General features: G+C 55.0%; 1 protein-coding gene across 1 annotated transcript; it reads left to right on the top strand.

Moving 5' to 3' along the window:
* The first annotated feature begins 19,547 nt into the window (after window positions 1-19,547).
* NACC2 (NACC family member 2) lies at window positions 19,548-57,864 on the top strand. The gene is given in 7 exon segments (XM_070378751.1): window positions 19,548-20,080; window positions 21,375-22,171; window positions 22,174-22,317; window positions 51,932-52,096; window positions 54,295-54,400; window positions 54,695-54,792; window positions 55,932-57,864. Coding segments are annotated over 6 exon segments (1,818 nt in total). The 5' UTR covers window positions 19,548-20,080; window positions 21,375-21,435; the 3' UTR covers window positions 56,501-57,864.
* The last annotated feature ends 12,233 nt before the right edge of the window (window positions 57,865-70,097 follow it).

Here is a 70,097-nt window from a genome sequence, read left to right on the forward strand (position 1 = left end):
TTTAACAGTATTAATTCTTCCAATCCAAGAGCATGGGATATTTCTCCATTTCTTTGAGTCATCTTTGATTTCCTTTATCTGTGTTTTACAGTTCTTAGCGTGTGAGTGTTTGACTGTCTTGGTCAGGTTTATTCCTAAGTATTATTTTTTGGATGCAATTTTTAAAGTGATTTTTTTTTTTACTTTCCCTTTCTGATATTACATTGTCAGTATAAAGAAATGCAAGAGATTTCTGTATTTTAATCTTATATCCTGCTACCTCGCTGAATTTGTTGATCGTTTCTAGCACTTTTTTGTGTGGCGTCTTAGGGTTTTCTGTATGGAAAACCATGTGTAGTGTAATGTTATCTGTGCATGGTGACAGTTTTGCCTCCTTCCTTCCAGTCTTGATGCCTTTTATTTATTTTTCTTGTCCTGACTGCTGTGGCGAGGACCTCCAATACTGTGTTGAATAGAAGTAGTGAGAGCGTGCATCCTTGTCTTGGTCCATATTGGTTTTTTTTAACATTCTTGCAATGAGGGGTTCCAAGCAGAAGCTTTAAATTTGGGTCAAGTAGTCAAGTTTATCAGTTTTTCGTTACAGAAAAAGTATTTGCATTGTCCTGGATCCCAGAGAGGCTCCCCTGTGCTCTCTTCTAGTTTTAAGTCATACATTTAGGCTCTGATCCGTTCTGGATTAATTTTTGTGTCAGTATGACATTTACGTTGAGGGTCACTTCTTTTTTTTTTTGGCCACTGGGTATGGTGTTGCTCCACCACCGCTTGCTGAGAGGTTGTCTGTCCTTCACTGATTGGTCTGTGTCTTTGTAAAACATCAGTGGGGCATGTCTGTGGGTCTGTCTTGGGGTTTCCGTATTCTGTTTGTTGGCCTGTCTCTCCTCATACAGTCTTGATTACTATAAGTAATCAAGTAAGTCTTAAAATCAGGTAGACTGATTCCTCCCACGTAATTCTTTTCCAAAAGGGTCCTAGCTATTCCACTTCTGTGACCTTTCTATATGAATTTTAGAATTATCTTGTCTATGGTTACAAAAAATGTTGCTCGGATTTTGAAAGGAATTGTGTTAAACCTGTGTATCAGTTTTGGGAGAGCTGACGTCTTTGCTGCGTTGAGTCTTTCAATCTGTGAGGATGGTATGTCTCTCCGTTTATGTAGACCTAGATTTCTTTCATCAGGAATTTGTAGTTTTCAGCATGTAAGTCCTGTACGTGTTTTGTTAGATGTACATGTAGGTATATTTTTCTGTGTGTGATTGTAGGTGGTATTGCATTCTTAATTTTAGTAATTGCTAGTACATGGAACGGCAGTTTATCTTATATCCTGTGACCTTGACAGTCACTTATTTGTTCTAGTAGTTTTTGGTAGATTCCCTGGGATTGTCTACCAAGACATCCCTGTCATCTGCAAAAAGGGACAAGGTTATTTCTTCCTTCCAATCTGTGTGCATTTTCTTGCCTCATCTCACTGTGTTGAGTAAGAGTGGTGAGCAGGCATCCTTGCTGTGTTCCCCATCTTGAGGAGAAAGCGTTAACTGTAAGATTTTTGTAGATGCTCTGTATCGAGTTCAGAAAGTTCTCTGAGAGATTTTTATCATGGATAGATGTTGAGTATTTTCACAGCTTTCTTATGCATTGAATGATATTTTCATGTGGTTTCACTGATTTTCAGATATTGGACCAGCTTGCATCCCTGGAATAAATCCCACTTGATTGGGATATATAATTCCTCTTACATGTTGGTAATCTCTATTTGTTAATACTTTGTTGAGGAGGGCTTCTCTCATAGCTCAGTTGGTAAAGAATCCACCTGCAACACAGGAAACCCCAGTTCTATTCTTGGGTCAGGGAGATCCACTGGAGAAGGGATACAGTAACCACTCCAGTGTTCTTGGGCTTCCCTGGTGGCTCAGCTGGTAAAGAATCCATCTGCAATGTAGGAGACCTGGTTTCAACCCCTGGGCTCCATGGTCTGTAATGATATCACCTGAAACATTTCTTATATTGGTGATTTGTCTTTTTTCTCTTTTTTCTTTGTCAGTTTTGCTAGAGGCTTTCCAATTTGATTGATCTTTTCAGAGAACCAGCTCTTCATTTCATTGATTTTTTTTCTCCCCTCTATTGATTTTCTGTTTTCAGTTTCATTGATTTCTATTTTTATCATTATTTTTCTTCCTTCTGCTTGTTTTGGGTTTGTTTTGTTCTTTTTTTGAGTTCTTGAGATGAGAGCTTATTGATTTCAAACTTTTCCTTCTTTCTAGTACATGAACTTAGTGCTATAAATTCTCCTTATGGCTCTTAAGTGGTGTCCCACAGGTTTTGGGATATTATATTTTCATTTTCTTTTAATGTGATTTTCTTGAGACTTCCTCTCTGACGTCGGATGACTTAGAGGAGTGTTGCTTGTTTCCAGGTGTTTGGAGATTTTCCTGTTGCTTTTCTGTTACTGATTTCCTGTTCGAGCCCGTTGCGCTTGGAGAGCACAGTCTGCATGGTTCCGGTTCTTTTCGGTTTCTTGCAGTTTTTTTTCCTGGCCCAGAATATGGACTATCTCGGTGTAAGTTTCATAGGTACTTGAAGAGAATGTGTCTTCTGCTGTTTTGGGGTGGATAGTTTGTAAATGTTGCTTAGATCCTATTAGTTGATGCTCAGTTCTCTGTATCTTTGTGGATTAATTATCTAGGTCTATCGTGGAGGAACCTGGCAGGCTACAGTTCATGGCCTGCAAAGAGTTGGACATGACAGAGCGACTCTGCTGATCTGATGATCAGTTGTTCAATCGAGTTTTGAAGTCCTCAACTCTAATTGTGGATTTGTCTTTTTTTCCCCCAGTTCTGCCTGTTGCGCTTCACATATTTTGCTGTTGTGTTGTCTGGCACACACATAAGATTGCTATGTGGTCTCAGAGATTAACAATTCCTCGACCACCGTGAAATGTCCCTCTATGTCTCTGATAATTTTCTTTGTTCTGAAATGTTTTATTGGATATCGATAAGACTCTTGAGAGTCCCTTGGACTGCAAGGAGATCCAACCAGTCCATTCTGAAGGAGATCAGCCCTGGGATTTCTTTGGAAGGAATGATGCTGAAGCTGAAACTCTAGTACTTTGGCCACCTCATGCGAAGGATTGACTCATTGGAAAAGACTCTGATGCTGGGAGGGATTGGGGGCAGGAGGAGAAGGGGCCGACAGAGGATGAGATGGCTGGATGGCATCACTGACTCGATGGACGTGAGTCTGGGTGAACTCTGGGAGTCGGTGATGGACAGGGAGGCCTGGCGTGCTGCGATTCATGGGGTCGCAGAGTCGGACACGACTGAGCGACTGATCTGATCTCATCTGATAGCACCTTTGTTTTCTTTTCTTTTTGGGAGGTGCAAGGGGGGCGTGCCGCAAAGTGTGTGGGCTCCTAGTTCTCCACTTGGGGATCAGACCCGTGCCCCCTGCAGGGGAAGCGCAGAGTCTTAACCCCTGGACCACCAGGGAATTCCTCATCTTTGTTTTCTTTTATGTTTGCACGACTTGTCTTTTTCTGTCCCTTTTTATTTTTTAATATGTTGAAGTTTTATTGAAATACAGTTGGTCATCAGTGCTGGACTGGTTTCAGGTATACAGCAAAGTTACTGGTTTATTTTTGGTGGCTCTGGGTCTTGGTTGCTGTGTACGGACTACTTTCTAATTGAGGTGCATGGGCTCCGGCTCTCAGGCACGGGCCCAGCAATTCTGGCACATGGGGTTACTTGCCCCAGACACGTGGGGTCTTCCTGAACCGGGGATTGACCCTCTGCATTGGCAGGCGAATTCCTAACCACTGGACCAGCAGGGAAGTCCCTATATATACTTTTTAAACTTGCCTTTATCGTTATACTTGAAGTGAGTTTCTTGTTGACAGCATATTATTGAGTCTAAAAAAAAATCTGCCAGATCTCTGTCTTTTAATTGGTCTATTTAGCTCATTTACATTTAATGGAATTATTGATATGTCAGGGCTTAAATCTACTATTTTATTTTTTGATTCTGTTTGTTTCTCTGTTTGATCCTGTTTGTTTCTTGATTATTTCTCTGTTTTTTTTCTCTTGCCTTCCAGTGGGTCACTTGAATGTTTTATAAAATTTTATTTTGATGTATCTGTGTTTTAGTAACAGCTCTATTGAGATATGATTCCATACCATGTAAACTTCAGTGGTTTCTAGTCTGTTAAGAGTTGTGTAACCATCACCACGATCAATTTTAGAACATTTTCATCACTCCAGAAAGAAGCCCCGTGCTTTCATCAGTCACTCTCATTTCCTCCATCCCTCCCTAACCTTCACTGCTCCTAGTTCTTGGCAAACACTGGTCTCCTTTATGTCTCCATAAATGGCCTGTTCTGGACATTTCCTATAAATGGAATCATATAACGTGCAGCCTTGTTTGTCTGGTTTTCTCACTTACCAGCATCTTTTTGAGGTTCACCAATGTTTCATGCACTGGAGAAGAAGGAAACTGCAACCCACTCCAGTGTTCTTGCCTGGAGAATCCCAGGGACGGGGGAGCCTGGTGGGCTGCGTCTATGGGGTCTCGCAGAGTCAGACACGACTGAAGCGACTTAGCAGCGGCAGCAGCAGCAGCATGTTGTAGCATGAATCAGTACTTCATTCTTTTTCATGGTGAGCAATATATTACCATACTGAGAGACCACATTTTGTTTATCCATTTGCCCGTTGATGGACATTTCGTGTTGTTTCCAGTTTTTGGCCGTTATGAATAGTGGTGCTGTGAGCATTCATGCACAAGTTTTTGCATGAACATATGTGTTCACTTCTTCTGGGTAGATACCTAGGAGTGGAATTGCTTGGTCACGTGTTAACTCTGTGTTCAGCCTTTCGAAGAACTGTCAGACTGTTTTCCGAAAATGGCCGTGCCGTTTTACAGTCCCACCACGTCATCACCAACAGTTTCCATCTGCCTTTTGTATTACAGCCATTCCAGTGAGCGTGTGGTGCTAGTTCACTGTGGTTCTAATTTGCATTTCTGTGATGGCTGCTCATGTTCAGTACCGTTTCGTGTGCGTGTTGGACGTTCATGTATTTCTCTGGAGACGTGTCTCTTTAGATGCTTTGTCCATTTTAAAATTCAGTTATTTGTCTTTTAATTGTGGAGTTGTCAGTTCGCTATATATTCTAGATACAAGTCTCTGGTCAGAAACATGACTTACCGATATGCCTTCCCATTCTTTGTCTTTTCACTTTCTTGAATGGTATTCTTTCAACCACAAAATTTTTTAATTTTTATGAAATCAAATTTATCTCTTTGTTTCCTTGGGCTTCCTGTGTCATATCTAAGATTCCACTGTCACAAATGTTTACCCCTATATTTTCTGAAGTGTTTTATAGTTTTTGCTATACTCTTACATGTAGGTCTTTGACTTAAGTTAAGTTTTGTATATGGTGTGAGGTAAGGGTCCAACTTCATTCTTTTACATCTGACTATCCATGGGCCTCGAGTTGTGTTTTGAAACAGTTCCCCCCCCACCCCATTGGCACCCTTGTTAGAAAATCAGTTGGCCACAGATGCATGGGTTTATTTCTAGACTCTCAGTTCTGTTCCATTGATCTGTATGTCAGTACCAATACATGAACTGTGAACTTCCAGATGTTCAAGCTGGTTTCAGAAAAGGCAGACGAACCAGAGACCAAATTGCCAACATCTGCTGGATCATCGAAAAAGCAAGTGAGTTCCAGAAAAACATCTATTTCTGCTTTATTGACTATGCCAAAGCCTTTGACTGTGTGGATCACAATAAACTGTGGAAAATTCTGAAAGAGATGGGAATACCAGACCACCTGACCTGCCTCTTGAGAAACCTGTATGCAGGTCAGGAAGCAACAGTTAGAACTGGACATGGAACAACAGGCTGGTTCCAAATAGAAAAAGGAGTACATCAGGGCTGTATATTGTCACCCTGCTTATTTAACTTCTATGCAGAGTACATCATGAGAAACGCTTGGCTGGAGGAAGCACAAGCTGGAATCAAGATTGCCAGGATAAATATTAATAACCTCAGATATGCAGATGACACCACTCTTATGGCAGAAAGTGAAGAGGAACTAAAAAGCCTCTTGATGAAAGGGAAAGAGGAGAGTGAAAAAGTTGGCTTAAAACTCAACATTCAGAAAACGAAGATCATGGCATCTGGTCCCATCGCTTCATGGGAAATAGATGGCGAAACAGTGGCTGACTTTATTTTTCTGGGCTCCAAAATCACTGCAGATGGTGATTGCAGCCATGAAATTAAAAGACGCTTACTCCTTGGAAGGAAAGTTATGACCAACCTAGATAGCATATTCAAAAGCAGAGACATTACTTTGCCAACAAAGGTCTGTCTAGTCAAGGCTATGGTTTTTCCAGTGGTGGATGTGAGAGTTGGACTGTGAAGAAAGCTGAGCGCCGAAGAATTGATGCTTTAGAACTGTGGTGTTGGAGAAGACTCTTGAGAGTCCCTTGGACTGCAAGGAGATCCAACCAATCCACCCTAGTGGAGATCAGTCCTGAGTGTTCATTGGAAGGACTGATATTGAAGGTGAAACTCCAGTACTTTGGCCACCTCATGCGAAGAGTTGACTCACTGGAAAAGACCCTGATGCTGGGCAAGATTGAAGGCAGGAGGAGAAGGGGACGACAGAGGATGAGATGGTTGGATGGCATCACCGACTCAATGGACATGAGTTTGGGTGGACTCCGGGAGTTGGTGATGGACAGGGAGGCCTGGCATGCTGTGGTTCATGGGGTCACAAAGAGTCGGACATGACTAAGCGACTGAACTGAACCAATACCACACTATAGCTTTGTAGTAAGTTTTAAATTGGGAGGTATGAGTGCTCTAACTTTGTTTCTCCCCTACGAATTTTTTTGGCTGTTCTGAATCCCTTGCCTTTCCATATCAATTTTAGAATTAACTTGTCAGTTTCTACAGAGATGTCAGCTGGGATTTTGATTAGGAGTGCATTGACTTTGTCGATCAATTGGGGTAGTATTCCCATCTTAGCAATGTTACATCTAATCCATGAACATGAATACCTTTCCATTTATTTAAATCTGTAGTTTCTTTCAAAGTTTTGCCGTTTTCAAAGTGTAAGTTTTATACTGAAGTGAAGTGAAGTGAAAGTTGCTCAGTCATGTCCAACTCTTTGCAACCCCATGGGCTATACAGTCCATGGAATTCTCTGGGCCAGAATACCGGAGTGGGTAGCTTTTCCCTTCTCTAGGGGATCTTTCCAACCCAGGGATTGAACCCAGGTCTCCCGCAATCCAGGCGGATTCTTTGCCAGATGACCTACGAAGGAAGCCCAAGAATACTGGAGTGGGTAGCCTATCCCTTCTCCAGCGGATCTTCCTGACATAGGAGTTGAACTGGGGTCTCCTGCAGGTTCTTCAGGCAGGCAGATTCTTTACCAACTGAGCTATGAGAGAAGTTTCATACTACTTCTGTTGAATTTATTCTTAAGTATTTTACGCTTTTGATATCATTATGTATGGCATTTCTTATTGAATTTCATTTTCAGATTGTTCACTGTAGGTATATACAAATGCATTTGATTTTTTATCTATTGACCTTATATGCTGTGATCTTCAGTTCAGTTCAGTTGCTCAGTTGTGTCCGACTCTTTGCGACCCCATGAATCGCAGCACGCCAGGCCTCCCTGTCCATCACCAACTCCTGGAGTTCAGTCAAACTCACGACCATCAAGTCAGTGATGCCATCCAGCCATCTCATCCTCTGTCGTCCCCTTCTCCTCCTGCCCCCAATCCCTCCCAGCATCAGAGTCTTTTCCAATGAGTCAACTCTTTGCATGAGGTGGCCAAAGTACTGGAGTTTCAGCTTTAGCATCCTTCCTTCCAAATAATTCCCAGGGCTGATCTCCTTTAGAATGGACTGATTGGATCTCCTTGCAGTCCAAGGGACTCTCAGGAGTCTTCTCCAACACCACAGTTCTAAAGCATCAATTCTTCGGTGCTCAGCTTTCTTCACAGTCCAACTCTCACATCCACCACTGGAAAAACCATAGCCTTGACTAGACGGACCTTTGTTGGCAAAGTAATGTCTCTGCTTTTGAATATGCTATCTAGGTTGGTCATAACTTTCCTTCCAAGGAGTAAGCGTCTTTTAATTTCATGGCTGCAATCACCATCTGCAGTGATTTTGGAGCCCAGAAAAATAAAGTCAGCCACTGTTTCGCCATCTATTTCCCATGAAGCGATGGGACCAGATGCCATGATCTTCGTTTTCTGAATGTTGAGTTTTAAGCCAACTTTTTCACTCTCCTCTTTCCCTTTCATCAAGAGGCTTTTTAGTTCCTCTTCACTTTCTGCCATAAGAGTGGTGTCATCTGCATATCTGAGGTTATTGATATTTCTCCCAGCAATCTTGATTCCAGCTTGTGCTTCTTCCAGCCCAGAGTTTCTCATGATGTACTCTGCATAGAAGTTAAATAAGCAGGGTGACAATATACAGCCTTGATGTACTCCTTTTTCTATTTGGAACCAGTCTGTTGTTCCATGTCCAGTTCTAACTGTTGCTTCCTGACCTGCATACAAATTTCTCAAGAGGCAGGTCAGGTGGTCTGGTATTTCCATCTCTTTCAGAATTTTCCACAGTTTATTGTGATCCACACAGTCAAAGGCTTTGGCATAGTCAGTAAGGCAGCAGAAATAGATGTTTTTCTGGAACTCTCTTGCTTTTTCAATGATCCAGCAGATGTTGGCAATTTGGTCTCTGGTTCGTCTGCCTTTTCTAAAACCAGCTTGAACATCTGGAAGTTCACGGTTCACGTATTGCTGAAGCCCGACTTGGAGAATTTTGAGTATTACTTGACTAGCGTGTGAGATGAGTGCAATTGTGCGGTAGTTTGAGCATTCTTTGGCATTGCCTTGCTTTGGGATTGGAATGAAAACTGACCTTTTCCAGTCCTGTGGCCACTGCTGAGTTTTCCAAATGTGCTGGCATATTGAGTGCAGCACTTTCACAGCATCATCTTTCAGGATTTGAAATAGCGCAACTGGAATTCCATCACCTCCACTAGCTTTGTTCGTAGTGATGCCTTCTAAGGCCCACTTGACTTCACAGTCCAGGATGTCTGGCTCTAGGTCAGTGATCACACCATCGTGATTATCTGGGTCGTGAAGATCTTTTTTGTATGCCGTTCCCTTGCTGAACCTGTTGCTCAGTCCTAATAGTCTTTTGGTTGATTCCTTAGCATTTTCTTTGTAGAAGATCACGTGAACTGAGATGGGTGTTCTTTCCCCTTTCTAACTACATGTCTATCATTTCCTTGTCTGGCCTGACTTCTCTTAGGTGGACGTGGAGCTTCTGCCGTGTTGGCCTCCTCCCCTTGTCCCTTCTGTTAGGGGGGAGAATGCAGTGTCTCGCCTTGGGGTGTGGCGTCACTTTGGGGTTTTTCTCGGACGTCCTCCATCAGATTGAGTGCCCCGCTTGCTAGCTGGTTGAATATTTTTTAGGTGCAGAGTGTTTTTGTGTGTTGTTTATCTCTTACGAGTTTTCAGATGACAGATTTAGAATTGTCTTGACAGAGGGTTTCTTCTTTGTTTTGGTTTTGTGTTGTTATTGTTTTTATCTGTCAGAGGTTTTAAAGCAACACTGCAGCATTCCAGTATTGCATATTCAAAACTAACTTTGATGCCCGTTTGTCAGAATTCCACAGGGTAGCTGACTTTATCACTTTATGATTTTTGTGATCTTGAGCATCACGTGGAAGTGATGCTAGCATCTCTGGTTGAAACAGTATATGGAGTTTAAGAAATTCAGAGTAACTGCTTCCGTCATGAAAAAAACACACCCAGATCATTAAAGTGAAATATGCGCTGGATTTATAAATCAGGGCAACGACATCATGTCGTCTTTTTAACCCATTATCAAAGCAGTCTCATTTGCCCAGGATTCCCCTTGATTGCAGAAATTTGAGGTATTACGAGATGCTTTTTGAGCTAGTGGTTTCTGTAAAAATGTCCCATCCCCCTTACACGCTAGGCTCTTTAAAATATTAGAAGTTTCTTTATGTTCCAGGAAATCTGAAAACATTTGGCTTATAAAACTGGTCATTCTCTATTAGCAAGTAAGGATACAGCTCTTTAAGAGAGTCTGTAATTCTTGGACACCTTTCAGAGGTAGGAAAAAGTTCTGCCTTCATTGTGAGGACAGGGCTTCCCTCGAGACTGGGGAGGCCACTCCTTCAGCCACAGGTCAGAAGTAAACACTGTCCTCGATGCAGAAAAGGGACGTTGCCCAAACCACACATTAGGGCACCGGCAGAGTGAGGGACTTTGCCAGCAACCCGCTCGACCTGCTTCTGCAGGTGAGTCCACCCGGCACCTGTCACGTGAAGCATTTAAAGATGGTAGACAGGATGCTTGTACAGATGTTGAGTGGCTTCACAGTGTGTGGGATCCTCCTGGATCAGGGATAGAACCCGTGTGTCCTGTGTCAGCAGGCGGATTCCTTGCCACCGGGCCACCAGGGAAGCCCAGGGGTATCTTTTCTATGGAGAAGAGTCTTTGAAATCTTTCCTGGACAAAAAAATGAACGAGTGTGCACATAGCTGGGCACAGCCTGGGCGGAATGCAAGCAGGCGGGTGAGTCTCCTGGACAGCGGGGGTCCTTGTCCTGGGACAATCCCCTGCGTGGCCCCTGTGATGGTGAAGGGTCAAGCGTTCGACATTGTGCTTAATTTCCACGCTTTTGATAATTCTCTGAACAGTCTGCCGTCCACCTAAAGTTGATGTTCGCGTGTCCCCCTGGGCTCGCCCCTCACCTGGCTGCCTGCCCGTCACGGGGCTGGCACAGCCTCACTATCTGGCCTTTCCTGACCGGGTGGCGTTGGGGCCGGGGGCTGGGGTGGTCTCACAGGAGCAGGTGCGGCAGGGGCTCTGCCGTTCCCGCTGCCTCCAGCCTCTCGTGCAGGCTGAGGTGATGCCTCCATGGCCTGCCCACCCCCCATGAATATCAGCCTCTTGCTCTGTAGGGCAGAATAAGATCGAGTGAGGCGGGCTCCCAGTACCTGGGGATGTCAGATGCAGGCCCTTCTGTGGTCCCAGAGATGAGGGAGGCGCTCTCGGCCCGCTCCAGTTCCAGCCACCCGCCCCCACCCCTGCCGCAGGAGACCGCCTGGCGTCTGGCAGGATGTGGCTTCCAGGGGCTTCCAGGGCCATGGGGGCAGGCGGGGCTGGGGCGGGGCGAACCACTGGGGCCGCTTCCTCCCCCTGGCCCCCAGGGGAGGGTCTGTTCCATCCCGGAATGTGGTGGGACCGGCGGGCCTTGTCCCCACCTTGTGACAGCTCAGAATGCACAGGGTGACCTCAGGCCTGGGGATCTGGGGATGTCTCTGTGTCTTTCTGCCTGTCACTCACACTGATGCACACATACTCACACATATGCTCACACACGCACACACACATGTACTTACATGCCTGCGCACACATACTCACACATGTGCATGCACACATGCATGTACTCACACGCATGCACACACGTACACAACACACATACACATGCTCGCTCACACACATACATGTACCTACACGCACACACTTGCTCACACGTACTCACATGCACGCACACATGTGCACACATGCACACACACTCACACACACGCACACGCACAGGCACACCCCTCCCCACCCGCGGCTCCCCCTCCACCTGTGCAGACCCCCAACCCCCAGTCCCTTGGCACCCAGCGTGTCAGGATGCAGAAGGGGAGGCTCTGGTGGAGGGGTGGCTGGAGAGCAGATGCCTGGCCGCCTGGCCGGTGGAGCGAGCAGGGGAAGGGCCCCGGAGGCCCGAGGGCTGGGAGGACAGGCCCCGGGGCTCCTGAAGATCTGCAGGGCTTGGTGCCCAGCTGTGCCTTCGATGCGTTTTCCTCAGGAGCAGTCTGGCTGTGTGTCCTGATGACTTTAGGCGCGGATGAGCCGGTGAGCCTTCAGGACGACCCTTGACCTTGGAGGCCAGCAGGCCTGGGCCTCTCCGCCCCTCACCTCGTCCAGCCAGCTTGTCCTGGGGGCCTGGCCTCAGCTCAGGGAGAGAACGTGGTGTCTTGACGTGCTGTCGGCAGCGACTGGTGATCTGTGTTCCCAGGCCGTAAAGTCGGGCGTGTGTATTTGCGGCCTTCATTTTTCATAGAGGTGATTGCCGTTCTCAGCCCCACCGTGGGCCGTGGCCCAGGTGGCTGGACCGTCCTCCTCACGCAGGGCGCGCCTGCATCTCCGGGGCACTTTGGGGAGATCTGGTTTGTGGTTGAGATTCTCACGCTGGAGCAGGAGGATGACTGTGTTCAGCTTTTATTTGCCCCCCAGGATTCTGACTGCATTATCCGTATTTCCTTTAATTTGTGGGATTTCTAGTAAATGGGCTTAAAAATAGGTCTGGGCATGATGCCAGGCAGATGCGGGCAGCAGGCGTCTCTGCATCTTGCTAAAGGCAGTGGGGTAACCCCCGTGTCACCCACGCCTGGGCGTCCTGCAGGCTCCTTAGGGGGCCTTCCCACCATGCCCCAGGATGGGCAGGGGTGCGCAGCCCAGGGCCCTGACTCCAGGCTGCTTTCGGGGGCCCGGGACTGGGCTGAAGTTGTGCTGAGCACCAGTCTGTCCCCTGGGGCTGCCCAGGAAGCTGGGGGCCAGGATGAGGGGTGGGAGGCAGACGCCTGCCCTGATGGAGGCCGGGTCACCTGCCTCTGGCCCTGCTCCTCCTGGGCTCCCCTGTCCAGGTAACCCTCTGTCCCAGTTGCAGAGACCCTGAGATCTGGTGTCAGGGCCACCCATGGGGGTCCCAGACGCCCCTCTGGTGCCCACCTGTGGTGGCAGGGGCTGACAGGCTCTGAATGGCCCTGGGCATCTGCTCCGAAACCCTGCTCTGTGTCTCCTGCAGACAGGACTGGGCCTAGGGGGCAGCGCCAAGGCCGCCCCAGGCCTCTCCTGCCCGTGCAGGACTGGAGCCTCCCGGGGCTCAGGGAACCCGCTGTCCCCTCCAGTCCTGTCCCCACGCCCTTCCATGGCTTGATGCTCTGCCAGAGATTCCCGGCTGCCCAGTTCTGTTCCCCCAAGCAGGCATCGCCCTGGGGCCGGGGCACACGGGCTCTGACTCTCCTCTGCCACGGAGTCAGGTTCTTCTGTAGAGCTGGTTGGGTGTGGAGGCAAGGGGAGCCCAGGATTGGGGCCCTGTGTGGGACGTCGAGCCAGGGGGCCCCAGGTGCGGGGGTGCAGGGAGGCCCGTTACCAGAACCCCTCAGTGGGACAGGCTGGCCGGCCTTGGGGCAGGGCTGGGGGGTCCCTGAGGTGCCACACGCATGTCCCCGGCCCTCTCGCTGTCTCTCTGCTTTAGGGCCACGTGGGTGAGCCTGGCTCAGGAGTGGCCTGGGACGCCGCTGCCTAGCTCCAAGCCGGGGGTGGGGGGTGCCTGGACCCCTGCTACCCCCACAGCCACCCAGCCGGGAGGGTGGAGGTGGGGTGCCTGCGCCGTGGCCCCCATCTCAGTGTAATTGCTGCCCCCTGCCCCCCCGCCCCCGCCAGTAGCTGATTTAGTATTTCTGTGTCGGTCTGATTTACATTAGATTTTTAAGCATAATTAGAAATGCAGGGGAGCTTTGTGTCTTACCTCGACTATTTATGGCATGATATGCAGATGAAGAGAGCTATGAATATTAAAGACCGGAGTGTGTATGGAGGCGCTGTTGTTAATGAGCTGGGTGACCGGCCGGCCTGGCGCACTCGCCCCCCACCCTCCCGCCACCCAGACCTGGCTGCTTCCAAGACCCCTGCCGGCCCTCGGAGGGGACATCGAGGTGCTATGGGGACCACAGCGGGGCAGCCAGCGCCTGAGGCCCAGCTCCCCATCCCGGGCAGCCCTTGCTCTCAGTCCGCGCCGCCCCACCCCGACCCTGCCCTGTGCCCTCGAGCCTGGGCACCTGGGGAGACCCTGCTTCAGCCCATGAGGGAGGAGAAGGAGCCGGGAGAAGGAGCCGTCTGCAGGCGCAGAGCCGGCTTTCTAAGTTATTAAACGATGCCTGAGGGGGACACTCTTCAAGCTTACGGTATTTAAATTACAAATACAGGTGGGAGAGATTGTCAGTTCTGTTCTAAACACTGCTTAATTCTTCACAAGCCTTCTGGACCCGCCGGTGGCCAGTCTGTGCACTCGGTGGGACCCTGGGTGTCCAGGCAGGCTCCTGGTGGGGGTGGCTACTGTCCTCCCGTTGGGCCGGCCATTGCTGTTTCTTTAGGTTCATGCCCTGTTCATTTGGCTCCCGACCCCCGACCGGCACCAAAGTCGAAATGTCCGAGCGGAGGGTCAGAGGTTGGCCTGTTGGTGGCAGGAAGTCACCCTCGCAGTGGCGTGTAGGATGGAGCTGGACCACCAGACCCCTAGTCTGGACCCTGGTCAGAGCCCACCGCATAGGCCACGAGCTGTGTGGTGCAGGGCCCTGCAGCCCACCCGATGGTGCGTCCACCCAGCCCCTGCCTGGCCCCCGGGGTCCCACAGCCAGTGGGGCCCTGGGCCCCCAGGGGGCTAGGGATCATTCTGGAGGGCCGGCCAACTGCACGCGTGCCCCTCTCTCTGAGGGCTGGCCCTGCCTCCTGGGGCAGCAGGGGAAGGGCTGGGAAGCACATTTCTGAATTTGCGGATTCTGGCAGGTTGCCCTTCTCTGTTTGAGAAAAAAAAAAAGCTTCCAGGCAAACATTTGTTAGTGCAGTTAAAACCGGCTTTTATGCTTGATGCCGGTCCAGGCTGTGGTCTGGGCGGAGGCTGCCCAGGTGCCTGGCGGAATCCAAGAGGCCTCTCACCTCTGCCTATCAGGCTGGGGTGCGGTGACCTGGGGTCGGGGTGTGTTGGAGGTGGGGCCACAGCCGGGGACCCACGTGACCCTGAGGTTTTGGAGGCCTGTGCATCCCCTCCCCTGGGCACCGGGGACTCTCGGACTGCCAGGCACAGAGGCTGAGGTCAGAGTCTCTTCTCCGCAGCAGAATCCTGGGGACCACGGGCACGTCCAGGCCTCGGTGCCGTCTCTGCCCAGCAGGGTCAGCCCCTTCCCTCCCCCGCCCGATGACCTAAGTTGCCCAGGATGAGGGGTTTTGAAAGCAGGCAGCTGGTTGGGGGGTGGGTGATCAAGTGTAGTCCCGGCCGGAGGCCTGGGCAGGAAGCTCACCCTCTGGGTACCCCGGCTTCCTCATCCGCACCCATCTGGAGGAAATAGGGCTGGTAACCAAGCACACAGGTGGGGACCAGGGGGAGAGGCTCCTGGCAGCTGACACCCCACCCAGAGCTTTGCTGCCCTGCCCCGGCCCTTCCATTAGCAGCCCCATGGCGGCCCAGCCCTGCCTGGGGAGGTATTAAAAGTTTAATGCAAACCTGAGGCTCACACTGAGTGGGACCTCGCCCACTTCTTGGGGGGCTGGCACCCCCAACTGGGCAGCCTTGCTTCACCCAGGCACCTGGGCCTCCCGAGGGTCAGCCCCCAGGCCGCTTCCCCCTTGCCCCTCTGAGAAGCAGAGCGTCAGCCAGGGACTGGAGCTGGAGTGTCAGAGAGCCAGCTAACTGGAGACTGGGCTGCAACCGAGAAGCCAGGCCATTGCTCCAGTGGCAGCTGGCCAGGGGGAGCCCTCCCCCGCCCCCCCATGCTCTCCTGTGGCCCCCGGGTGGAGGCCTGAGTGTATTCCTGGGGCCCTGATGTGCCCACGTGTGTTCGTGCTGACTCAGGAACCTGCCCGCTGCCCTGCAGGACGGACGTGGTCCTGGTGGACATGACCACTGGGGCCTGGCCCTGACTCCGCAGTGCCCTGCCTTCTTGTCACCAGGCCGGCTGCCCCCCGACCCCTCCACCGAGGTCCTGAGGTACAGGGCCTGGAGGCTGGGCAGTGGGGCTGCCAAGGGGATGGGCCCTGGGCTGGGGGCCGGAGGTGCTCCTTTTACTGCTTCCAGAATGTTCCTGGCACACCGGCCCCCCCTTCCCCTGCAGTGGGTGCCTTTAATGCCTGTGCATTTGCCAAGGTCCAGACCTCTGATTAGATTGGTAAAATTAAATCCTGCAAAATAATTTTTATTTAATGTAATTTATCTCGCCTCCCTTTCCCTCGCCGGTAACGATCCTGCAGAAATGACCCGTTGCGTTCCTCTGCCGTGCCCCTGCTACGGGAGGCTCTTGGGTCAGGGTGGGTGGACTCCACACCCCCGCCCCAGATGCCCCTTCGGCCCCCGTGTGCGTGTGTGTCTGCACTTTTGGGGCCCGTACCCCCGCGTCCTTCTCTCGTCCACCTGGGGCCACGCTGCCTGCAAGGCGCCTGGTCATGCTCTGGTGGACGAGCCGTCATCCCAGGCCCAGCTCTCAGCCCTCCCTGAGGGAGGGCCCACAGAAGAGAATCCCCCCTGCCCCCCACTTCTTCCTTGGGAGCTCTTGGAGTCCGTGTGGAGTGGCACCCCCACCCCCACCAAGGCTGGCACAGCTACATGGGCTGGACTCTGGCTTTGTGGCGTCAGGTTTCCCAAAGCGAGTTCCATTCTGAAGGGCCTTATGAGGGGGAGGGCTCCGTGGTGCAGTGGCTTTGAGGATGGCCGGGATGAGCGAAGTTAGGGGTCTCGGATGTTCCCTCCACATCTTCAGAACCTTCTGTAAGTAGCCAGCCCAGGAGTCCTGCTGCGAAGGGAAGAGAACAGGAGGGGAAACTGAGGCACAGAAGGAAGAGGCAGTCGTGTAGGGGTGAGAAGGGGAAGGCCCGCCCAGGTCCCCCACCTCTCTCTTCTCTGCCCCTGCCCGCGGGTTGGCCCTGGGCTCATCCCCGCCTCTCTCTTCTCTGCCCCTGCCCGCGGGTTGGCCCTGGGCTCGTCCCCCGCCTCTCTCTTCTCTGCCCCTGCCCGCGGGCTGGCCCTGGGCTCGTCCTGCTTTCACGGCCCTGGGTGTGTAAACCAAGCCTTTATTTTATTCTTTTCTCCTAAAGTTCAGCTTTGTTCTCACTCCGGCCGAGGCTTCTAAGAAAGCAACCTGAAACCTGCTTGGGCTGGGCTGTCTGTCCCGGGCTGGGCGGCTGGGGCGGCCGCCTCACCCTCACAGGTGGCCTGAGGACACGGCAACAGCAGGGCTGGCTGTCCCTGTCCCTGGGGACCAGGTGGCTTGTCACCTCGCAGGGGAGAGTGGCGGCCCCTCTCTGGGCGAACGGTCTGGCTGCATCCCCAGGGGGAGGCCCGCGCAGCAGGGCTGGAGTGGTGGGGGCGGTCCCAGCAGGGAGCGTCACCAGATGGATTTTACACGTCACTTGTGCCAGGCTCCAGCTGGGCACTTTGCTAATAACGTCGTCTCCCTCAACCCCGCGGCCGCCTTAGGAAGGTGACCCTCACCCCCATCCCTGGCGGGCATCCTTTGCTAGATAGAGGCCACGGGATCTGCGTTCGAGGTGGCCGGGCACATGGAGCAGTGCCCAGTGGAACCAGGACGTGCTCTTGAAGGGGACAGCTCCATAGGCTGTCCCCTGCTCTCAGCTGGGGATCTGGCTGCTCCCTGCCCAGCCCTGGGCAGTTGAGACCCTCTGGGGCTAGTGCCCACTGCGCCTTTGCAGCCTCTGCCCACCCCTGCCCGGCTAGGTCACCCCTCCCCTCTCACAGCACAGGAGCCCCATCTGGCTCAGGAGACCCCATCATGGTCTTTGGGAGTCTCCCAGCAGTGGGTGCAGGGGGCCATGTCGGGGGCCTGTCCCCACTGTGGTGTGTGTTCCTGGGCAGCAGAGCTCGTCCCTTACTTAGCCCTCCCTGGCCATGCCCAGCACGGGGTTAAATGCCCATCAGGTGTCGGGCAGACCCACCGCAGCCTCACCAAGTTCCCGTGTGGCACTGGGAGGACTTCCCTGTGGAGGTGGCGCCTGAAGGTGGCAGGTCTGCTCGAGGAAGGGCCCGGCGCGGCACAGGCAGGGGAGAGCTCATGGAGGGTGTGGCTCTCTCTGCTTCCTTGCCCATCACAGGTCCTGCTGTTCTTTGACCTGAGTGTCCCCCTGTTGCCCCAGGTTGGCTTCCTCTGTGCCCAGTCTGCCCCGCTTTCTGTGGCTGAGTGGGCGCAGGGGCCCATGCCTGTGACTCCTCACCCGAGGCCCCAACCCTGCATCTTGGGGCCGGTGGGCTTCACCTAGGCTCCAGCGAAGGGGGACCACCCGAAGGACACCGGGAGCCCAGTCCGGGGGGGCCTGGTGATGCTATGGGCAGGGGACACGCGAGTGGAGGTGTGCAGACATGGGTGTCTGCGTGGACCCGCGGTGTGGCCGCGCCCCAGATGCAGAGGCCGCCAGGGGAGCCGACCGTGTAGGGAAGAAGGGTCCTCAGTGCCTCGCTGAGATGCGGCCACCCCACATGAGCCTTGAGCTGGGGGAGGCCCGGCCAGACCCCACTGTCCTCAGCCCACGTGGCCCCCAGGTCCCCAGAGTGCCGAGCAGGCGCCGTTTCTGTGAACGCTGCCCACACATGCCTGCGTCGCCCTCACCCCAGAGTTGTCCTGGGCCCCATACAGGACACACAAAGCCGCCTCTGCGGCCGCTGCTCCCTGGGCGGGCTTCCCACACCTGGACTTCCTCCGGCTCTCCATTCGGTGGCTTTTCCTACCATCTCTCTCTCTTGGAAGCCGAGCCCCATGGGGTGTGAATGGGAAGGCTCCAGATGGCCGTTTCCTTCCCTCCGGATGCCGCGGAGGGGACCATGCGGGATGCCGCCCTGATGGCCATGATGCTGGGCGCTGCAGGGACCAGGCCTGCCTTGGCCGTCTCCTGTCTCAGCCCAGCCCCTCCCTGCAGGTGGACGCCCCGTGGGTGGGCAGGCCAGCGGTCTGCCCATGGGCCCACGAAGCTGGGCAGCGGGGCGGGCTGGGGGGCACCGTCCTCTCTTCAGCAGGGCAGGCAGCGTGCCAGGGACGGGCTCAGCGGTCCATGGACAGTGTGGGGCCACACGGGTGACCTACCGCCTCCCCTTGCCAAGTCCACCGGGGACCAGGGCTGGTTCTTCAGGGGGCTCCCGCCTCTGGCCACCGCGGGCCCGGCCCCAGCTGCCATCACAGAGTTGCACGACTCTAAGAGAGCTGTCCTGGCCAAGGCGGCGGGAGTTGGGGTGCAGAGTGGCTCGCTGGGTGGGCGAGTGGGATGAGGGTGTTGGGGCTGGACCATACGGCTCATGGCTCCCGAGACCCCAGGAAGTGGGGAGGGGGGCACTGGGGCCCTGCAGGGCACTGGGGGGCGGGGCCCTGGGCCGCCGCTGCCTCCTCCTCCTGGCTCCTCTCTCTCTCTCTCCCTCTTTCTGCTCCGTTTCCCTCCTTTCCCTCCCCTTCTGGGCTACCCTCTCTCACCAGCTTCTGCTCTCTCTCGGACCCCCTGGCCTCCCTGCCCCCTCGCGCGCCCCAGCCACCCCCCACCCCTTCCCAGGAGTCAGGCGGCTCTGCCAGCCCAGCAGACTGTTTGGAATAGTTTAAATGCTTTGACACTCTGGCTGTACTGGGTGGCAGGGTGGCAGTTTACTGGGTAATTCATATGCAAAAGTGCACTATAAATTTCCAGGCTGTCTCAGTTGCCGTGGCTCCACGAAGCGTCTCCCGCGTACAGTACGGTATTTCTGCCATCTTTGTTTGCATTGCAGTGAGTCATCAAAAGTCTGTCTTGTACCAACACCCGGAGCCGTGCATTCCTCTGGCACCAACACTCCACTGTTTTTTAAAGCCGGGGCTGGGAGCTGGCATTTACTTCGGCTCCCAAATCAAAGGCGGCTATTCATTCCCGAGAGCTGCCTGAATGTCCGTCTGCATCCGGCCTCTTCATTTGGATGCTGTGCGCTGCCCCGGAGAGCCGGGCTGGGTGCAGCTGAGCCGCGGCCCAGCCCCGCGCCGAGACTCGCGCCCCCCCCCCCCTCCTCCTCCTCCTCTCCCGGCTCTTCTCGCCCTCCCCACCCCAAGGGCTCCCGCTCTGTTTGCTGCATTCCCGGAGCAGCTGGTGGCTGCGGGCGGCCGGCCGGGCGTGCGGGCGAGCCTGCCCCTGCCAGGCTGAGTGGGCAGTGCCGGGGCCACGGCGGCAGCGGCCAAAGGTAGGTCTTCCCCGCCGCCGGTGCCACCGGCCGGGCCAGCAACTTCTCCGCAGCTGGGGGTGCGGTGGGGGCGGGGGGGGTACTGCGGGCTCTCCCCGCTGCCCCCCCCAGCAGCCGCCCACCTGCCCAACTCCTGTCTCCGTGCTCCGCCCTCCTTCGCCGGATGCCCGCACTTTCCTCCCGCGGGACAGAGCGGCCCTTTGTACCGGCTCTGACTGCGCAGAGTTGGGCCGGCCCTTCTCCGGCCCATCAGGCCCAGGGAGTCTGGCCCCAGACCCCAGGGGCCGGCAGCACACCCCTGGCAGCATCTGAGCCCTGGCCGGGCCCTCCCCTGTCTCCCCCAGGACCCCTCTAGTCACCTGGGCTGGGAGCAAGCCAGCAGGGATTGGCTGGCAGCAGGAACCGGCGGGGTGGGGGTGGGGGGCCGGGAGGGCAGGCAGGTGGGGCTGCGACAGGCTCCCAACTCCTGCACTGGCCGCCCCGATCCCCAGGCAACTCGGGTCGGGGAGAGCTGGGTCCCAGAGTCGGACTTGCAGCTCGGGTCGGGGGAGTCCGCAGTCTCCTTTGCTCGGAGGGAAGCAGAGACAGCGAAGCGACTGAGTTCTCCCTGCCCCAGCTCTCTTCTCTGGGCGGCCCCCCCCACCCCTGCCCGCCTCTCCAGGGGGCTGGGGGGGGCGCTGCTTCTCACCCTGCAGGGGTAGGACTCTCCCCCCACCCCTGGCGGGCTCTCTGCATGGCTGCTCTAAGAGAAAAGGGAAAAAGCAAACCGAAACCAAAGCCTGAGAGGACCACCCCCCCTCGCCCGTGGTGCCGGTGCTCTGGGTTCTGGCCCCTCCCTTTGCTGCTAACTTTCCTGGGAGAAGAGTTGTGCAGACAGACAGAGGCCCTTGCCCCTCCAGCGCTGTGGCTGGCCGGCCTGTCCTGCCCTTCTGTGTGCCCCGTCTTCGGTCTCCAGGCCTCTCCTCCTGGGCCCCGCCAGAAAGGGGTGTCTCCGGACCTCAGGGGCCCTGCGCTCTGCCCTGGGGTGGCATGGGGGCACCCTCACACACACCTGGCTGGGAACCCAGCTGGGGCTCCTGGGCAGTGCTGAGAGCTCTGCCGGGGTCCCGCTGCTGGTGGGTCTGCAGCCAGACCTGGTCTGGTGCATCATGGCTGGGGCAAGGTCGGGGTACCCTGGGCGGGGGTCAGGGGAGGTGGGCACTGGGGCAGAGCCGGGTGGTGCGGAGCATGGCCCGGCCGCTGGACGTCCAGGAGCCCAACCCTGACCCCCACACACACGCCCTGTCTCCTGCAGATGCGCCCCATCCGGCGGCTCCCTCGCTGAGAGTCTGAGGCCGGCCCCCTCGCCTCCCGCCATGTCGCAGATGCTGCACATCGAGATCCCCAACTTCGGGAACACTGTGCTCGGCTGCCTCAACGAGCAGCGTCTGCTGGGCCTCTACTGCGATGTTTCCATCGTGGTCAAGGGCCAGGCCTTCAAGGCCCACAGGGCCGTCCTGGCCGCCAGCAGCCTCTACTTCCGCGACCTGTTCAGCGGCAACAGCAAGAGCGCCTTCGAGCTGCCGGGCACGGTGCCGCCCGCCTGCTTCCAGCAGATCCTGTCCTTCTGCTACACGGGCAGGCTGACCATGGCGGCCAGTGAGCAGCTCGTGGTCATGTACACGGCCGGCTTCCTGCAGATCCAGCACATCGTGGAGCGCGGCACCGACCTCATGTTCAAGGTGAGCTCGCCCCACTGTGACTCGCAGACCACCATGATCGAGGACGCCAGCTCCGAGCCCCAGAGCCCCTGCAACCAGCTGCAGCCGGCCGCCGCGCCCCCCTACGTCGTGTCCCCCTCTGTGCCCATCCCGCTGCTGACCCGCGTCAAGCACGAAGCCCTGGAGCTGCCTCTGGCCGCCGGCCCGGGCCTGGCCCCCAAGCGCCCTCTGGAGACGGGGCCCCGGGATGGCGCAGCGGTGGCCACCGGCTCGGCAGTGGCCGCGGGCACGGCCCCTCTCAAGCTGCCCCGCGTCTCCTACTACGGGGTGCCCAGCCTGGCCACCCTCATCCCCAGCATCCAGCAGGCGCCGTACTCCCAGGGGGAGCGGACCAGCCCGGGGCCAGCAGCCTGCCCACCACGGACAGCCCCACCTCCTACCACAACGAGGAGGATGAGGAGGACGACGAGGCCTACGACACCATGGTGGAGGAGCAGTATGGTCAGATGTACATCAAGGCCACAGGCAGCTATGCAGGTAACTCACGGCGGCCCGGCCCCTGCCGCCACTGTGGCCTCCCGCCCACGGGTATGGCGGGGGCCCTCCAGGCACCTCCCGTGTGGGCACTGAGGCTGACCGGGCCTTACCCGTGGCCTCACAGCCTGGTGGGGAGATGGGCACGTCCCAGAGACGTGCAGGGGTCAGTCCCAGCTCAGACCAGACGAGCTGGGGGGAGCTGACCCTGAGGCTCAAGCAGGAATCGGGTCCCTCTTGCAAGGCCTTAGCTGAGGACTTTATACAAAGTCAACCCTGGGTGAGATGGGAGGCCCTGGAACAGTTCAGCTGCAGCGGAGCGCGTGGGCCAGGACCCGGGCTCTCTGGACAGGTGAAAATGACTGTGGGCCTTGGGGGACCAGGGACCTACCCAAGGGCTCGCAGGGCACCGTGCAGCCCCGGCTGGCCCCTCGCCTGCTTGAGGCCTCAGTGGCCCCGTCAGTGAGCTTGCCCCCTCAGATCCATCTCTGTCACCTTTGACCTCCGCCCTTTGCCCCTCCCATGTGCTTTTGCCTCGAGGCCAGAGTGTCCTTGGAGCCTCCCAGTCGTGGCCAGCACTCCGGGGCTGCTCAGAAAGTGCCTCCTGAGTGCAACGAGTGCGTCCCGCTCTTGTTTTGGAAGGGCTCCCGCCTTTGGGATCATAAAGCTGGCACACCCTGACTTGAGACGCCTGGTGCTGCCTGTAAACTGCCCCACGGCCCCCAGAGAGGGTTCAGGATTTGTGGGTGGAGAGTCCCACCATCGGGGCCCCGGGTTGTGTCCCCCTCTGCCTTCCACGTTCCCCTGAAGACTGGCTGTGTGTCTAGCCTGCCGCCTGGCCTGATTTGCATGCGGGGCCCGAGTCCAGTGACTGGCTGGCCGGAAGCTTGGTGCCCGTGGGGAGTGACCGCCCAGGAGCACTTCGGAGACTCTCTCCTCCCCTGAGACTGCCCGTGCCCTCACGCCCCGACGGGGCCAACGCTGTCCGCTCCCCCTCCGCCCTGCCCGCCGCCTTCCATTCCTCCACCTCCAGGCAGGCAGGTCCATCGGTCCTGGGGGGACAGGGACGGGGAGCCGGGAGCACCGGCCAACTCAGGCCCTTGGGACAGCCGGTCCCCAGCGGCCGAGGATGGGGTGGCTGGGTCTCGGCTCTGGTCTGGCCCACCTGGGCCCCTCCCGGGGCCTCTTTCAGAGCTGCAGGGGTGGCGGTGCCCTGGACAGCTCCCGTGGGCTCGGGTGTCGTCTTCCCTGGAGTGCAGTACTTTATTTGAACACGTTTTTGTCATGTTTGTGTGAGTTCTGCAGGATGCTAGCACACAGACCGCCTCTATCTGGACAGGGTTTTCCTCTTCATGGTGGAGAGTAGGGCTTGGTGTTCCTGACCCCAGGAAACCCACAGGCTCAGGCTCCCTCTGCCCACTCCTGCCCCAGCAGTCCCCAGGCAGTGCCCAGAGGGAGCTGGGGTGGCTCCCAAGCCCCTTCCCCGGGATGTGCAGCCTCTAATGACCGCCCCCCACCACCACAAATGCTGGCAGCAGGACAGGGCTCAGCGGAGGGGTCAGGGCCAAACCTGTGAGGGCCCAGGGCGGGCTGCCTGCCTGTGGTCCTTGGAGGGGCGATGCCAAACCAGGAGGGGGCCTGGTACAGCTGCCTCCCCAGGGTCTTCCCCGCTCAGTCCACCCCGCCGTGCAGCCTCAGGCATTGACGAGTCGGAGACAGGGAGAGACGGGACAGGGTGCTGAGGGTGGTGCTGGTGTGCGGGCAGGGCGGTAGCTCGTCTGGGGGCACCTGCTGCTCTGGGTGCACAAGCCTGGCCGTCTCCTGTGATCTGGGATTTTCCAAGAGGGCCAGCGACAGTGGCTGTGGACAGCCCGGGGAGGGCTTGGGAGACCGAGCTGCCCCACGGCCTTGACTGTGCCGGGGCCCTCTCCCCAGCCACATGCCAAGACCACATGCCAAGTCCTCCGGGGTGGGTGCGGCTCAGCAAGTCCTGTGTGCCTGTGTCCTGCGGCCCCTGGAGCCCCTTACCCCAGGCCCCTGGGGGTGTTGAAGGTGGACAGGGTGGTGATGGCAAGCTGGGAGACTGGAGGGACAGTGGGCCTGGGACCGGCCCTGCCTCCAGCTGACCTGCGAGGCTCCGGACTGGGTGTTCTCCTCGATGAGCCCATAAGTGGGGCAGGGAGGGTGGGGGTGTGATTTCTTGGTTAAAATCTAGGTTATCGGCAGTGACGTGGCTGGCATCGCTGGGTGTCGGGCTCACTGGGAAGAGGGTTGTGGGGGAGGGTCCACGGGGGCCCGACAGGCAGAGAGGGCCCGTCCCCAGTGGCAGGCTGCTCCTTGGGTGCTGGCTTCCTGGACCCCAGGCTCCCGCTGCGCACTGGCCGAGTCTGGGTGGGCGATGTCCTCACACCCCCCACGGGCCGCTCGATAGCCAGATGCCCCTCTCCTGGCATCCGGACAAAGGCAGGCAGGGCTCCAAGCTGGTGGAATCTGGAGTGTTCAAAGGTGAACTCTTGGGGCTTTCGGGCTCTCTGGAGTCCCTTCTCCCTTCTGGCCAAGGGAGAGGGTGGTCTGAGTGACCTTCAGGGGTCTTCTGACCAGCACCCTGCATGCAGGGCCGTGAAGGAGCCAGAGACCGAAGCCCCAGCCTCAGCCCCATGAAGAGCTACTGGCAGCCCCTGCTCGCTGGGCCCCCTGCTTGTAGAAGTCGAGGAATGGAGCGTTACAGATGAGCAAATGCATCTCAGTTCTCCAGCAGCCCCCTCTGGGTTCCTGTTCCCAGCCCGTGTGTCTCCTCCATCCTGGGCAGGTCCTGCACCGCTGTCTATCAGGGAGATGCCCTGGTTGGTTCATCCACATCCCCATCGGGGGACACAGAGAGGTGGGGGATGAGCCACAGATGGGGACCCAGGCCGCCCTGGGCCCCTCCCCTGTTCTCTGCGGTCTGGCCACCTTCTGGCCTGCAGGCCCACCCCACCCTCACTGCGCAGGTATTGGGTCAGCAGGCAGGGGTGCTCCCTGTGGGCATTGAGACCCGGGTGCCTGGGTATTTATGCACCGGCCACATGCTTCCACGTTAACCCTTTCCCTGGCGGGGACTGCCTCAGGGTGTCCTGCAGATGCGTGTGGACGCTGCTGGTGGGCCAGTGTGGCTCTGCTTCTCCTCCGGGTCTGCCTGCCATCCCCATACCTGGACACAGGGTGGACATGGCGGTGCTCAGGAGCGGGTGCTGGCTCACGGCTCCATGTCTGTTCCCAGGTTCTGAAGGTCAGCACGGCCGCTAACCCATCTTACGGCTGAGGGGGCCAAGCCTGCGATATCCACCTCTCTACACAGAGGGGCCTCCCTCCAGCAGGACCCCCCGGCTGCCTGGTGATCACTGCTCCCACCCCCAGCTCAGAGCCCACGGGCGCTCGCTTGGGGGTCCCCACTGAGAAGGGAGAGACGGGTTGGTTCTGCAGGCCCCTTGCCGAGCCCCCACACTGCCTCCTGGCCTGGGGGCGGGGTATCACCCCATGAAAGTGCAGCAAAAGCCCCAGCCTGTCTAGGGTGGGGGGCCCTGCCCGGGTCAGGGGGTCCTCTCTCTTTTGAGGTAACATCCTGTCAGCTCAGGTGAGAGAGGGGCCAGCACCAGATGGCTGTCCCATTGTGCGCCCCAAAGGCTGCCCCAAGGGCCGGCCAGCACTCCAGTGTCATCTGAGACTGGCCCCCAAAGGCTGCCCCGAGGGCCAGCCAGCACCCCGGTGTCATCTGGGACTGGCCCCCAAAGGCTGCCCTGAGGGCCGGCCGCCACTCCAGTGTCATCTGGGACTGGCCCCCAAAGGCTGCCCCGAGGGCCAGCCAGCACCCCGGTGTCATCTGGGACTGGCCCCCAAAGGCTGCCCTGAGGGCCGGCCGCCACTCCAGTGTCATCTGGGACTGGCCCCCAAAGGCTGCCCCGAGGGCCGGCCACCACCCCCAGTATCATCTGACACTGGCCCCCAAAGGCTGCCTCGAGGGCCGGCCACCACCCCAGTGTCATCTGGGACTGGCCCCTGAGGGCTTCCAGGGGTGGCCTCCCCGGCCCCCTGCAGTGTCCCGTTTAACCCTCACCACCCAATGCCCTGAGATTTCTTCTTAAACCAGTTTTATTGAGATGTGACTTATTTACCCCAGTGACACAGGTATGAAATGTACCCATTTGAGATCTGCTGTGGGGCCGTTAGCACAGTCAGAGAGGACGTGTCCGTCAGTCTGGGGACGCTCACACCTCTTTGCGGGTACTGCACCCCCCCGCCAGCTGCAGGCAGCCTGGGATCTGTTTTCTGTCCTCTGGAGACGTTTGTCTGTCACCTAACCCGTCAAGCTGTCCGCACTCCAGTCTAGATGTAGCATCAGCAGAAAGACTCTGAGACTGCCTTACCCTTTCCACCTTCTGTTTATGTTAAGTGTTTACACAAAATAAAACGTGCCAGTTTCCAGCGTACAGATGATGAGGCTGGTCACTGTGATTCGACAAGCAGCACAGTCAAGCTTATGCGACAGTTTGCTCCCCTCTAAGTTGACCCAGATCGCCCCTACCCCAGCCCCGCCACCACACACTAGCTTCCGGTCACCGTCGCTGCTGCGCAAGGGGGATCGCACAGAACGGAGTCTCTTACTCTTGACTTCTTTCACTTACTGCGTGTTGAGATCCATTCATCCCTGTGGTTCCGAGTGTGGGTGCCTGGGCCTCGTAGCTGCTGGGTCGTTCTCCCACGCCATGGACCTGCCACCAATGGCGGTTGTGTGCGGCTTTTCTCATCACGCTGCCGTGGACGTCCTTGTATAAGTGGGACTACGTTTTTGTCCGTCTGTTGAAATGGTTGGGTTTTCTCGTTAATTTATTGATGTGGTGTATTGCATCAGTTAGTTTTTAAATGTTGAACCACCCTTGTATTCCTGGGATAAACCCCACTTGGTCGTTCAGTCAGTCAGTCAGTTCAGTCGCTCAGTCGTGTCCGACTCTTCGCGACCCCATGAATCGCAGCACGCCAGGCCTCCCTGTCCATCACCAACTCCCGGACTTCACTCAGACTCACGTCCATCGAGTCAGTGATGCCATCCAGCCATCTCATCCTCTGTCGTCCCCTTATCCTCCTGCCCCAATCCCTCCCAGCATCAGAGTCTTTTCCAATGAGTCAACTCTTCGCATGAGGTGGCCAAAGTACTGGAGTTTCAGCTTTAGCATCATTCCTTCCAAAGAAATCCCAGGGCTGATCTCCTTCAGAATGGACTGGTTGGATCTCCTTGCTGTCCAAGGGGCTCTCAAGAGTCTTCTCCAACACCACAGTTCAAAAGCATCAATTCTTCGGCTCTCAGCTTTCTTCACAGTCCAACTCTCACATCCATACGTGACCACAGGAAAAACCATAGCCTTGACTAGACGAACCTCTGTTGGTGAAGTAATGTCTCTGCTTTTGAATATGCTATCTAGGTTGGTCATAACTTTCCTTCCAAGGAGTAAGCGTCTTTTAATTTCATGGCTGCAGTCACCATCTGCAGTGATTTTGGAACCCCAAAAATGAAGTCTGACACTGTTTCCACTGTTTCCCCATCTATTTCCCATGAAGTGATGGGACCAGATGCCATGATCTTCGTTTTCTGAATGTTGAGTTTTAAGCCAACTTTTTCACTCTCCTCTTTCACCTTCGTCAAGAGGCTTTTTAGTTCTTCTTCACTTTCTGCCATAAGGGTGGTGTCATCTGCATATCTGAAATTATTGATATTTTATGTGTTATCATTTTGTATATTGCTGTATTTAATTTGCTAGTACTTTCTTAAGGAATTTTGCATTTATGAAGGCTAATTATCCGTAGTCTGCCTGTAGTGTCTTTGCTGGTTTTGTAGGATGATACACTAAGGTCCTTTCTCGTTTATTTTCTGTAAGAGTTTAAGTTTGACGTTATTTCTGTCCTAAGCGCTCTTTCCCCAGTGAACCCACTTGGGCCTGCAGTTTTCATACTCAGCTGGTAAAGAATCTGCCTGCAATGCAGGAGACCCTGCTTCGATTGCTGGGTTGGGAAGATCCCCTGGAGAAGGGAAAGGCCACCCACTCCAGTATCCTGGCCTGGAGAATTCCATGGACTGTATAGTCCATGGGGTTGCAAAGAGTTGAACGAACACCACTGAGCAACTTTTACTTTCACTTCACTTCTGTTAGTTGAGGTATAGAACCATCCAGATTTCTCTTTCATCCCCTTCAAGCCACAGTAATTTGTATCTTTCATGGAACTTATCCATTTCTGATCTGTGTAAATGTTAAAATAGCCACGCCAGACCTCTTATGTTTAGTCCCACTGCTGGCTCTTTTCATCTTTTTCCTGTTAATCTGTTGTTGTTGTTCAGTTGCTAAGTCATATCCGACTCTTTAAGACCCCATGGACTGCAGCACGCCAGGCTTCCCTTTCCTTCACTATCTCAGTAACTCAGTGAGACTATGAACCACGCCATGCAGGACCACCCGAGGCGGACAGGTCATGGTGGAGAGTTCTGACAAAGTGTGGACCACTGGAGAAGAGAATGGCAAACCACTTCTGTATTCTTGCCTTGAGAGCCCCATGAACAGGATGAAAAGGCAACAAGACAGGACACTGTTAATCTCCCTGTGTCTTACTCGTTTCACGTGGGCAGCACACGGCTGTGGTGGCAGTTGTCCAGTCGCTGAGTCGTGTCTGGGTGTGACCCTGTGCACACCAGCCCTTCCTGTCCTTCATTTTCTCCCAGAGTTTGCTCACTCATGTCTGTTGGTCAGTGACGCCATTTAACCGTCTCATCCTCTGCCACCCCCTTCTCCTCTTGCCTTCAATCTTTCCCAGAATCAGGATCTTTTCAAGTGAGTTGGTTCTTCACATCAGGTGGCCAAAGTATTGAAACTTCAGCTTCAGCATCAGTCCTTCCAATAAATACTCAAGGTTGATCTCCTTTAGGATTGACTGGTTTGATCGTACAGTCCAGGGGACTCTCAAGAGTCTTCTCCAACACCACAGTTCAAAAGCATCAATTCTTTGGCACTCAGCTTTCTTTATAGTCCAGCTTTCGCATCTACACATGATTACTAGAAAAACCGTAGCTTTGACTAGATGGACCTTTGTTGGCAAAGTAATGTCTCTGCTTTTTAATATGCTGTCTAGATTTGTGATAGCTTTTCTTCCAAGGGGCAAGTGTCTTTTAATTTCATGGCTGCAGTCATCATCTGCAGTGATTTTGGAGCCACGAAAATAAAATCTGCCACTGCTTCCTCTTTTTCCGCTTCTACTTGACATGAAGTGATGGGACTGGATGGCATTGTTTTAGTTTTTCTAATGTTGACTTTCAAGCCAGCTTTTTCACTCTTCTCTTGCCTCCTCCTCAAGAGGCTCTTTAGTTCCTCTTCACTTGCTGCCCTTAGAGTGGTATCATCTACACATCTGAGGTTGTTGATATTTCTCCTGGCAATCTTGATTCCAGCTTGTGATTCACCAGCCCAGTTATTTCACATGATATACGAACACACGGTTGAGATCTGCTTTTTTATCCAGTCTTAGCATCTTTTATTGGGAGTCTTTAGACCATTTACATTTAATGTAATTTTCAAGGGGGTTAAGGTCAGATCTGTTATCTCATTAGTTTTTTATTAGTCATATTTTCTTTTCTCCTCTTTTCACCACTTCCTGATGGAATTTTCCCAGAGTTCCTCTTTAGCTCTACCGCTAGGTGCCGTCAGCTTCCACTCCCACCATGCTTTGTTGTGTAGAGCTGATGCACAGATCTTTGACTTATCCCATCAACCTTCTCAGGTATATTGTCCCCTCCCATGGAACTCAGCCTGTCAGTGTCTTTCTACCTGCTCTAGTTCTTTGGGAAATTGTAAAATATTTTACTTCTTCATAGGCGGTTTTGAATCTTGTGCTCAGTCGTGTCTGACTCTTTGCGCCCTTTTGGACTGTAGCCTGCCAGGCTCCTCTGTCCATGGGATTTTTCAGGTCAGAGTACTGAAGTGGGTTGCCATGCCCTCCTCCAGGGGATCTTGCTGACCTAAGAATCGAACCCTAGTCTCCTGTGTCTCCTGTACTGCAGGCGAATTCTTTACCTGCTGAGCCATCAGGGAAGCTTTATTAATGTTACTGTTTTTACTTGAAATCACCAGTTGTGTTTTTTCCTACTTTTAGTCACTTTTACAATTTAGAGTAGAATTTCTTCTCTTGGGCACATTATTCTCTGAGTTTAAATAAATGCATATAGTCATGGGATCACCTCCATAATCAAGACCCAGAGCAGTGTCCCTCACACATATCCTTATCCCTGTGAGGCCCCCATTGTAGTCTTTTCTTCCTCTCCCCCAACTCCTGCAGCCTCTGGTCTGGTTTTGTCCCATCAGTAGAATCACACAGTGTGTGGTGTTCTGAGTCAGAACGCATTTGAGATTCATTCTTTTTGTGTGCGTTCTTGGTTGATTTGTTTTTTGACTGCTGAGTAGTACTCCCACAGTGGGTTTAACATCTTACAGAAAGAAGAATGAACTTTTTGGCAAATGAACTTTTTGCCAACCCAATATTTGCCAGTCGAAGGGCCTGTGGTTTTTTTTATAGTTTTTAGTGGTTATGAACTGAGCTGCTGCAAACGTGCAAAAAAGAAAAAGGTTTTTGCACACACTTCAGTTTTCAGTTCTATTTGGTAAATTAGCCTAGCAGTAAGGTCATAGGTGGTATGGTAAGACGTGTTTAACTTTGTAAGAAACTGCCCGAACACTTGTCTGGAATCGTTCTGTCTCTTTGCGTCACGGCCAGCAGAGCAAGAGCTCCTGTTGCTCCATGTTCTCATCAGCACTTGGCTTTGTCTTGTCTTTTTTTTAAGTCGTCCTCAAGGTCTGTGGTGGTGTCTCCCTGCAGGTTTAATTTGTATTTCTCTAATGTCTAATGATGTGGAATATCGATTGTGTATTTGTTTGCCATCTGTATACCCATGCCTTTTTGAGTCTTTGTCCTCTTTTTATTGGGTGGTTGGAATATTGAGTATCGTTGATATTGTGTATTCTATATACCTTCCAGAGGAAAATCCTCTGTTGGATATGTGATTTCTAAACATTTTCCACCAGACTGTAGTTTGTCTTTTCTTCCTCTTAATAATGTCTTTCTTAGACATTTAAAATTTTTGATGAGGTTTAAGTGGTTAATCATTTATCTTACAGATCATGCTTTTGGTGTTGCATTTGAGTCTTTACCTAACAAAATTATAAAAAATGTTCCCGCTATGGTTTCTCCTAGATGTTTTATGGCTTTGGGTTTTACATTTAGTCTGTGGCCCATTTTGAGTTAATTGTTGTATAAAGTCAGAGATACGGTCAAGGTTCTGAATATTTTTCTCATGTGGATGTCTCATTTACTTTTGAAGAAATTTAAAATATGAAAAAACTATTATATTTGCCCACATGTTTACCTTGTCCAGTTCTTGACACTTGATACAGATTGGTTTCTATCTGGTGTCATTTTCCTTCTGCTTAAAGAATTTCCTTTAACATTTCTTACAGTCCCAGTGATGGACTAGTGATGAATCCCAAAAAATTACAAGGAGGTTTTTATATCAGCTTTTTAAAAATCTGCCTTATTGAAGTATGATTTATATATACAGTGAAATTAACTTTCCCTATACAATGGTCACCTTTGTTTTTAAAGGGTATTTTTGCTGGATATAGAATTCTAGGTTGACTATTACTTTCTGCTTTCTGTAGACATTCTCTTGTTTTCTGAAATGCATTTTCCGCCCCCTCAGGAAATCAAAGTCATTTTTCTCTGTGTGTCTCTTTACAAGTTGTGTCTTTTCTTTTTAGGCTGCTTTTATCTCTGCTTACAGTTTGTTGGGCTTTTTGGGCACGTGCACTTATACCATAATTCCTTCAATTATCTTGTGCCCCTCCCCGCATAACTCCAATTAAACATGCTTTTGCCTCTGAGATCCCTAGGCTTTGTTTATTTATTAGCGTAGAGCCTTTTTTCTCTTTAGGCTTTAGATGGAGGGGTTTCCATTGCTATTTCCTCGTGGTCACTGATCTTTTTCGTGGTTCCATTTTGTTCTTATTTGTATGTTACATTTCTCCCCTCATGAGTTTGGGCTTTGACATTTTAAAACTATTTTCTGATGGTGTTTCTAGCTGGTTTAAAGTCTTTGCCTGTTAATGCCCTCCTCTTTGTCATTTCTTAGTCTGTTTCTGCCTACCGATTTTTCTCCTCCTTAGGATCTCCTTTCTGTGGTTTGTTTTTCTTTCTTTCTTTTTTAATTTGGCTGTGCTGGGTCTTAGGTGCGGCATGCATCTAGTTCCCGGAAGAGATCGAACCTGGTCGCCCTGCATTGGGAGTGTGCGGCCTTAGTCTCTGGACCACCAGGCAAGTCCCTTTTTTGTGATTCTTCGTGTATCTGTTAGTTTTGTAACAGATGCTGGACATCGTGAATGTTGAGCACTGGCAGGCAATCTGTTGTCCCGAATCTCTTATAGTGAAGTGGAATTTCCATAATGAGTGATGAGTTTGAGCACTTGTTCATACTTTGAGCAGTTTGGCCGTCTTCCTTTGTGAAGTGAAGTGAAGTCGCTCAGTCGTGTCTGACTCTCTGCGACCCCAGGGACTGTGGCCTACTACGCTCCTCCGTCCATGAGATTTTCCAGGCAAGAGGACTGGAGTAGGTTGCCATTTCCTTCTCCAGAGGATCTTCCTGACCCAGGGATCGAAGCCAGGTCTCCCACACTGTAGGCAGACACTATACCATCTGAGCCACCAGGGAAGTCCTTCCTTTGTGAAGTGCCCATTTAAACCTTTCCCACATGTTTGTAGAGCGAGTTGTCTGTTCTTTTCTCACAGCTTCTCAGGAGCTCTGTCTACTTGGGATAGGCCTCTTTTGTCAGTTTAAAAGTTTTAAATAGCTTCTCCCTCCCGCTCTACAATTTGTCATCTTCTTAATATAATTTTGATGTAGTAAGCTTATTAATTTTTTTTCTTTTTCAATGGCAATTTTTTTTTTCAATGGCAATTTTGATATCATGTTTAAAGAAGTCTTCCTTTACCTCATGGTCATTGTGATATTCTCTATGTACCCTTAATTTTTTTTTTTTCTGATTTGAAATCATTTTAAATTTAACAGAGATATTTCAAGAAAAATACAAAGAACTCCTGTATACATTTTCCTCAGACTCATTACCTGGTAAGAATTTGCCATATTTGCTTTATGATTCTTCTTCGCTTTTTCATTTCAGTTCAGTCACTCAGTCCTGTCCGACTCTTTGCAACTCCATGGACTGCAGAATGCCAGGCTTCCTTATCCATCACCAACTCCCAGAGCTTGCTCAAACTCATGTCCATTGAGTTGGTGATGCCATCCAACCATCTCATTCTCTGTCACCCCCTTCTCCTCTTGCCTTCAATCTTTCCCAGCATCAGGGTCTTTTCCATTGAGTCCATTTTTCACATCAGGTGGCCAAAGTATTGGAGCTTCAGCTTCAGCATCAGTCCTTCCAATGAATATTCAGAACTGATTTCCTTTAAGATGGACTAGTTGGATCTCCTTGCAGTCCAAGGGACTCTCAAAAGTTTTCTCCAACAAAGCAGTTCAAAAGCATCAGTTCTTCAGCGCTCAGCTTTATTTATGGTCCAACTCTCACATCCATTCATGACCACTGGAAAAACCATAACTTTGACTAGACGGACATTTGTTGGCAAAGTAATGTCTCTACTTTTTAATATGCTATCTAGATTTGTTATAGCTTTTCTTCCAAGGAGCAAACAGCTTTTAATTTCATAGCTGCACTCACCATCTGCAGTGATTTTGGAGCCCAAGAAAAGAAAGTCTGTCACTGTTTCCACTATTTCCCCATCTATTTGTCATGAAGTGATGGGACCGGATGCCATGATCTTAGTTTTCTGAATGTTGAGTTTTAAGCCAACTTTTTCACTCTCCTCTTTCACTTTCATCAAGAGGCTCTTTAGTTCTTCTACATTTTCTTCCATAAGAGTGGTGTATCTGTATATCTGAGTATTGATATTTCTCCCATCAATCTTGATTCCAGCTTGTGCTTCATCCAGCCCGGCATTTCTCATAATGTATTCTACATATAAGTTAAATAAGCATGGTGACGATATATAGCCTTGACAATACTCCCTTCCCAATTTGGAACCAGTCCATTATTCCATGTCTGGTTCTAACTATTGTTTCTTGACCTGCATACAGATTTCTCATGAGGCAGGTAAGGTGGTCTGATATTCCCATGTCTTTCAGAATGTTCCGCAGTTTGTTGTGATCCACACAGTCAAAGGCTTTGGTGTAGTCATTAAAGCAGAGTTAGATGTTTTTTTCTTGGAGAAGGCAATGGCACCTCACTCCAGTACTCTTGCCTGGAAAATCCCATGGATGGAGGAGCCTGGTAGGCTGTGGTCCATGGGGTCGCTGGGAGTCGGACACGACTGAGCGACTTCACTTTCACTTTTCACTTTTATGTACTGGAGAAGGAAATAGCAACCCACTCCAGTGTTCTTGCCTGGATAATCCCAGGGACGGTGGAGCCTGGTGGGCTGCCGTCTATGGGGTTGCACAGAGTCGGACACAACTGAAGCGACTTAGCAGCAGCAACAGCAGCAGCAGATGTTTTTCTGGAACTCTCTTGCTTTTTTGATGATCCAGTGGATGTTGGCAATTTGATCTCTGGTTCTTCTGCCTTTTCTAAATCCAGCTTGAACATCTGGAAATTCTTGGTTCACGTACTGTTGAAGCCTTGCTTGGAGAATTTTCAGCATTACTTTTCTAGCGTGTGAGATACTCCAGGAGTTGGTAATGGACAGGGAGGCCTGGCGTGCTGTGGTCCATGGGGTCACAAAGAGTCAGACATGACTGAGCGACTGAACTGGACTGAACTGAACTAAACTGAGTTGAGTGCAATTGTACAGTAGTTTGAACATTCTTTGGCATTGCCTTTCTTTGGGGTTGGAATGAAAACTGACCTTTTCCAGTCCTATGGCCACTGCTGAGTTTTCCAAACTTGCTGGCATATTGAGTGCAAAACTTTCACAGCATCATCTTTTAGGATCTGAAATAGCTCAACTAGAATTCCATCACCTCCACTAGCTTTGTTCGTAGTGATGCTTCCTAAGGCCCACTTGACTTCATATTCCAGGATGTCTGGTTCTGGGTGAGTGATCACACCATCGTGATTATCTGGGTCGTGAAGATCTTTTTTGTACAGTTCTTCTCTGTATTCTTGCCACCTCTTCTTAATAGCTTCTGCTTCTATTAGATCCATACCATTTCTGTCCTTTATCAAGCCCATCTTGCATGAAAAGTTCCCTTGGTATCTCTAATTTTCTTGATGAAACCTCTAGTCTTTCCCATTCTATTGTTTTCCTCTATTTCTTTGCATTGATCACTGAGGAAGACTTTCTTAGCTATTCTTTGGAACTCTGCATTCAGATGGTTATATCTTTCCTTTTCTCCTTTGCCTTTAGCTTCTCTTCTTTTCTCAGCTATTTGTAAGGCCTCCTCAGACAACCATTTTGCCTTTTTGCATTTCTTTTTCTTGGGGATGGTCTTGATCACTGCCTCCTGTACAGTGTCAAGAACTTCCATCCATAGTTCTTCAGGCGCTCTGTCTATCAGATCTAGTCCCTTGAATCTATTTGTCACTTCCACTGTATAATTGTAAGGGATTTGATTTAGGTCATACCTGAATGGTCTAGTGGTTTTCCCTGTTTTCTTCAATTTAAGTCTGCCTTTGGCAATAAGGAGTTCATGATCTGAGCCACAGTCAGCTCCTGGTCTTGTTTTTGCTGACTGCATAGAGCTTCTCCATCTTTGGCTGCAAAGAATATAATCAGTCTGATTTCAGTGTCGACCATCTGGTGATGTCCATGTGTAGAGTCTTCTCTTGTGTTGTTGGAAGAGGGTGTTTGCTATGACCAGTGCGTTCTCTTGGCAAAACTCTATTAGCCTTTGCCCTGCTTCATTCTGTACTCCAAGGCCAAACTTGCCTGTTACTCCAGGTATCTCTTGACTTCCTGCTTTTGCATTCCAGTCCCCTATAATGAAAAGGACATCTTTTTCAGTGTTAGTTCTAGAAGGTCTTGTAGGTCTTCATAGAACCATTCAGCTTGAGCTTCTTAGGTATTAGTGGTCCGGGCATAGACTTGGATTACTGTGATAATTGAGTGGTTTGCCTTGGAAATGAACAGAGCTCATTCTGTCATTTTTGAGGTTGCACCAAAGTACTGCATTTTGGACTCTTTTGTTGACTGTGATGGCCACTCCATTTCTTCTAAGGGAATCTTGCCCACAGTAGTAGATATGATGGTCATCTGAATTAGATTCTCCTGTTCTGGTCCATTTTAGCTCACTGATTCCTAAAATGTCAATGTTCACTCTTGCCATCTCCTGTTTGACCACTTCCAGTTTGCCTTGATTCACGGACCTGACATTCCAGGTTCCTGTGCAGTATTGTTCTTTGCAGCGTTGGACTTTACTCCCATCACCGGTCCCATCCGCAGCTGGGCATTGCTTTTGCGTTGGCCCCATCTCTTCATTCTTCCTGGAGTGAATTCTCCGCTCTTCTCCAGTAGCCTGTTGGGCACCTGCTGACCTGGGGGGTCATCTTTCAGTGTCGTTTTTGCCTTTTCATCCTGTTCATGTTTCACTTTTTGTGTGTAGTTGTTTTTCTTTTTTTTTTTTCCTGAACTATTTCAGAACAGTTGAAGATCCTATGCTCTTTTACTTCAAAATACTGAGTGTTGTTTATCCAGGGGATATTCTCTTGCATAAACACAACACAATGTTCAAAACTCAGGAAATTCAATTTTGACATGGCGCTGCTATGTAATCAACTGTCCATGCTAAGTCAGTTGTCTCAACATTGTAGTATATCTGGAATTGTGTGTTTTTTTAATGTGGGTGACATGGGGCTGAAGATTTACTTTTTTCTCATATGACTTTCCAGCCGATCTACCACTTTCTATTGAGAAGACCACCTTTTCCACACCAATGCGACAGTTCCCCTGTATTGACCCTAGATGTCTGTAAAATGTACGAATTCTCTCTGAGCTTGGGTCTGTTCCATCTGTCTCTGCCAGCCCCCAGTCTCCTGATGTCTATACAGTGTAAATCTTCCAGGTTTTTGCTCCTTACTGCTGCCTTGCTTTGGCTCTTTTTTGCATTTGTTTATCCTTTCAGGACCAGTTTCTCAAATGTCACACAATTCCTCTTGGAAGCTGGTGGATTTCATTGACCTTCCAGATTAGTCTAAGGTGAACCGCTGTCTATAAGATTGGGTGCATCCCTCCATTTATCTTACTCTTTTTCCATTTTTCTTGGGAATATTTTGTAGTTTTCCAGTCCATCTTTCATTAGATTTATTCCTAGAAATTCATTTTTTTGGTCTTAATCCACATGGTATTTAAGTCTCTCTCTCTCTCTTTTTCATTATTTGTTACTAGTATCTAGAAACAAATTGGTTTTTAAAAAAAAAAAATCTGGCCACCTAGCTAAATTCACTTATTTATTCTAACAGTTTGCTTGCAGATTCTTTTGGATTTTCTCTGTGTACAGTCATGTCATCTGCTAAAAATGACCACTTTATTTATTTATTCCTGTTCTTCCCCTTTTAATTTTCTTTCTTGCCTGACTGTACTGGCCAGGTTTTCTCATTCATTCTTGTCTCCTTTCCAAACTCTGGAGAAGCTATCAATATTTCATCTTTAAGTAGGATATTTGCTCAAGGCTTTTGTGTGTGTATGATACAGTTTATCAGATGAAGGAAGTTTTCTTTCTTAGGTTGAGTATTTTTTTTTCATAAATAAGTGTTATATTTGAACAAAAGCTTTTTCAGACTTCCCTGGTGGCCCAGTTATTGAGACTCTGTGCTTCTGCTGCAGGGGATGCAGGTTCGATTCATGGTCTGGGAACTAAGATCCCATGTGCTGTGCAGCATGGCCAAAAAAAAAAGATTTAAAAAGCCTTTTCTTTAAATATTGAAATAGTCATATAGTTTTCCTCTTCTGCTTTGTTAATGTTATAACTTGCTTTTGAATATTAAAAGACCTTGTGTTCCTGGAATAAGTTCAACCTTGTGACGTAGGATCCTTTTTTATTACCCCTGGATTCAAGTGCCTAATATTTTTGCCCTTTTGAGAGAGGTTTTCTAGAGCTGGGACACCCTCATCAGTGTTCATTTCCTAGAAGGAGGCTGCAGGTAGGAGAGACAGGTGAGATGTCAGGTGTCTGCTGCTGTTGCTGCTAAGTCGCTTCAGTCGTGTCTGACTCTGTGCGACCCCATAGACGGCAGCCTACCAGGCTCTGCTGTCCCTGGGATTCTCCAGGCAAGAACACTGGAGTGGATTGCCTTTTCCTTTTCCAGTGCGTGAAAGTGAAGTCACTCAGTCATGTCCGACTCCTCGTGACCCCATGGACTGCAGCCCATCAGGCTCCTCCATCCATGGGATTTTCCAAGCAAGAGTACTGGAGTGGGGTGCCATTGCCTTTTCCAACAGGTGTCTGGCAGTTGCTAAATCAAGGAAGCCACCCCTCTCCAGCCAAACTCTGCGCGTGGAGCCCCTGGCTCTGTAGAGAGTGCCCCCTGCCCCTTACAGTTGTCCAGAGCTCCAGCCTAGAGCATTGCGAATCCTGTTAAATGCATACCCCCCCCCACCCACACACAGCACAAGCACTGTGGGTGCTGGGGTGTGTGTGTGTGTGTGTGTGCACGTGCGCACACGCGTGCTCAGTTGCTTCAGACTCTGTGTGACCCCATGAACCATAGCCCTCCAGTCTCCTCTGTCTATGGGATTCTCCAGGCAAGAATACTGCAGTAGGTTGCCATGCCGTCCTCCAGGGGCTCTTCCTGACCCAGGGATTGAACCCCTGTCTCTTGCATTGCAGGTGGATTTTTTTTTACCATCTGAGCCACCTGGGAAGCCCTGGTGCCAGTACAGGTTCCTCAAAGCCACCTCAGGGGAGGCGAGAGTTTGGACCCAGTGCCTGGGTCGCCAGCCATGTGGGACAAGCCCATGCTTTTCATATGGGTCATATTTCCTTTAGGAGTTTTGTAACATATGGACAAGAGAGGGGGCCCTCTAATTTTCCTTTAAGGTCACGTTTCCCTTTTTGCTGGCAGAATCATCTGGCCTCATAAAATGAATTGAGAATCACCCCCGCCCCTTTTATAAAATGACCTGGCAGAGTCTGTATAAGATTAGCTGACTTCCTTCTTAAATATTTGAAGTAATACACAGGTGAAGCCATGCAGGCCAAGAGTTTTTGCCGGATGATGTTTTTCAGATTTATATTTACTAGGTCCCGGTTCAGATTTCTGTCTCTTCTTGTGTCAGTGTTGGTTAAGTTACATTTCTCTAGAAGCTTATGGGCCTCAGCTAATTTTCAAATTTATTGGCATGAATCTACTACTAATACCCTCTTAAAATCTTCCTAATGTTTGTGGAAGAAAGTGGCAAACTATGACACAGAGAGTTCTGCCCCCTGGCTCGTGTGGGCGCCGCCCCCACACGAAGGATGCTGTTTATAGTTTCGAAAAGTTTGGAAGGAAAACAGGGGGAAACAAAGAAGGGTGTGCAACAGAACGCAGCCTAAAGACTGACCCTATGACCCTTTGCAGTAAGTCTGCCAACCTCCATTCTATAGAATCTGCTGTGTCATGTTCATACAACAGTAGCATTTAATATTGTTAATGAGGGTCTTTTCACCTCATTATCCTTCATTTAGGCTTGCTGGGGATTTTCCAACATATTAGTCATGAAAAAAAATTTGTGAGTCATTTTTTAAAAGTCTTTATTGAATGCGTGGCAGTACTGCTGCCGTTTTATGCTCTGGGTTTTTGGCCCCAAGGCATGTGGGATCTTGTGCCTCAAGCAGGGATCAAACCTGTACCCCTGCACTGGATGCTAAGTCTTAACCCCTGGATCTCCAGGAAAGTTCCGACGCACTAGTCTTTTCAAAGAGCCAACTTTTGGCTTTTTCTCTCTTATGTATACGGTTGACCTGCCAACTGCACGGGTCCACTTATATATAGGTTTTTTGCAATAAATGCAGTACTTGTAAATAAATATGCATTTCTTTTCCACACTGTCTTTCCTTTTTTGATGTCTTGGACCACTGACATGTTGATACCTGCCGTGCTTCGTGTCATGTAGGACAGTATTAGTGTAGGTGCTGACAGGTGATTCACCTTGCAAACAGACAGCGGAAACAAGGACATCAGTAAATACAGCCCAGTACTGTAAATATATTCTCTTCCTTACGGTTTTGTTAATAACATTTTCTTTTCTTTAGCTGACTTTAAGAATACAGTATAAATATATATAACATGCAAAATCTGTGTGAACTGACTACATATGTAAGGCTTCTGGTCAACAGTAAATTATTAGTAGTTAGGTTTCGGGGAGACAAAAGTTTTACGTAGATTTGCAACTACTCAGGGGGGTGGGTGCCCCAACCCTCACATTGTATAAGGGTCAACTGTGCTTTTATATATATATATATATATATATATATAAACATATATAATTATATATAATATATGTAATTGTATATAAAATTTTAATTTATTATATATGAAAAAAAATTATATGTGTTTTTATATATTCAATTATTAATTTTAAATTAAATATATATATTTAATTTCAGTTTATTTCTACTTTCTCTGAGTTAACCTGCTATTCTTTCTCGAGTTTTTGTGGTCAGTTGATTTCTCAGCCTTTTCAAAGATACTCGCTCAAGGACTATCCATTTCCTGCTCATCATGGCTTCATTCTACCCAACACATTTTGATATGTTGTTATTTCCATTATTATTCAGTTAAAAATAATTTTCAGTGCTTTTGTGGTTGTTTTCCCTTGACCCTTGGGTTATCTAAGGGTGTTATGTGGGTTTAAAATTTCAAACCTGTTTTGGATTTCTGGTCATCCTCTCGTCGTAATCTCTGGTTTGTTGTTTCCCGCGGTCTCAGAGCCGCCTCCACGCGCTCCATTGCGCTGGCATCTGCTGAGACTCACTCTGTACCCTGGGACACGTTCTACGTGCGCTGGAGAAAACTGCCTTGTTCAGCCTGATAAACTGCACCGACAATGACATCGAGTCTTGCGCAGGCTTTCTGACGTGCTGTTTTCTTCTTACACTGGTTGGCTCCCCAGAGGGGGTGTTCGCGTCTCCAGGTGTACGGTAGATGCGCCATTTCCCCTTGCAGCTCTGCCAGTTGTTGTGAAGTTGTGATCTGGGCCCTGCTCTATCTTTTCACTGGCTTGTTTTATCTTCTTGGCGAGCTGGTCTTCTTGGAAATATCCCACGGCACCAGGAAGGGCTCTTGCTTTGAAGTCTGCATGGGCCTACGTCAGCGGAGCTGTCCCGCGCCCTTCTCTTTGATGTTCACCTGCTGCATCTTGTCCCCAACCTTTTGCTTTCAGACTTTCCTTGTCCTTTTGTGTAAGAGCGTCTCCTATTTTTGTTTGTTTGTTTACACAGTCTTTAACAATTCTTCATTGGAGTGTTTAGTCCACCTACATTTCATGAACTACTGGTATTTGGGGGTTTCATCTACTTTTTTCCCCCTGATCTACTGTGGCTTCTCCATTTTTCCTCTTTCTTTCAGGCTAATCAAGTACTTTAATCTGTTTATTTGTTTTTCTATGCCTGTTTTAAATTTGCCTACTGGTCTCTTGAGGGCTTCCCTGGTGGCTCAGTGTAAAGAATCTTCCTGCCAATGCAGGAAACAGAGGTATGATCCCTGGGTCGGAAAGATCCCCTGGAGAAGGAAATGACTACCCACTCCAGTATTCTGCCTGGAGAATGCCCGTGGACACAGGCGTCTGGTGGGCTGCAGTCCATGCATGCGTGCTCAGCCGTGTCCGACTCTTTGCAACCCTGTGAACTGTAGCCTGCCAGGCTCCTCTGTCCATGGGATTCTCCAGGCAAGAATACTGGAGTGGGTTGCCATTTCCTCTTTCAAGGGACTTTCCCAACCCTGGGATTCAACCCATAGCTCCTGTCACATGTCCTGCATTGGCAGGTGGTTCTTTACCACTGAGCCACCTGGGAAGTGCCATCACTTCATGGCAAATAGATGGGGAAACAATGGAAACAGTGACAGACTTTATTTCTTGGGCTCCAGAATCACTGCAGATGGTGCCTGCAGCCATGAAATTAAAAGATGCTTGCTCCTTGGAAGAAAAGCTGTGACCAACCTAGACAGCATATTAAAAGGCAGAGACATTACTTTGTTGACAAAGGTATGTCTGATCAAAGCTATGGTTTTTCCAGTGGTCATGTATGGATGTGAGAGTTGGACCATAAAGAAATCTGAGCGCTGAAGAATTGATGCTTTTGAACTGTGGTGTTGGAGAAAACTCTTGAGAGTCCCTTGGACTACAAGGAGATCAAACCAGTCAATCCTAGAGGAAATCAGTCCTGAATATTCATTGGGAGGACTGATGCCGAAGCTGAAGCTCCAATACTTTGGCCACTTGATGTAAAGAACTGACTCACTGGAAAAGACCCTGATGCTGGGAAAGATTGAGGGTAGAAGGAGAAGGAGACTACAGAGGATGAGATGGTTGGATGGCATCACTGACTCGATGGATCTGAGTTTGAGTAAGCTCCGGGAGTTGGTGATGGACAGGGAAGCCTGGCGTGCTGCAGTCCATGGTCAGACACAATTGAGCGACTGAACTGAACTGAACATCTGGGAAGTCCTTAGAGATCAGCAGACAAACTGCAGCCCACGGGGTCACAAAGAGTGAGGTGCAACTTAGCACGTAAACAACAGCTGGTCTCTTAAGGCTTGGAGGTCGTCTTAACTCCCAGCCTTCCTTCAGGGACCTTCCCCCTCGCTGCCTGCCAAGACCGCCACGACTTTAGCCCCCTTTCTGTCCCCCTGTCATCCTGGGTAGGGGTGAGAGCCTTTGCGTGTTTTTAGCTGCAGCCTTTGTCATCGTTGTTTTAAACACCTGTGTTTATACTTATCTGCACATTTATTTTTTCCGTGTCTTCCTGTGTTACCCTCTGTCTGGGATCAGTTTTTCGTTGTTGTTGTTTAACGTGGACTGTTTTTAAAGTCTTTGTTGAATCTGTTACAACAGTGCTTCAGTTCTGTGTTTTGGATTTCCGACTGTGAGGCACGTGAGATCCCAGGTCCCCTGCCAGGGATTGAACCCCCCGCTGCCTGCCCTGGAGGGTGAAGTCAACCACGGGACCCCTGGGGAAGTCCCTGGGGTCACTGTCTTGTCGTGACTGCATGTCTTTGATCAGCTCGGAATCCTCGGTCACGACAGCGCCCCACGTGCACCCACGCTCCTGCCGGGGCTCCCAGGGCACGAGTGTTGTGCGCTCACTGCGTCCTGCGAATTCCCCGTAAGCTCTGTTCTGTTTCACGACTTTTCTTTTTTCTTCTGCAGCTTCCGTCTGGATGTTTTGGACTGAGTTATTTTCCGGTTCACCAATCTTCTCATCTGCTCTGTTTAATTTACTCCTGAACCAATCATCTTCCTAGCATTTGATTTTTTTTACTGATTCTAGTTTTCTGGTGAAATTCTGCGTCTTGTACATTCCTTGCACACATGAAGAGAGGTTATTTGAAAGACAGACTCTGCCTATATTCTGTTCCAGATCGCCTGTGGGTCCGATCGAATGTCTTTTTGTGGATGGTGAGTTTTTTCTTAATCTCTCATTTCTGACTGCGCTGGGTCTTTGTCGCTGCTCGTCGGCTTCCTCTAGGTGCAGTGGTGGCTTCTCGGGGCTTCAGTGGTTATAGCCCTGCAGCGTGCGGGATCTTCTCGGATCAGGGATTGAACCTGTGTCCCCTGCGTTGGCAGGCGGGATCTTAACCACTGGACCACCGTGAAGTCCCCCTGGTGATTTTTTTATTGAACGCTTCATGACGTGTGAATACATTTTGGAAGCTCTAAGCAGAGCTGCTCCTCACAGGGTCTGGGACCTGTCTTTAGAGGCCTTCACGAGAGACCCTCGGGTTTGTCAGGAAGTGGTGTGACCTGCTGGAGTAAGTCCGGTGGGGCGCTCCTGGCCGCCCTGCTCGTGGGCCCCGGCTGTTCCCGGGTCTTGGTGAAGTCCTTGGTGTCCCCCGAGCACCGCCTCCTCTGCAGGCCCTCACACCCGATGCTTGTCTAGCTCACGTGGGACACCACATTCCTGACTTAAGTTGTTTTTCTGTTTCTTGGCAATGGCTTTTCTGCCTCTGGTTCTGCACGCGTGCTACTTAGCGGTCGGCAGATACACCGAAGAGAACTTGGGAAGCTGCGTCCAGGTGCCGGCTCCCTGGCCAGGACCCCCGGAGTCTCTGCGGGCTCTCGACCCCTCTGTCTGTCTGCCCGGCCCCTAGCTGCTGGCCCCTCTCCTTGGGCTTGCTGCTCCCAGCGGTCACCCCCCACCCCACCCTGTGGGACAGCCACTATTCTCCGTCCGATTTGTAATGTGTTAGTTTCAGGCGTGCAGCTGAGTGGTTCGTTACGCAACACGCGGGTGTCTGTTCTTTTTCAAATGCTTTTCCCGTTTCAGCTCATTACAGAATACTGAGTTGAGTTCCCTCTCCTATGTAGTAGGTCCTTGTGGTTTATGTTTTATATATAGAACCGTATATATGTTGATCCCAAATGCCTAATTTATCCCTCCCTTCCCTTCCCCTTTCTAACCATAAGCTTGTTTTCTGTGTCTGTGAGTCTGTTAATGTGTGTCTGTAAGTCCATTTGTGTGGGTTTTTGAGATTCTGCGTATAAATGATGTCATCTGATACCTGTCTTTGTCTGCCTTACTTAGTATGACCATCTCTACCGGTCTGCTTCCCCTGTGTCCTTTTTTTTGGCCGTGCTGTGCGGCATGCAGAATCTTAGTTCCCAATCAGGGATCGAACCCGGGCGCCCAGCATCGGGAGCCACTGGACCGCTGGGGAAGCGCCTGTGCGTGCTTTATTAGAGTGCAGAACGATCGTGCGGTGGAAAGCCACCCACCCTCATGGCCCCTCGCCTCCCACTCTGGTCCCCAGCAGCGTCCCCGGTCGGCCTGGCATCCACGGGCGGGCAGCGGGCCTGCGAGCGTCTCTTAAGTCAGCACTGGACGGAAGGATGGGGGACAGAAGAGGCACACGGTCAGAGTGGCGATGGGAGAAGCTGCTGGGCTCTCTCTGGGGGATGGGAGGCCAGACAGGCGACTGGTGGGGTCTCCCAGGGCCAGACTCGGACACAGGAGGCAAAAAACAACAAACAGAACCCAGGTCTGAGTGGGGCGGGCCAAGTAGGGTGTGGAGCTGCCCAGGGGGAGTGTCAGGGTTCCGAGCTGTCCCAGAGGGGCCGGTCACCAGGTCTGGCTGGGGCACCATCCAGGGACAGGCCTCTGCAACCCCCGTGTCTTTCCAGCAGCTGAGCCCAGAACTTCCCGAGTGTGGGGCCCCCGAGACCCACACGGGTCCCTTCGTGACCCGCTCCGGGGGTCTGCTGGCCAGGGTTTGCGCATAGGTCCTCCGCAGCCGTGGCCTCGAATTTCTGTTTCCACCTTTATTTTTCTTCCTTTCCAGACTTCTGCTCCTTTTTTTACCCCAAGTGCCAAATTACACTGGTTCTTGGATGCATCCTGCCCCCGACGTTTTAAATCCGAGAAACGAGACGCATCTTACTCTCTGGTGCGTCACGGTTACGTAGGAGGCACGGAAAGGCGGGACGATGGCTGCGGATGCTCACCCCATCCCTCCCACCTGGGCCTGCGTGTACCTGCAGGAAACCCACCTGGCCTGTTCCTGGGAGGATGACAGGGTGTCCAGCACACGGATGTCCATCACGGGTGTGGCCCTTTAAAAACTGCGGGTCCAGTTGGTACCGAGCTGGCAGCTGCAGGGACGAGCCAGATTGCCCACCTGTGGTGTGTTTGTCGTGAGTGGAAGCCACCTGGAGCTGAGCAGAAGGGGGCTGGGCGGCCTCCCGGGCACCAGGTGGTGTGACCTGAGCGTCCACCACCCGGAAGAGCTCCGTCAACCAGCCTCCAGGGCCCCGGGACTCGCCCACGCTGCTCTGATGGCCACCCCCACCCCCCGCCCTGGCAGCCCCTCTCCTCTGTCCCCCGGGTGCTGGCTGTGTCTTTGGCCGCGCCCTCCGCGTGGACCCGCCCTGGAGGTAACCCTGGACACCAGTCCTCCACTGGCCATGCGAACCTGGAATCCATCCAGACTGCATCAACCATTTGTACCTCGTGGCCCCGTGGTGACCGTCATGTGGACGGCTCCCCGGCTGTCCCTTCCCCTGATGCGGGATGTTGGGTGTTTCCAGCTGGCGTCTGTGAACAGAGCCGTGCGGGCATTTCTGCACAGGCTTCCGGGCGTCGGGCGCTCATCTCTCTCTCTTCTCCTAGGTAAACACCTGGAAGCCGAGTGCTGGCTCAGCACAGCACACGTCTAACTTCGTAACAAATGGCCTCGGGGTTCCCAGCGGCCTATGCCATCTCGTTCTCATGCTTGGGCATGCGGGTGCGTGACTGTTCCAGGGACCCTGGGTCCTCGCGGTGCTTGGGTCCCACCGAGCCGTCCTAACCTCAAGGAGTGTTGTCTCAGCGTGGCTTTAATTTCCATTTTTCTGAGGGCTTGTGCGGAGAAGGCAATGGCACCCCACTCCAGTACTCTTGCCTGGAAAATCCCATGGATGGAGGAGCCTGGTGGGCTGCAGTCCATGGGGTCGCTAAGAGTCGGACACGACTGAGCGACTTCACTTTCACTTTTCACTTCCATGCATTGGAGAAGGAAATGGCAAGCCACTCCAGCGATCTTGCCTGGAGAATCCCAGGGACAGGGGAGCCTGGTGGGCTGCCGTCTATGGGGTCGCACAGAGTTGGATACGACTGAAGTGACTTAGCAGCAAGGGCTTGTGATGAGCATCTTGTGCTGATTCGCTGTCTGTGTTCTCTCTGCTAACGTATCTGGTCAGCTCTTCTGCCCGTTTTTAAAGTTGAATTGTTTGTTCTGCTCCGGTTGAGTTTCCCTTGTCTTCCCTAGGGTCTTCCTCTGTCAGGCACATACTTTACAGATCTTGCCTTGGTCATCTTTTGTAGACAACGAGTTTTTTTTCATTGTGATGATGTTTAGTTTCTTATTTAACTTAGTGATTGTGCTTTTGGGGTTCTGTCTAGGTTTTTAGCTAAACCCAAGGTTGCAGATTTGCTGCCGAAAGTTCTCTGGGTTTGTGTTTACATTCAGCTCTGCAGCCCACTTGGGTTCGTCTTCACACAAGGTGCTGGCTGGGCTTGCGGGTGCTCGGCTTGGCTGCGCCTGCGTGTGACTCGTGCGTGATCCTTGTTGGGAGCCTGTCGCCTCCCCCGCCGGGCCCTGTGCACGTTTGTCACGCATTGGTCGAGCTCACTCACGTGGGTCTGGCTCTGGGCCGTGTGCTGTGTCTGGCAGGCTTGGTCACCACCAGCATTGGGTCGCGTGGGGCCGTGTTCTTCTTTCCGTTTGGTTTTCATTTGTGTTTTTCTGTATCATGAAGGACTAGGGGCTCGGTTTCTTATTCTGCCATCTGAACAAATGGCATACACTTTTGTGGAGCGGACATCACCTTCTCTGCCCCCTCCCCGCCCTGCCCCACCTCAACAGGGCCCCCCAGTGGCTGGACCAGGGCAGCCTGGGCACCTGTGGGTGGCCATGGTGTTGGCGGGGCTCTGATGGTGATGCCGGGACGCACCTGCACTTGGGGACGAGAACAGGCCCCGCTGAGCCTCCTGCATGTGATGGCACCCTGGGGCCGGGCGTCTTGCTGTGCACTGCCCGTGCAGAAGGTTCAGCACGTTCTTCAGATTCCCTGCCCGTGACCCTCAGGAGGTTGAGGACGTTTCGGGCTGTGGGCAGCGTGACGCTCCCAGTTTCCCTCCTTCCATTCATTCCTTTGAAAAAGGGTTTTTATCGTGGCAGAGGATACCGAAGAGAAGATTTACTGTTAGAACCACTTGTAAGAGCACAGAACCAAGCGGGTTCGCGTATGTAACCGTCACCGCCATCTTCTTCGCAGGCCGAAGCTCTGTCCCCCTTCCCCTCCCTCAGTCCCAGGCCCTCACGCGATGCGTCCTGCAGGCTGTGGCATCCGTGTCACCTCGCTCGCGTGACGTCTCTCCCCTCTGGGTTCAGTGTCCTGGGCAGGTGGGCAGCAGAGTCTTGAAGGCACTGCAGGGACCCCTCTTCCCCCGACAGGGTCCACCGCCTGCCCCGTGGATGCACTGGTGTTCTCTCCAGCCCCAAGGCCTCGATTCTGCTGCCCGTTTGTCCACCTGAGCTTCTGTTCCAGAACCTTCCATCGGGACCCTTATGACCATGACTCACCCGCCCTCATGCAGGGCAGACGCTCACCTCCCCATGCAAGTGGCTAATGGCTTTCACGTGCTTCCCACCAGATTTCACAGGGCTAACTATTTGGAGCCCATGACCCTAGAAACCAGCATCATAAAGGGGTGGAAACGGGGCCGCTGACACTGCAGGCGGCTGCCCGGGTCTTGGGGCAGCAGGAGGCCGGCAGGTTCCCCCACCCCAGTGCGGGGGCGCTGGGTGTGACCCCTGCACGCAGCCCAGTGAGCATCTCCCACTGCCCTTGCCCTCAGGCACTGTCAAAGGCCTGGTGACCTGCGCAAGGCCACCAGGGCTGCTGGAGGGGCCCCGTCACTGAGCTCGGGTGCACAGGCTCTCCTGGGCTCCTGGAGCCTCTCTGTGACTCGACAACCCCTCCCAGAACGGAGGCTGCTAGAGGCTCAGCTCCGACCCAGCAGAGGGTAGTTTAGGGCCGGGGGTGTGCGGAGCAATCGGAGCACCTTTCCAGATGCGCTGCCGCTCAGGGGGGTATTTTTAGCTGGCGCAGTATCCGGCACGTGCCGGAGCAGAAATAGAAGAGGCTCTTTTGGTTGTTCTGGATCTGACAGCCTCTGGCTCTCGGGGAGCCGGGCTGGGGTGGGGGGGGGGAGCGTGCGGAGCACAAACAACTTCTGCTGTTTGGAGAAACATCGAGGCCGAGGGTTGTGCATGGGATTATTTCTGCTGGCGAGCGCTCTTTATGTAAATGCCACGGCGCCAGCGTTGGCGCTCTGCTCCAAGTCTGTGAGCGTAATCACAGCGGGCTGGGGTGGGGGGGTGGCGGGCTGGGTAATTATGTTTTAAAATATCATCCGGGTTGTTTTTCCGCGCTCCCCAAGCCCCTGGGTAATTCCGGGTTTGGAAGATTCTGACGGCTCTCTGCCATTCTGCCCCACACACCCCCCTAACCCGCCCCGCCCAGCATTCCCCGAACATGCCAGGTGGGAGATGCTGCCCGACCCCCAGAGCGGCCACCCTTCTGGCTTCTGCCCTGATCTGAGCTCCCGGGAGGCTCCCTCCTTTGCCCTAGAGTTGGCCCCTTCCGGGCCAAAGGCACCGGGTACCATGCTCACCCTGTGCATGTTGGCAGGCGCCTCCCCAGGAAGGGCTGAGCTCTGTGGGGACAGGGTAGAGGGGGCCCTGGGGGACCCTGCTGGGAATTGAGGGTGACTCCAGCGTGAGTGATCCCGGACCCTGGGTGAGGCAGCAAGAGCAACAGGTGGGTCCCCAACCCATCCTCAGGGATGGGACTGACCACCCTACCTTACCCCGTGGAACTCGCCCTGTGGTTTACAAAATGCTGGTTCCCTAGGGCCTGGGTCGCCCTGACCTTCCCCCACGAGAGATTGGTGCAGAGATAACCTGGGGCTAATGCACGCTCACCTGCTCCAGCTCTGGGGCTGCAACCCTTCCTTGACACCACCCCTCCCAAAGCCCCTTTACAGCAGCCCCCGTGTGGCTTCCAGGTCCTTCTCCCAGCCCCACCTGGTCTCCTCCCTCCCCAGGCTCAGGTGTCCCTGCTGAATTGCCCTGTGAGCCCAACGGGGTGTCACAGTACAGAGGGCAGGGGGCACTGGCCAGCCCAAGGGGCTGCCTCTGACCCTCTGGGAGTGGTCATGGCACCTCCCCAACAGACTCCGCCCCTGAGCCCCTGCCCAGAGGAGACCGTCCAGCCCCTAGCGTCCTTGACCCCCACCCTCCGGCTGTCTAAGTTCTGGTGGGTCTGATGAGCTGTGCCCTCCTGCCCTGCCCAGGGCTCATCAAGGCTGCTGACAAGAGCCACTGCTCTCAGCAGGGAAGACCCACCCGCTGTCCACCGGAGCAGCCTGGGGCCCTATCCAAGCTGTAGACGTTGCCTGGGTGCCGGGTGGGTAAGGGAGGGGTCGGGCCCTGGGCTCCCCTGTAGGCCGTGCTGCTCTGCCAGACGTGTGGTGGCCTGCCCCAGAGCAGCTGGGGTTCTCACCCACACAGTTGCCGGGGCAGTGGCCCTCCCAGGAATGACCGGGTGTGCCCGTGTGCTGGGGACACAGACGAGGCAGGCACTGGCCCTGCCTTCTGGCCGCAGCAGCAGGGTGAAGAGGGCAGACTCATGGCCGAGTGTGAGCGTGAACCAGGGTGAAGGTGCCAGTCTGCAGGTCTGCGTGGAGGCTTGCTGGGTGCGGGCCTCTTGCTGATCCTGCTGAGAGGCCTGGGCACACAGTGCTGGGGGGAATTGGTGCCAGGCAGGAAAACAGGGCAGGGGCATTGGGGAGAGGGGGGACATGGGGGAGAGGGGGACAGGCAGGGGCAAGAACCGGGGGCCTGCTTGAAGGGTGCTGGGGGATGGAGCCTGGCAAGTGGGGGTCCTGTCCATGGTGGAGTCCTCCATGCGGCCTCTGCCCTCACCCTGCCTTGGCTGCTGGCTGGGCACTCCTGTGGGCAGGGGGCAAGCCCTCGGCTTCCCCTTCAGCCTCCCAACACCTGGTGAGGCACAGGGGTGTGCTGGGTGCCCACCAAGTGCCCAAAGGACCCACCCCTCCATCCCGAGCACTAGAGGAAACCCCAACCAGGCCTCAAGAGACCCTGCAGGGGGTGGGAGAGTAGGGGGTGGTTGGGAGGCTGGCCTGGCATGGGGGTGGGGTGTGCTTGAGCTCAGGGTGGGGTTCGGTCAGGGGAGCGTCAGGGGGCCTCCCCCACGCCTGCCACCCCATCAGAGCTGCAGTTCTGGCACGCCTGGGGGTCCCTGAGTGCTCCCCGAGTGGTGATCTGTCAGGAACATTCCCTGAAGGCTCAGAGGCTTGGAGCTGGCCGTGGAGACATGGCGTCTGCCCTGCCTGGCTCTGCCACGCCCCCGGCTTCACTGCTGGATGGTATTGATGGAGCCACTCTTGGCCAGGAGCAGAGGGCGCAGCGCCCACTGGCAGAGGGGCTGTGTGGCAAGGGGCTGCTGTGAGGAGCGGCTGGGTGGGGGGCTGACAAGACGAGGTCTGTCCCCTCCCCGAGCCTTTGCTCCCCCAGCAGAGGCGGCTGCTCCGCCTCTACCGGGCTGTCCTCCGAGGCCTGGTGGACACTGCCCCGCCCCGGGAGCCTCCTGGACCGGACTGGACATCCCCCCACCTGCCCTATCTACTCTCTCGGGTTCTGCAGGGGCAGCAGCTGGTGGACAGGGAGGGCGGGCGCAGAGCAGCCCTCACACTGGCCTGGGTGGAGGAGGGCCGTTCTCCCCGTCTGTGGCCCCAGGGCTTGGCTGGGACGCCCCTGACCGGGCGGTCCTGTGTCCACAGTGCAAGAGAAGCCGGAGCCGGTGCCGCTGGAGAGCCGCTCCTGCGTCCTGATCCGCCGCGACCTGGTGGCCCTGCCCGCCAGCCTCATCAGCCAGATCGGGTACCGCTGCCACCCCAAGCTCTACTCCGAGGGGGACCCTGGCGAGAAGCTGGAGCTGGTGGCAGGTGAGGCCCCGCCCCACCGCATCTGCTGTCTGCAGAGGCCCTCCCCTTTTGTTTTTCCTTCGGAGCTGTGAACAGCGTTACTCATCACCAGTCAGTCAAACAAACGAAAAAAAAAGAACATCTTAAATTTCCTCTTAATTTCCTTTTAGAAGAATGTGTCACGAAGAGGAGTTATTCAATTGAATTAATTTAGCATTTTAATTGAATCCCCTGGGCTGGTCGGGCTTCTGATTGGCAGGGGCCGCAATCACGACTGTGTTTTAATTTAGGTCGTGGCTAAAACCAAGTCCTGTAGAGTTTGCCGGCCCCCCCCCGCCCCCGCCCCCCCCCAGCTCCCGAGTGTCCAGAGGCCACGTTCAAGGGCCAGTGTCGCCAGCTTCCACACAGCGGCTCCTAGATGGACCCGCTTTTTCTATAAAAACAGACAACGCAGTGGGATCCAAAGCCCATTAGGGCTGGTGCCTGTTGGAAACATTTATCTTCTCAGTGTTGGAATTCATTGGGCCTCACGGCTCCTTGTGGATTCCAACCCCCACACCCCCTCGGCCAAGCCACAAGTCTTGTGGGATCTTAGTTTCCTGACCATGGCCTGGCAGTGAGAGCGCAGAGTCCTAACCAGTGGACGGCCAGGGACGTCCCTCCTTGCAGATGTTTAAGGCTGTCTAGCAGTGAGATGAGAATTCATGGGCCACTGGGCCCCCACTCCTGTCCAGCACCCCGCCTGCCGCTCCTGGGCAGCTTCGTGGGGTTTTTCTGCCCGAGACATCCTCGCTGCTCAAACCACGCCTCAGCGGGCCACCTGGCCTTTTTAGCCGACAGGAGAGTCGCCAGGCGGTGTTAGCTGGTCTGGACGGGCCTGGGTGGGGTGAGGGTGCCCCTGGCCATACCCCACTTGCCCTGCCCCCATGCCGGCTGTTACCGTTCCAGCAAGGGCCCAGCTCCTGAGTTCCAGGACTGTCCGCATTGGACTGGGATGGACTCAGAGTGGGCAGGTTCCTTGGAGCCCTGGGGGTGGGTGGGCATGGTCTCCGGGGAGGCCTGTTTGGGCTGGGGAGGGGTGTGGGCCGGCCACCTTCCCTGGCTGGGTCCCTCCCCAGCCCCAAGCCTCCTGCTGGTCCCCCTTTGCAGATCTCCCCACTGCGAGGCGGCTGTCCGGCCCATGTGGCTCAGGGTGACCCGTCTCGCTGCTGGGTTTGAGGCTCTGCAGACCTTGCGGGATGAGGCCCTTGGGGACACTCAGTGTGTCTTGGCCGGGGCATCCGATGGAGGTCTGCATCCAGCATCAGCCACATGCTTCTTGGCCCCGTGGCTACGGGTGTCCCTGGAGACCTGGCTCGTGGTGGGGACAAAGTGTGAAGCCAGGGAAGGCCCCCCACCCCCGAGCTGGCGAGTCACGTCTTCCCAGGGTGTCCTCCCGCCTTCTGCTCTGCCCCCGCAGAAGGGAGGGCTGCCTTGTTCCTGCTTTTCACTAAGATGCTTCAGTACATACTCTATCGTAGACAAAGGCCCAAAGAGGCCCTGGAGGCTCCCTGTGCCTGTGCCCAGCGCTTCCCTGCCCTTCTGCGTTCTTCACACCTGTGGCTCCCAGCTGGGGACACTGCCTCTGGCCTAAGCTCCTTTCTCCATGGGCAGCATCCGGGGTGAACCATCTGGGGTGAACCGGGGCTCCAGCAGCCTGAGCCTGCGGTCATCCCTGCCCTTCGTTGGCTGAGCCCTGGGTGGGCCCAGTCTGACCGGGCTCCCTGGGGCGAACAGCACTGCAGGGTGCGTAGTCCTGCCTTTGCGCTGGGCTGGAGGGAGGGTCAGTGCTGGGCCGGGGAGCCCCTCCCTGAGCTCCATGACTCCACCTCCCACCCCTGCCCGCAGTTCTTTGATCGGGGAGCAGCTGAGGTGCAAGACAGGGGTTTACCCAAACCCACACCCAGGGCAGTTCCCCCGAGGGCCGGAAGGCAGTTTGGGGACCGCCCCATGGAAGCGAGTGACCAAGGCGCCCTCCTCCTGGAGACAGGACCCCGAGGGAGCAAGGACGGCCTGGGGCACCCTGGGGTCCCCGGGCCTGGAGTAGGGGTGCTGTCAGTGTCGGGAAGGCCCCGCCTGCCCCCTGCCTCCCCCTCACCTGCAGTCCGCCCGTCCTGGGCCCTGCAGCCCTGGGTCTGGGCCTGAGGGCCTCTCTGTCTCTCTGTGTCTGACGGCCGCAGGCTCTGGTGTCTACATCACGCGTGGGCAGCTGATGAACTGCCACCTGTGTGCGGGTGTGAAGCACAAGGTGCTCCTGCGCCGCCTCCTCGCCACCTTCTTCGACAGGTAGGTCCCTGCGGGCAGGCGGGCGCAGAAGCCTCGTCCCCTCTAGGCGAGGCTGTGCGTGTAGGGCCTGCACCTTCCCAGCTCCACGCCTGTGTCAGCCCGGGGCCTGGGGAGGGCTTCACCCCCAAGTGAAGAAGCATGCTGGCTGCACGTCATGGGGAGTGGGGGGCCTGCCCCTCACCCCGACCCCCCGGGAAGATAAGCAGCAGACCGTGGGTGGGGCGCGTGCGCAGGTGGGTGGCATCCCCTCCTGCCGCCGCCTCACGCTGCCTCCCCTGCCCGCCCCTCCACCAGGAACACGCTGGCCAACAGCTGTGGCACAGGCATCCGTTCGTCCACCAGCGACCCGAGCCGCAAGCCGCTGGACAGCCGCGTCCTGAACGCTGTGAAACGTAAGAGGAGGGCTGGGGGGGTCACTAGAGGGGGGCGGGCATCTCCAGGAGGCACCAGATCCCTGGATCTCAGCCTGGGAAAGGCGGCTTCTCCCAGAGGGAGCCGGTCTTGGGGTCGACGGGGAGAAAAGAACAGCTCGCGGGAGCCCGGGCTCGAGGTGTGAACGTTCTTGGTAGGTTTCCAAGCGTGATGAATTCAGCTGCGAAACTATTTTAATATGTGAAATAGATCTAATTTTCCTTTTTGAACAAAACCCCTTATTTACATTTGGGGGTTATTTTGAGCCTTTGCCATCTGCTCGGCCTGCTTCTGCCTCCCGCTCCTGGGTGTGTGGGGGCGGAACCGGGTCCATCTTGGTGGCAGACTGCCGCCGCCCCCATCCCTGAAACCCCCCACCCACCCAGCCACCCCTGCCCTGGGACAAGGAAGAAGCCACCCGTGCCCGGCCTGGGCCAGACCAGCTGATCTCGTCTTCCTGAAACACTGTCTTAGTTTTCTTGCTTAAAAGAATCTCTCCCATGAGGCTAATTCTGTTTAGAGCAAAGAGGGGCCTTTGCAGCAGGTTATTGCATCCCAGAGCATGCGGTGCTGGCAGGGCTCTGAGAGGAGGCAGGCGGGGTGGGGCTGGCCCGCCTGGAAGCAGGGCTCACAGTGGCGGGGGGCTCACTCTGGGGGACCCGCCTCTGAGTTCCCTGCTGTTTGTGGAGAGCTGGGTCTCCTGGCTTCTGGAACAGAAAGGAGGAGAGGGTGGGTCATTATTGTCAAACACGATGCCGCTGCCGCGGGCTGGGCTGAGAGCAGGCATGAGCCAGCACCCTCCTCACTCCTTGCCGGCCCTTCAGTCCATCTAGAGCCCAGAGAGACCCACCCCCAGAGGAGTGGGACGGGGCCTCCAGCAGGGAGAAGGGTGACTGACCGCTGGTCTTCAAACTGCCCCAGGAGAGGCCTGAGTGGCCACGTGGCCTCCTTTGCCAGAGGGACGCAGGGTGGAGAAGGATCCCCCCCTCCACTGGCCAGAGTGGCTGCTCCAGCCCAGAGCACGCCCCGCCCCAAGGCCCCTGGGGAGGCGGAGGGTGGGGTCCTGGGATTCCTGCGGGTGGGTGGCCGCTCACCCTGCCCTGCCGCCCTGTCCTTGCAGTGTACTGTCAGAACTTCGCCCCCAGCTTCAAGGAGAGCGAGATGAACGTCATCGCCGCGGACATGTGTACCAACGCCCGCCGCGTGCGCAAGCGCTGGCTGCCCAAGATCAAGTCCATGCTGCCCGAGGGCGTGGAGATGTACCGCACGGTCATGGGCTCCTCGGCGGCCGGCGCGCCCCTGGACCCCGAGTTCCCGCCGGCCGCCGCGCAGGTGTTCGAGCAGCGCATCTACGCCGAGCGGCGGGGCGAGGCCGCCGCCATCGTGGCCCTGAGAACTGACGCCGTGAACGTCGACCTGGCCGCCTCCGCCAACCCCGCCTTCGAGGCCGGCGAGGAGGCCGACGGGGCCGGCTCGGTCATCCAGGAGGTGGCCGCGCCCGAGCCGCTGCCCGCCGATGGCCAGAGCCCCCCGCAGCCCTTCGAGCAGGGCAGCGCCAGCAGCAGCCGGCCCGCCACGCCGGCCCCGGGGAGGAGACCGGAAGGCCCGTTACGCGGGGCCCTTGTAGGGAGGAGCCCCAGGCGGACCGGCGCCCAGGCGGGTACGGAAGCTGCTTGCATGCGTTACTAATACAGACAAATGTGATCAAGCCACTTACCTACTGAACTGCTACTGTTGCCTGAAAAAAATGTGATTTTTATTCTGCTTGTATTTAAAATTTATGAAGGAAACAAATGCATTCGTTATACTGTAAACCGATTAGGCCACTGGCGACCTAGTTGCGAGAAAGGTCCCAGGGGCTCCTTTTTGATATTCGAGAGGTTAGTCTCCAAGTTGTAGCTCCTCTTCCCCCGCGTGGGGAGGGGGTGAGAGGCCCCCAGGCCCCGGTGCCTGGCTCTGCCGGCCTCCCACCCCCCCCTCCCTCCCCCTGCCCGGGATGAGGCCGGGGGCCTGTGGGGTGGGAACACGCGCTTTGGGGTCCTCGGTCCTCACGCCTGGGGACGGGGACCCCCCCACCCCTCTGGGGCTACGGGCCAGGGCTAGGCCCCCAGGGGCCAAATCCCCGTTTTACCTTCTTCCTGAGACTGGGGGAGCAGGTCTGCCAGGTCCACCGTGTGTGTGGGGTGTGGGTGTGTGTGTGCAGAGCATGCGTGTGTGTGTGTGTGTGTGTGTGTGTGTGTGTGTGTGCAAGGGCGGTGGTGACGGCTCCGCGGTGGGCTGTGCTAGTCCATGTGTGTGAGAGGAAGTGGTCTTGGCTGTGTCTGCTCTCCTGCCCTGCGCCCCAGGGCCTGACCCCCGCAGCTCCACGGACCCTCAGTCCACCTGGGACCCAGGGCCCGGGCCGCCCAGCACCCCCTGGTTCCTGCCTGGCCGCCCGCTGCCCCGTGGGGTGGGGCCACTGCCCGTGGTGCAGCCCTCGCAGCCCTCAGCCACGTTGGGTTTATGTTTGCTTGTTTATTCGTTTTCGTCTTAATTCAGATCTATTTCATATTTGGTTTGGAAACTTTCAGACACAAAAGAACAAAAAAAAATTAAGAGAGGCTGGGGTGTCCCTGCCCCGACCCACCTCGGCTCTGGGGGGGTCTGTGTCCCAGACCCCAGGCTGGGCCCCACTCACCCCTGTGGAAGGGCAGCCAGGGTGAGGAGGAAGGGAACTGGGGGCCAGGTGGGCGCTGGGCTCCCCACATGTGCTCAGAGGCCCAGGGTGCACGGACCTCCGAGGCTATGGGTAGGTGGGCACTGGGCACAGGCCTGAGCGGAGGCGGTTTGCAGGCGCAGAGGTTCTGGAATGCTTCAGGGCAGAGGGTGTTGACGGGGGTTGGGGGCCAAGGGCTTTGTTGGTTTGAGGCTGGAAAGCTCACTGTGAAGTTTCATTGCTGTTTGAGGGAAGGGGCACAGGCTGTCCCAAGTGCTCCCATCCAGACACCAAGGGGCCGCCCCCCACCTAGTCCCAGGTGGCCCCCAGGCATGGCCAGAGGCCCCCCACCCCAGCCCTACTCCCTGCACTCTGCCTTCCCTTTCCCCCCACCCCTGCCAGGCAGGTGTGACCCACCCCCCCCCACCCCCGCCAGCCCACAAAGCTGAGCCACCCCCAGCCTCTTGCATGTCCCAGCTGGGAGGGGGGCATCATGGGAGAGGGGCTTCGGCACTGCCCCCCCCCAACCCCAGGCTCCTCGTCCTGCTGACTGCCGCGCTCCCTCGTGGAGGGCCCTTGGAGGAGACCTTGGTGTGGGGGGAGCGAGGGGTGCTTCTTCCAGCCAGGCCAGACATGTGGCCTGCTCTCTGCAGAGGTCTGATGGCCACGGGCTGGGCTAGGAGGACCCAGGGTGGGCACATGGGAGCTGACCTCAGCCCCTTCGCCTGCCTGTCTCTGCCCCAGGGGCTGCGGCTCCTTCCTGCTGGGGCTTCAGGCCGACCATGTGGCCCAGAGGTGGGCCTCTTCCGTCTCAGGCCTGGGGAGGGGCGGCGGGGGGGGGCGAGCTGGCACAGCCCACAGCCCACCAGGGACCAGGACCAAGTCCTCCTGGAGTTGGGAGGAGGCCACAGCCCCTAGGTGGGGGTGGGGTGGGGGCGGGTGAGGCGGACTCCACCACCCTACCAGAGCCCCCATCGTCGGCCGACACCCCATGTTTGCACTTTTATCCAACTATCTCCTGGGGACCCTCGGGGGCCGGCTGCCCGCCCTGGCTGTGGACAGAAGGGCTTTGCTCTCTCCTCTTGACCCCCACTCCAATGTGGGCCCGGTGGCCACCCCCCGGCCCCCGGCCCCGAGGTCAGGACCGGGAGGGGCGCCGGCCTCCCAGAGAAGGCCTGACTGCTGCTCAGGCCAGCACAATGTCTCATGACCTCTGTTCTTTAATTGTCATAGTCGCCGTCTGTTTTGTTGTTCTGGGTAAGGAAGGCTAGAGCTGCAGGTGAAACTTTAATAAGAATCTAATGTGAATGGCTGCTGAACTCTTCCTGCGCTCCGGACGGGCCAGGCCGAGCGTTTTGCACTAATGTGTCCCGCGGTGGACGTGGGGCGGAGCGTTTGCAGACGGGCGTGGCTGATGATTGTATCTGCCGGGGTGCTCCCCCCGCCGCGTCCGGAATGTTCCGCGGGGCGGGCGGCGGCGGCGGGCCTGGGCTCAGGGGGGGCCTTCCAGAGTGCCTTAGCATCTTTTGATCATTTTTCCCAAGGAAAACCAATTAGGAGAACCAGACCCTTCCCTCCTCTGTTTACAAGACGACTAATTCCTGTCCTGTGAGCGTGACCCTCCACACCCGACCCCTGTAGACCGAGAGACAAGCCACTCAGTATTTATGAGATAACCGCACCTTTATCCCTAAGCTTGACTATTAGCAATACGCATATACTACATAGAGTCTACATAGAGCTAAGTCTATCAGCGCCTTTCGGAGAGAGAAGGACTGGGCCAGTCCCAGCGGCCATGGCGGGCAGCCCGCCTGGGCTCCGCGGCCGCCCCCCACCCCTGCCCTCCCCGGTGGCCGGGCTGGGCCCCGGGAGGCAGCTGGGACGAGTGCAAAGGTCCAGGAGAAGGAACCGTGATGTGACAGATACTGTGAGCTCGGTGGGGCTGCCTGTCCGCCCGGCCGGTTGGCCGGCGGCCTCGGTACTTGAAACCTGTCTTGCTTTCTGCACTGTCTGGTCTCACCCAGAGTTCTCTGTGGTTGCTTAGCCTTGCACTTGATGCGATCGTCTTACCCTGCCCTTGAATGTGGACCAGAGGCAAGGGGAGAGGCCTCTGGGCGTGCGGCCTGCGGCCCCAAAACCGCTGTCCGGGTGCTGGGGACCCAGGAGCCGGGCGTGTTTCTCCTCCATGAAAACTCATTCCTCGGCGGCCTTTCTGCTGGGAGGAAGGAGGAAAGCAGGGGCTCAGCCTGGGAGCAGCCTGCTCAGTTCCGGCCCTGACTCTGTCCCCATGTGATGGCCGGAACCTCCCAGCGTGGGTTGGGTGCGTGCCACCCCCAGCCGTGGACGGCTTAGATTCCCCTCCACCGGGTTATCTTTATGGAAACACTCTGCTGCAAGTCGAAAAAGGCCTATGGCCCATTAACCACCTGAAAACTCAGAGAAAACCTCTGCCTGCCTCTCTGCCAGCAGTAAATCCTAAACACAGAACTGAAAGCTCAGAGCCGTCTTGAGCTTTAACTACTGTTTCTGAATGTTGCTGCTGCAGACGTCTGTCATTATGTCAGCCAGCCAGCTCCAGGCGTGTCGCCCGCCAGCGGCCAGAGACCGTGGTGGGGGGCAGGGGTGGGGGTGGGGGGGCTCGGTACAAGGTGTTTCTAACCTGGCAAGGGTTTTTGGTTTTTGTTCGTTTGTTTTGTTCTGTTTCTTTGAGAAGAACGAGAAGGAATCTGATGCAGCATCTGTCTAAAGCATTCAGATTGGACACCCCGCTTGGATTCTGATCAGCGCTTCTTCGTTAGCGTTTTGCACATGGTTGTCATTTTTATGTCAAAAGAAGCCAAAACTTGCAATACTATTTTTAGCAGACAAAAAATAATAAAAACTAAATATAAACCGTATAAATATTTTTGACTTGAACATTTGAATGGCATTGGGTGCAAATAGACCATTCATCCTTTGGACGGACTGTTTGGGGAAAAGAAAGAGACTTTTGCAAAGGAGACGGTTGTTGTTAAAGAGTCCGTGGAGGGGTTAAGTAGTACTGTAACTCACGACTGTTAAAAATCAATACATAAATTGTCCTGTGCTGTATAGGAGGCCTGTTTCACAGTAACACTGAGTTCCATTTCAGCCTCAGAAGAGACTGGCTTTTTTTTTTTTTTTTTTTTTTTTTTTTTTTTAAAGAAGGAGGAAACCTCTGTTTGTTCCTCCTGCGCCTCCCTCTCTTTCGTGCTGCTACTTGGCAGAATTCAGACTGTTGCTTTTTCGCCACGGCTGACACCCTATCATAACTCAGAGGACACGACTACGTCCGCCAGCGACCAGGACCCAGAGGGCTTGCAGTGTGCTCAGAGCCGATCCAGGAAGTGGAAATCCGTTACAAACAAAAGGATGTGATCGTTCATTGTAAAGCGCTTTGTAAAATTCACATTTACAGAATAATAAAGTCAGTTCAAACCCAAGTTGCCTGCACTTGGCTCCTCTGTGGGGTTGGGAGAAGCCAGGGAGGGCATGGGTTTGTTGGAGGCAGGGCAATCAGCCGTCCCAGGAGGGGCACCCTCAGGACCCGGGAGCCCTGGGTGGGAGAAGGGGCCATCCCCAGGCTCACTGCCCATTGTCCACACCTGGTCCCCTTCTCCCTGCCCCCAGTGTCTTAGAAGGGAAGGGGGCTGGTGGGCAGGATGTCGGTGGGGGGCGGTCCCGTGCCTGGGGCGGGGGGGCGCCTGAGCTCCTGGTGAATTGAGGGGGCTCTCCCTTTCATTGTCTGCAAACTGGGGCGCCTGGCTCACCTGCCTGCCCCCCCAGGCGTGCAGCTGCCTCCCACCCGGCCCTTCCCCTCCTCTGCTCCTGGGCCAGGTCCGCCCCCAGCTGGACGAAGTGGGAATTACAAGTGGGCGGAGCGGGTCGCTGGTCCGAGAGCCCCAGGCTCCATCCCCTGAGCATCTCTGGAGCCATCCCTCCAGTTTCCCCAGGGCTGGTTCGCAGATTCAAGCGTGGCAGCTCTGTCCACCCTTCACTCCACTGCTATACCGACAAGGACCTTTTTGGGCTCCAGCGGGTAAGGTTGTGCATCTGTTTGTCCCACGGACTTCAATCAGTTCTCAGGTTCTCACGTGCGACTCATGCTCAGACATCTAGGTGGTGGGCTCCTCACTTCTTCTGTCCTTGGAGGGTCTTGTCCAGAGGGGCCACGGTTGGCTTTCTAAAGGCACCCCTGGCCTCTCCCCTTTCTCAGGCTTTGTAGCAATTGTTCTGCCCAAGCTGCTGTTGTTTAGCCACTCAGTCGTGTCCAACTCTTTTCAACCTCATGGACTGTAACCCTCCAGGCTCCTCTGCCCACAGGATTTCCCTAGGCAAGAATACTGGAGTGAGTTGCCATTTCCTTCTCCAGGGGATCTTCTCCACTGATTAAACTTGCTTCTCTTGCATTGCAGGCAGATTCTTTACCACTGAGCCACCTGGGAAACCCTGCCATGGATGGATTTATTTACTCATCTGTTTATCTTGAAACTGCCCCCCAACACGGGGTGGGTAGGTACGGAGAGGAGGGGTCTGGAGAAGGCAGGGGTCTGTAAGTCTGCTTGGAGTGACATTCCCTAAAGGGGGCAGGGTCCCCTGGAGCCATGGCCAGGGTGGAGCAGGCACAAGGGCTAACGTGGGTGGACGTGGTTTCCAGATGGGCCTCTTGGAGGGGCTACCCCGCAGTCCTCTCATCAATGCCCGGGAGCCTGGTCAGAGACAGGCCCAGGAGGAGCCCGGCTTGCCTGCCCCACCCCGCACCCAGCCCTGGGGGGTGAGCACTTCTGTGGGATCTGGTTTTCAGCTCTGCTCACCCATCAGCTTGGCCGCTACAAGCCCTTGCCCCTCCTGCCCAGGACCTCAAAACTGCGGGATCAGCAAATTCCAGGTCACCCACCTGGGCTGACGGAGACACCTGATCTCTGGGCCACAGACTGTACCCCTCGAAGGCCCCCACTCAGGCAGCCCCATGCCCCCGGTAGCAGGGACAGCTGAGGCCGGGGCTGGGGGCGGTACTGTGAGGAAGGGCTCTGCTCTGAACCCAGGAGTCCTGCCACGTTCTGGTTTGAGCTGTCCAGCCCAGCCCCCACCCCGGGTGAGCCTCTGGGTTCCCCGCAGGATGAGATCCAGCATCTACCGGCCGGGCTCTGTCCTCCCCAGCCTCTGTCCTTCAACCGGCCTCCCTGCCCTTGCAGCCTCCACAGAAACTGGCTGAGGCATCAGAACCTTTGCATCCCACCCCTTTGTCCTGTCCTGGAAGTGGGTGCGACGTCAGCAGGACCCGGAGCTCAGCCAGGAGCCCTTTGTCCTCCGGAACAAAGGGTCGGAGCCCGGGGGTGGGGGTGGGGGTGGGGGGCTAAGCCGTGGGGGAGGGGCGCCCTGGATCACGCTGCCACAGAGGGGTGACCGGCCCGCTCCGGATCCGGGTGGACACTGTGGGTGTGTCCTTCCTGGCCCTGAAAGACCATCACCGCTCCCTCAAGGCATCCCAGTGGTGCGGGAGGGTGTCCAGGCCTGTCTGCTGTGGCAGAGGAGGCCTGGGTGGTCAGTTGTGGTTCTGTGTTGGGTCCATTCCATCTGGCCAGGAGGGTCCACTGGGAAGTGGACGCAGATGGCGGTCAAGGGGCCGCTGGGGGTATTCGCCTGTCAAGGGAAGGAGAACGGGGCGGGCAGATGGTAGAGGGTTAGGGCCCAGGCCTGGAAGGGAGGTCGGGCAGGGCAGGGGGGACACTGCCCCCTCCCGGGCTACCCAGGGGGGCACCCAGCTCCGAGATCTTTTGTGCCACACAGGTCGGGCACATGGGGCTGGGGGACACGCGGAAGGCGGGTCTGGGGACACGGCGCAGACAGGACTCCTGCTGTGACGGAGGTGGGCGTCAGACCACAGGACCCTCTCCCCGGGGCTTCCCTGGGGTGTCTGTAGCCAGCCTCAGAGCTGGGGCTGGGAGGGGGCCTGAGGAGTCTGGGGTCGGGGTGGGGATGACCTTCACTCCAGGTGGCCCCACAAGGCCAGGCCCAGGCCGCCCTGGTCTGTCCGTCCTTCCGGGCTCGGCCTGGGGGAGGGGCTCAGCGATAGCGGAGGCTGAAGGAAGCTGTTCTGGGTGGGCCAGGGTGGGTAGGCTCTTCTTGATCGGAGGTCCCCGCCCCGCCAGCCCCAGGGCCCCTTGCAAAGGCGGGGCCCCCCTGCAAGTTTGAGATTGGGGCGCACCGAGGGGAGTGAGGGCAGGGCGGGGGAGTGGCCATGGGCGCTGGCCCGGGACTCCCACCCCGCCCTCAGGACGCAGGCCTCGCCCAGCAGAGGAGCTGCCCAGCCTCCCGGGACCCTAACTGACTAACAGCCCCAGACAGACTGGGAGCTGGGAGGCGGATGGCACATTGCCTCTCAGGGAGGGCGGAGAGGCCCCGATTTCCAGGAAAAGCTGGCTGATTCTGGGGGAGGGGAGGGTGGTGTCAGGAGTGGGGAGGTTGAGAGGGAGGCCTTGACGAGGGCCTGGGGCAGAGCCTGCCTGCCCTGGGCCTCATCCCCCCGCTCCATGAGGGGAGCCCCTAGGTGTGTAGCTCTGTCCTGGTTCCATCAGGTAAGGACAGAGCGGCCCTGGGGAGGAGCCACGTCTGCCCCTCTGGCTTCCTGAGGGCGGGCAGTGTCCAGACTACATTGGGCCCCACAAGAAGGGCAGCTGGGGCGCCAGGAGGCAGCTCTCCTGACCCAGGAAGTTCTGGGGTGCCCCGCACCAGCGCCCCAAACAGGCCACGCCTGCTGGAAGCCCCGCCCGCCCCTCAACTAGGGGCATCTGGCTCTGTGGCCCTCACCCCACTCAGACCCCTGGCCGCCCTTCTCCGGAGCAGGGGCAGGGGGAAAGGTCATGTGCCCAGCTGGGAGGCTGCTCTTGGGGTGGGGGGAGGAGGTCACCTCAGTGGCAGGTGCTCAAGTTGGCCTCTGGGCGGGAGTTCCTGGGCAGCCTCCCTGGGGACAGTGCAGGGGTGGGGCTCTTGACCCCCAAGGACCTGCGGTTTGGGTCGCCTTCCTGAGCTGTCTGTCCAGCATGCCTCACTAACCCCAGCTGACCTCTGCCAGACAGTGTCCACCCAGGGCCTCACAGGAGTCCCACCATGGTCCTGGGAGGCGATCCAACTACAGCCCCATTTTTCAGATGGGGAAACCGAGGCGCAGAGAAGTTTAGGAAGTCACCTGGGCACAGCTGGCAGGGTATGAACCAGGCGCCTGCCTGGCGCCGGCCTCCCTGCCCCTGCCACTGGGGCAGCGCCCCTGGCGGAGTAGAGGGAGTGTCCCTGGGCTCGAAGTTCAGATGGGCTCAGCCAGGACTCACAAAGGGTGGTCCGGCTATTCCCACCACCAGGTGCCCCCTATCCATCCATCCACCTCTCCAATCAGTCAGAGGCATGCATGGCCCGAACCTCACCCCCACCACAAAGGGGGTCCTCGGCCGTCTGGAATTGGAGCTGAAGCCCCGGGGAAGGCGCCTGGGGCCTCCCTTGGCCAAGGGTCAGGATGGAGGAAGTGTGGTGGGCAGGGGTGTTTGGAGGCAACACAGCCTCCGTTACAGAACCGTGGACCCTGAGCCTCCCTCTGGCGGGGCAGGGAAGGACAGGAGCCCAAGACCCCCGGCATCCTGCCCCCAGGGCCCCATCAGTTCCAGGAGGTCCCTAACTCAAGAGCACCCATCCCTGCTGAGGAGCATGGCGTGGGGAGCTGGGCGGGAGGGGCACCCCCAGGCCAAAGCAGACTCTAATCTTGTGTGGGGGAGGGGCTCTGGGCCTTGGACGGGCTTGCCACCCAAGTGGGGGTGAAATCAGACCCTTGAAGGCACAAGGTGAGGAAGAGGACGGGTGGGAGGCAGGAGGTGGAAGGTGAAGCCAGACCCCCCACACACACCCTGGGGCATTGCTGATAAGGCTCCCTCTGGGCTCAAAGACTGGCTGCAGGGGTACCGGGTCTGCAGAGGTGAGCAGAGCTCTGTGCTGGGGGTCCATGTCAGGCCCTGGGCAGTCACTGGGCGTCAGGACCCCCACCTGCCCCATCCAGGGCTCCTGCAGGGAGCTCTCACCCCCCTGGCCTCCTTCCCCAGATTGCTCCACATCTACCCTGGTGTAGGGCCTAGAGAGGCGCCTCTGAGACGGAGAAGCGGCGGGGAAGCTGGCCAGCGGTGTGGAAGCAAGTGCCCGGCAGCTGGCAGCGCAGAGGGAGGACGGGGCCTCTGCAAGGCGTCCCGCCTGCGAGAAAAAGCGGATCACTCCAACCCGCCCGACCGGTGGTGCTGAAATTCAGATAAGCCGGGCGCGTGATCCAGCCGGCTTTGCGGCAGACCCACCCCAAGCGGGAACACAGAAGTGATTAGGCCTAAAAGCTCGGGCCATTTAGCTTTTATTCGATTGGCAGCGAGGCCCGGGGTGCCCTCTGCTTCTGCCGTTTGATTATACATCTGTGCTCAAAATACTGTTCCTGGAACGGAGGGGCCGCAGGCTGCCTTGGAATGGAAATCAATTTGATTAGAGAGCAGTCAATTACCGTGAGGACCAGGCTGCCGTCCACCTCCGCAAAACAGGCCACTTTCCGAGGAAATGCCGGCTTGCTCCGCGCGGGCAGGGGCGGGGCAGACCCGCTGTGGGCGGGACGGGAAGGCCTGGTGTGGGCGGGGACGGGGCGGGGCAAACCATGGTGGGCGGGGCGGGCGGACCGGAAGGGGCGAGGTGGGTGGAGCAGGCTTGCGCCCTTGCTTCGAGGCTGCTCTCTGCTGCCTTCTCCCCTGGATTCCTCCTGCAGAGGCTGGACTACCACGTGTCTGGACCGCTCTGGGGGCCCTGACCAGGGAGGCAGGCCTGGGTCTGGTCGCCACCTACTCCTGCATCAGAAACAAGCTGTGCATGTCACCAGTGTGGGAGCCCCCCGGGTAGGACTGGAGCGGGGTGGTACCCCCAGGACCTGTCCAGTCCTCCACTAGAACTCGCAGCACCTCCGTGCTGAACTCAAGGTGCCCGTCGAGGGGAAGTGGGGACTGGAGATTTACCCCTTCCATCCTCCTGGCTGGACACCCGCATGCAGTGAGCCACCTGCAGACTGGAACACTTCAGCCCTGCACTCAAGAGTCAGGTGGGCCTGTGACAGAGTCCCAGCTCTGTCCTCTGGCTGGGGGACTTTTGAAGTCACCTGGGTGAGATTTTGTAAAATAGAGATAATAGTTTCTACCTTGCTGGGGTGTCATGGAAATCAGAGATCACCCCTCAAGTCAGTGTTTCTAGAGCATCTACTCTATACACCAAATGCAGTGACTGAGGCATTGCCGTCACCCCCTAAAGGAGCTCTGATGTTCATGGTTTCATTGGCCAAGGGGGCCACAGCGTCCACTGGGGGCACCAGGCTGGCAGGTTCAAGGAGAGGCTTGCACGCTGCTGGTGCACAGGGTCTGTGGCCCCCGCATCAGGGCCTTGTGCGGAGGGCCTTCCAGGCGATGAACACACCTCCCTTCCTCTCCCTTCCTCACACACCCTAGAGAGAGAGGCGATGGTTCCCATGTAATGCACGGGAAAGTCAAAGGCTGCCAGCTGCTGCTGCTGCTGCTAAGTCGCTTCAGTCGTGTCCGACTCTGTGCTACCCCATAGACAGCAGCCCACCAGGCTCCCCCGTCCCTGGGATTCTCCAGGCAAGAACACTGGAGTGGGTTGCCATTTCCTTCTCCAATGCATGAAAGTGAAAAGTGAAAGTGAAGTCGCTCAGTTGTGTCCGACCCTTAGCGACCCCGTGGACTGCAGCCTGCCAGGCTCCTCCGTCCATGGGATTTTCCAGGCAAGAGTACTGGAGTAGGGTGCCATTGCCTTCTCCGAAGGCTGCCAGGGCCTGGCTCAAATCTCATGGCCATGTCACTGAAGTGGTGCAGCCTCGTTGAAAAACAGCCTGGCAGTTTCTCAAAAAACTGAATGCAGAATCGCCATCCACTCAGAGGCTTGCACCCCAAAGACTTGAAGACAGACGTTTAAACAACATTGCACACCCATGTTCTCTGCAGCAGGTGCGCAGTGACCAAAAGCAGAAACAACCCCGTGCCCATCAACAGATGAAGGACACCAAGATTCAGTCCACCGGCACGAGGAAGTGCTATTCAACCCTAAAGAAGAATGAAGGGCCGGCTCAGGCTGCCTCATGGACGAACCTTGAAAACACGATGCTGAGCAAAGGAAGCCAGATACCATATTGGTCAATTCCATTTATATGAAATTCCAGAACAGGCCAAAGCAGGTCGGTGTTTGCTAGGGGCCAGGGGAGGGAAGGAGGGATGAGAGTGATGGGTAAAGGGTCTCAGTCTGGGGGGACTAGTTTTGAAACTAGACAGTGGTGTTAATTGCACAACATCATGAGGAATGTACTTAATGCCACTGAATTGTTCAATTTACAATGATCAGAATGGCACATTTTATGTTACATGTATTTTACCACAGTGAAAAAAAAACAACCCGAAACCCTCATGTCCAGTGAGTGTTGGAGCTGAGTGGGAAGCCGAGTCAGGCCGGCCCGGGCCATCACCCTCCACCCAGTGCACCCCAGAACAGCGGCTTGACGCAGAGGGGCCCAGTTCTCAGGCAGGACACCTCCTGTGTGTGGCTAGGGGTCCCACAACCCTGGAGGCTGTGTGCTGTGAGCAGGGGGTGCAGCAGGTTACTTTGCCTCCCAAGTGGGTACCCCGGTGGGGGCGAGATGCACTTCTGAACTAATTGAGCTCTTGTCTGATGGGAGGTCTGCCCCTGCCAGAGCTTCAAGGTCAAAAGAAAGGGCTGAAGGAGGCGTGTGCTGCAGCCCGGATCGGGCCCGGGGCGTGCTCTGGTCCCTGAAGGGTCTGCCCGACTCCCTTCCAGACCAAGGGAAGCTTCTGGAAACCTGGGAGGCAGGCAAGGCAGCAGGGGAGGGAAGAGCCTCACCCCAGCCCATGTGTCCCTGTGAAGCTTAGCCCCCCAGATTGTGAGAGGAAGGGGCCCCCATCCTCTCAAGCCCCTCAACCACTGGGGAGGTGAGTGTCTTGTCCCCTTACAGAGAGGTCTAAGCCACCAAGGAGAAGCAAAGACCCAACCCAGGGCTCTGAGTCCAGGGCTTACAGGCACCATGACGAGGACCAGGGACACCTGGGCATGTGGGAGGGAGGGAGGGGGAAGAAGGAAGGGAGGCAGGGTCAGTGGGCACTTTGGGCAGTGGTCAGGGGTCGGGAAAGGCTTCCTGCTGAGGTGTCCCAGAGCAGCTGCGAGAGCAGAGGCAGAGTCTGAGCCAAAGATGGGCCCAGAACCTCAGCCCCAATGGGGCGCGGATACTTCTGCGGCCTCAAGGGCCTGGCCTGTGACACCCCTCCGTCCCTCCGTCCCTCCCCCCCACCAGGCCTCTCTGCGGCTCTGGGCCTGGGCCACCTCCAGCCCTGGGTGGAAGGAGAGGCCGCCCCAGGAGAGACAGCTGTACATCAGTCCCGCACGTTGGTTCCTGACGCGGCTCTGAGTCATATGCTCCCTGTGTTCGTCCGCAGAGTGGAGCAGATGGTGGTGCAGTAACACTTTAAATTAAGTATTCCAAAAGCACATTAAATCTAGATTGAATAAGACAGTTATTGTATGGAAATTGAAGGCCCATTGGTTCTTCTCTGAGTATCGAGGTCCAGCAGCTCCTCATCCAGTCTCTCCCGCCTTGATTGCGAGGGTGGCTCATGAGTGTGCCTGGGCAGCGGGGCAGGGTTTTCCTATATCAGCCCCCCAGGGACCCCCTCCTCGCACGGACCTCAGTTTCTGAACCCCTGTCCCCCTGGCCTTGCTCCGGAGCTGACCGCAGTTCCCTTGCTGGAGGCTAACGAGGGCTGGGTACCACCCTCAGGCTGGCCTGGAGGGCTCTCATGGAATCCTCCAGAAGCTGGAGGCTGAGAGGGGAAGGGACTTGTTCCAGGACTCTCTGCGGGGGCGGGGGGGGGGGGAGGTGGGGGGAGGGGCAGGGTGGGCAGGGCACACAGGGGTCTGGGAGGGGTCCTGCCGGAGGTGGCCAGGTGGACACGGAGCCTGGTGAACCAAGCTTTGCTGAGCAAGGACGGTGGGGGGAACAGCTCACCCTCAGTACCATCCTCCCCACGCCCTGCCCTCCTCCTCCCCCACCATCCTATCCCCCCAGTGCGAGAGGGAGCGCCCCTGGGAAGGGGCGATTCCGGGAGCACTGCCCCCCCCAGGCCTCCTCAGACCAGGGGCTGGAAGCTGCTAAGTGCCTGATGAGTTCTTGTGGCCACAGTAAATCTGGTCACTTCGTCCCTGCGGAGAGGCCCCCGGCCTCCAGGCGGAGGAAACCGGCTCCCCGACCTCAAGCAGGTGAACGCCCGCCCATGGCGGCAGTTCCTGTAACCGGCAGCCGTGCTATTAATAATCAATCCGTTGGCCCTAAAAGCTTCAGGGGGAGCAGAGAGGCCTCTGTGGGAGCCTGGCAGGGAGGGGGTCTGCACATGGCCCGGAGCCTGGGCAGGAGGCTGGGAGCATGGGGACCTACCTGGAGTCACAGCCGGCCCACCAGGTTCGCTGAGAGACACCTGGAACCTGGCCTCTGTC

This window comes from Bos mutus, chromosome 11 (assembly GCF_027580195.1).
Source record: "Bos mutus isolate GX-2022 chromosome 11, NWIPB_WYAK_1.1, whole genome shotgun sequence".
Lineage (NCBI taxonomy): Eukaryota > Metazoa > Chordata > Mammalia > Artiodactyla > Bovidae > Bos > Bos mutus.